Source organism: Felis catus, chromosome B1, assembly GCF_018350175.1.
Source record: "Felis catus isolate Fca126 chromosome B1, F.catus_Fca126_mat1.0, whole genome shotgun sequence".
Classification (NCBI taxonomy): domain Eukaryota; kingdom Metazoa; phylum Chordata; class Mammalia; order Carnivora; family Felidae; genus Felis; species Felis catus.
This window is the reverse complement of record NC_058371.1, coordinates 137,034,660-137,106,748: the sequence shown is the minus strand read 5'-3', so window position 1 is coordinate 137,106,748 and position 72,089 is coordinate 137,034,660. Positions and strand designations below refer to the sequence as shown.

The following is a 72,089-nucleotide window of genomic DNA, read 5'->3' as shown; positions in this document are numbered from 1 at the left end:
TGAAAGTTTGACTCCTGCCTTACCAATTTGAATGCCTTTTATTTCTTTTTCTTGTGTAATTGCTGTGGCTAGAACTTCTAGTACTATGTTGCATAAAAGTGGTGAGAGTAGACATCCTTATCATGTTCTGGATCTTAGGGGAAAGCTCTTAGGCTTTCACCATTGAGTAAGATGTTAGCTGTAGGCCTTTCACATAGGGCCTTTATTATGTTGAAGTATATTTCCTCTAAACCTACTTTGATGAGTTTTTTTTTTTTTAAATCATGAATGGATGCTGTTCTTTGTCAAATGCTTTTTCTGCATCTATTGAAATGGTCATATGGTTTTTTTCCTTTCTTTTGTGGATATGATGTATCATGTTGATTGATTTCTGAATATTGAGCCACCTTGCAATTCAGGAATAAATCTCACTTGACTATGGTGAGTTATTTTTTAAGATGTTTTGTATTCAGTTTGCTAATATTTTGTTGAGGTTTTGGCTCAACAGAGTGGTTCCCTCTCACTCTCTCTTTTTTGTAGTGTCTTTATTTGGTTTTGGTATCAGAGTAATATTGACCTCATAAAATAAATTTGGAAGTTTTCCTTCCTGTTCTATTTTTTGGAATTGTTTGAGAAGAATAGGTATTAACTCTTTCTTAAATATCTGGTAGAATTCACCTGTGAAGCCATCTGGTCCTGAACATTTGTTTGTTGGGAATTTTTTGATTACTGATTCAATTTCATTATTGGTAATTGGTCTGTTCAAATTTTCTATTTTTTCTTGATTTTGTTTTTGAAGGTTATATGTTTCTAGGAATTTATCCATTTCCTCTAGGTTGTCCAATATTTTGTCATATGATTTTTCATAATATTCTCTTATAGTTCTGTGTATTTCTGTGGTGTCTGTTATTTCTCCTCTTTCATTTCTGATTTTGTTTGAGTCCTCTCTCTCTCCTTTTTAAAAAATTTTTATGAGTCTGTATAAAGGTTTGTCATTTTTTTTACATTTATTTATTTTTGAGAGACAGAGTGAGACAGAGCACAAACAGGGAAGGGGCAGAGAGAGGAGACACAGAATCTGAAGCAGGCTCCAGGCTCTGAGCAAGCGTTCAGCACAGAGCCTGATGCAGGGCTTGAACCCATGAACTGTAAGATCATGACCTGAGCCAAAGTCAGATGCCCAACCGACTGAGCCATCCAGGCACCCCTTGGTTTATTGCTTTTGTTGATCTTTGTAAAGAACCAGCTTCTGAGCTTCTGGCTTTTGGCTGCTTTCTTTGATCTGTCCTTCTTCTTCTTTTTATTATTTATTTATTTATTTTATTATTTTTTTTCTATTTCGTTATTTTTTCTCTAATCTTTATTATTTACTTGCCTCTACTGGTTTTGGGTTTTGTTTGTTCTTCTTTTTATAGCTCCTTCAGGTATAAGTTTATTTGAGATTTTTCTTGCTTTTTGAGGTAAGCCTGTATTGCTGTAAATTAAATTTGAAATAATTTTTTACTTCACAGAAGAGTTTCAAAAATAAGGTAGGATTCTCATATGCCCTTCACTTAGCTTTCCCTGAAATTAACATCTTATATAACCATAGTAAGATGATCAAAAACAGCATCATCTTCTCTGGTCCCCTAATCCCTCTCCCCACCGCACCCCCCATAGTCTTTTCCTGCCCATCCCCTATAGGTAGCCTACTCTGGGTGTGATGCCAGAGTATGGTGGTTAGATGCCTTCTATATTTCTATGTTCTTTTCTATTGTACTGTTTTCTATTTTATTTTATGTATTTATTTTTTAAATGACAGCGACAAACTCTTCTTTTTTTTTAAGTTTATTTATTTATTTTGAGAAAGAGAGAGAGAGAGCATGAGCAGAAGTGGGACAGAGAGAGAGAGAGAGGAGATTGTGTCCCAAACAGGCTCCACACTGTCAGCATGGAGTCCAATGTGGGGCTCGATCTCACAGAGCTCATGACCTAAGCTGAAATCGAGAGTCCAACACTTAACCAGCTGAGCCACCCAGGCACCCCACTATTTTCTATTGTATTTTAATTTTTTGTCTTTCTTCCTCCAATGTGTATCTTCATATGTGCCCCTACATCTAGCATGCCCTTATGATGATAAAAGGGGTTTAATAAATTATTGTTAAATGTTGAATGAATAAGTGAGTAAACACTATGCATGGATGCTGTGTTTTTCAGTTTTTTAGCACTGTATTTAATCTCTTGGTTTATAATTAATCCCACTACACACACACACACACACACACACACACACACACACACAAATATGTAATGCTTAATTTGGTATGTAGATCAGGAAAAAATTCAAAACAAAAAAGCTTTTAATTGAAACAGAAAGTAGATTAGTGGCTGGCAGAGGCTGAGGAGAGGGAAGATGGGAAGTGACTGCTAATGAGTACAGATTTCTAAAGAAGAAAGCATTCTGGAATTAGATAGTGGTGATGGTTGCATAACTTTGTGAATATACCAAAAACCACTTTACTGTATTTTAAAGGGGGGAATTTTATGGTATGTGAATTTTATGTCAACTTTTAAAACTCTGTGACTTGGAAATCGTTTTCTTTCCACATTTAAATTTATGTATTTATTTATATTTATTTTTAAATGTAATTTAATTAATTTATTATTGTTATTTAGTTTTATTTTTTAATTTACATCCAAATTAGTTAACATATATTGCAGTAGTAATTTCAGGAGTAGAATTCAGTGATTCATCCCCTACATGTAACACCCAGTGCTCATCACAAGTGTCTTCCTCAATGTCCCTTGCCCATTTAGCCCATCCTCCCACCCACACCTCCTCCACCAGCCCTCAGTTTGTTCTCTATATTCAAGAGTCTCTTGTGTTTTGCCTCCCTCCCTGTATTTATATTATTTTTGCTTCCCTTCATCTATGTTCATCTGTTTTGTATCATACATTCCACATATGAGTGATGTCATATGATATCTGTCTTTCTCTGACTGGCTAATTTCGCTTAGCATAATACACTGTAGTTCCATCCACATTGTTGCAAATGGCAAGATTCCATTCTTTTTGATTGCTGAGTAATACACCATTGTATATATATACCACATCTGTATCCATTCATCTGTGAATGGACATTTGGGCTTTTTCCATACTTTGGCTATTGTTGATAACACTGGTATAAACATTGGAGTGCATGTGCCCCTCTGAAACAGCACACCTGTATCCTTTGGATAAATACATGATAGTGCAATTCCTGGGTCATAGTATAGTTCTACTTTTAATATTTTGAGGAACCTCCATATTGTTTTCCAAAGTGGCTGCACCAGTTTGTATTCCCACCAGCAGTGCAAAAGGGTTCCTCTTTCTCCACATCCTTGCCAATATCTGTCATTGCCCGAGTTGTCAATTTTAGCCATTCTGACTGGTTGTGAGGTGGTATCATTGTGGTTTTGAGATATGATTATGAGTGATGTTGGGCATTTTTTCATGTATTGGTTGGCCATTTGGATGTCTTCTTTGGAAAAGTGTCTATTCATGTCTTTTGCCCATTTCTTCACTGGATTATTTATTTTTTTGGTGTTGAGTTTGGTAAGTTCTCTATAGATTTTGGATACTAGTCCTTTATTTGATATGTCATTTGCAAATAACTTTTCCCATTCTGTTAGTTGCCTTTTAGTTTTGCTGATAATATCCTTTGCTGTATGGAAGATTTTTATCTAGATGAGATCCCAATAGTTCATTTTTGCTTTTGTTTCCCTTGCCTCTGGAGATGTGTTGAGTAAGAAGTTGTTGCAGAGGAGGTCAAAGAGGTTTTTGCCTGCTTTCTCCTCTAGGATTTTGATGGCTTCTTGTCTTATGTTTAGGTCTTTTATACATTTTGAGTTTGTTTTTGTGTGTGGTGTAAGAAAGTGGTCAAGGTTCATTTTTCTGCATGTCGCTGTCCAGTTTTACCAGAACCATTTGCTGAAGAGACTGTCTTTACTCTATTGGATATTCTTTCCTGCTCTGTCAAAGATTAGTTGGCCATACGTTTGTGGGTCCATTTCTGGGTTCTCTCTTCTGTTCCATTGATCTGAGTTTCTGTTTTTGTGCCAGTACCATACTGTCTTGATGATTACAGCTTTGTAATACACCTTAAAATCCAGGATTGTGATGACTCCAGCTTTGGTTTTCGTTTTTGGTATGGCTTTGGCTAATCAGGGTATTTTCTAGTTCTATACTAGTTATAATATTGTTTATTCTAGCTCTGTGAAGAATGCTGTTGTTATGTTGCTAGGATTGCATTGAATATGTAGATTGCTTTGGGTAGTATCGACATTTTAATAATATTTGTTCTTCCAATCCATGAGCATGGGCTATTTTTCCATTTTTTTTTGGTGCCTTCCTCAATTTCTTTCATAAGCTTTCTATAGTTTTCAGTGTATAGATTTTTCACCTCTTTGGTTAGTGTATTCCTAAGTATTTTATGGTTCTTGGTGCAATTGTAAATGGAATCTATTCCTTTATTTCTCTTTCTGTAGCTTCATTATTGGTGTATAAAAATGCAACTTATTTCTGTTCATTGATTTTCTATTCTGTGACTTTGCTGAATTCCTGGATCAGTTCTAGCAGTTTTTTTTGGTGAATCTTTTTGGTTTGACATATCATTGTCAGTCTGTGGAAGAGTGAAAGTTTGACTTCCTCGCCGATTTGGATGCCATTTATTCCTTTGTGTTGTCTGATTGCTGAGGCTAAGACTTCCAATACTATGCTGAATAACAGTGGCAAGAGTGGACATCCTTGTTGTGTTCCTGACCTTAGGGGGAATGCTGTCAGTTTTTCCCCTTTAAGGATGACATTAGTGGTGGGTCTCTCATATATTGCTTTTATGATCTTGAGGTATGATCCTTCTATCCTTACTTTCTTGAGGGTTTTTATCAAGAAAGGATGTTATATTTTGTCAAATGCTCTCTCTACATCCATTGAGAGGATCATGTCATTCTTGTCTTTTTTTTTAAATTATTACTGTGATGTATTTATTCATTGATTGACTCGCGGATATTGAACCAGCCTTGTATCCCAAGTATAAATACCACTTGATCATGGTGAATAATTCTTTTAATGTATTGTTGGATCCAATTGGCTAGTATCTTGTTGAGAATTTTTGGATCCATGTTCGTGAGGGAAATTGGTCTGTAGTTCTCCTTTTTAGTGAGGTCTTTGTCTGGTTTTGGAATCAAGGTAATGCTGGCCTCATTGGGGGAAATGCTTCCCCAATGAGTTTGGAAGTTTTCCTTCAATTTCTATTTTTTGGAACAGCTTCAAAAGAATAGGTGTTAACTCTTCTTTAAATGTTTGGTAGAATTCCCCTTGAAAGCCATCTAGCCCTGGACTCTTCTGTTTGGGGAGATTTTTGATTACTAATTAGATTTCTTTACTGATTATGGGTCTGCTCAAATTTTCTATTTCTTCCTGTTTCAGTTTTGGTAGTTTATATGTTTCTGGGAATTTGTCCATTTCTTCCAGATTGCCCAACTTATTGGCATATAATTGCTCATAATATTCTCTTATTATTGTTTATATTTGTGCAGTGTTGGCTGTGCTCTCTCCTCTTTCATTCTTGATTTTATTTATTTGGGTCCGTTCCTTTTTCTTCTTGGTCAAACTGGCTAGGGGTTTATCAATTTTGTTCATTATTTCAAAGAACCAGCTCCTGGTTTCATTGATCTGTTCTACTGTTTTTGTTTGTTTGTTTGTTTCTGATTTCGATAGCATTGGTTTCTGCTTTAACCTTTATTATATTCCATATTATGTTGCTTTTGGGTTTTATTTGCTGTTCTTTTTCTAGCTCTTTAAGGTGTAAGGTTAGGTTGTGATCTGAGACATTTCTTCCTTCTTGAGGAAGGCTTGGATTGCCATTTACTTCCCTCTTATGACCAACTTTGCTACATCCCAGAGGTTTTGGGCTGTGGTGTTATCATTTTCATTGACTTCCATGTACTTTTTAATTTCCTCTTTAACTTCTTGGTTAACTCATTCTTTCTTTAGTAAGATGTTCTTTAGTCTCCAAGTGTTTGTTGTCTTTCCAAATTTTTTCTTGTAGTTGATTTCGAGTTTCATAGCATTGTGGTCTGAAAATATGCACAGTATGATTTCGATCTTTTTGTACTTGTTGAGGGCTGATTTGTGTTCCAGTATGTGATTTATTCTGGAGAATGTTCCATGTGCCCTCGAGAAGAATATGTATTCCACTGCTTTAGGATGAAATGTTCTGAATATATCTGTTAAGTCCATCTGCTCCAGGTGGCCATTTAATGACACTGTTTCCATGTTGATTTTATGCTTAGATGATCTGTCCATTGCTGTAAGGGGAGTGTTGAAGTCCCCTACTATTATAGTATTATTGTCAATGAGTTTCTTTATGTTTGTGATTAATTGATTAATATATTTGAGTTCTTTCATGTTGGGGGCATAAATGTTTACAATTGTTAGATCTTCTTGGTGGATAGACCCCTTAATTATGATATAATGCCCTTCTTCATCTCTTGTTACAGTCTTTATTTTAAAATCTAGGTTGTCTGATATAAGTATGGCTACTCTAGTCTTCTTTTGGCATTCATTACCGTGATAGATGGTCCTCCATCCCCTTACTTTTAATCTGAAGGTGTCTTTAGGTCTAAAATGGGTCTCTTGTTTTTAATTTAAAAAAAATTTTTTGAAGAAAGTCCACACTGTTTTCCAGAGCAGCTGCACCAGTTTGTATTCCCATTAACAGTGCAAGAGGGTCCCCATTTCTCCACATCCTCACCAGCATCTATAGTTTCCTGATTTAGCCACTCTGACCGATGTGAGGTGAATAGCACTGCTAGGAATTTACCTAAGGGATACAGGAGTGCTGATGCATAGGGGCACATGCACCCCAATGTTTATAGCAGCACTTTCAACAATAGCCAAAGTATGGAAAGAGCCTAAATTTTCATCAACTGGTGAATGGATAAAGAAGATATGGCTTACATATACAATGGAATACTACTTGGCAATGAGAAAGAATGAAATCTGGCCATTTGCAGCAATGGGGATGGAACTGGAGGATATTATGCTGAGTGAAATAAGTCAGTCAGAGAAGGACAGATGTCATATGTTTTCACTCATATATGGATCTTGAGAAACTTAACAGAAGTCCATGTGGGGAGAGAAGGGGAAAAATAGTTACAAACAGAGAGGGAGGGAGGCAAACCACAAGAGACTCTTAAATACAGAGAACAAACTGAGGGTGGATGGGGGGTGGGGGAGAGGGGGAAATGGGTGATGGGCATGAGGAGGGCACTTGTTGGGATGAGCACTGGGTGTTATATGTAAGTCAACTTGACAATAAATTGTATTAAGAAAATAAAATAAAATGGGTTTCTTGTAAACAGCACGTAGTTGGATCTTGTTTTCTTACCCATTTGTTACCTTATGTCTTTTGATTGGAACATTTAGTCCATTGACATTTAGAGTGAGCACTGAAAGATATGAATTTAATGCCATTGTGTTGTTTGTAGGGTTGGAGTTTCTGGTGGTGTTCTCTGGTCCTTTCTAGTCTTTGTCACTTTTGGTCTTTTTTGTTTTGTTTTGTCTTTTCTCCCCTCAGAGGGTCCCCCTTAAAATTTCTTGCAGGGCTGATTTAGTGGTTACAAACTCCTTTAGTTTTTGTTTGTCTGGGAAACTCTTTATCTCTCCTTCTATTTTGAATGATAACCTTGCTGGATAAAGAATTCTTGGCTGCCTATTTTTCCAATTCAGTATATTGAATATATCCTACCACTCCTTTCTGGCCTGCCAAGTTTCTGTGGATAGGTCTGCTGTGAACCATCCCATATAGTTAAGGATGTTTTTTTCCCCTTGCTGCTTTCATAATTCTTTCTTTGTCTGTGTATTTTGTGAATTTGACTATGATATGCCTTGCTGATGGTTGGGTTTTGTTGAATCTAATGTGAGTTCTCTGTGCTTCCTGGATTTTGATGTCTGTGTCTTTCCCCAGGTTAGGAAAGTTCTCCACTGTGATTTGCTCACATAAACTTTCTACCCCCTTTTCTCTCTCTTCATCTTCTGGGACCCCTATGATTCTGATGTTATTCCTTTGTAATGAGTCACTGAGTTCCCTAATTCTTATATTGTGCTCTTTTACCTTCGTTTCCCTCTCTTTTTCTGCTTCATTATTCTCCATACAGTTGTCTTCTGTATCACTGATTCACTGCTCTACTTCATCCATCCTTGCCACCATGGCATTCATTTGAGATTGCATCCCAGTTATTGCATTTTTAATTTCATCCTGACTAGATTTTACTTCTTTCATCTCTGCAGAAAGGGATTTTATGCTTTTTTCAACCCCTCTAGTATTCTTATTATCGTGACGTTAAATTCTGGTTCTGACATCTTGCTTATATCTGTGTTGATTAAATCTCTCACTATCATTTCTTCCTGTCCTTTCTTTTGGGGTGAATTCCTTTGTTTTGTCATTTTGGAGCAAGAAAAAAATTAATAAAAAATTTAAATAAAAAATTTAAAACAACATAAAAAAATCAAATAAAGGAAACTAGATTCTAGGTATGTTTTGATCTGGTTTCTGAAAGAAGCTTGATAGACTAGAGAAGAAAGGGAAAGAAAATAAAATTAAAAAAAAAGAAAAAGGTAAGAAAATGTTTAAAATTTTAAAAAATGTGTACAATAAAATAGTAAAATGAAATGATGAAAGTAAAATAGACTGAAAAAAATTACAAAAAACAAAAAAATAATAAAAAATATAGTGGAAAAAAATAAAAATATTTTTTTTTATAAAAACGGAAAATAAAAATAAATTCTTTCTCTTTCTCTATCCAAGAAAAGAAAAAAAAAACCCGTATGAATGGACCATTAAACAGAATTAAATCTGAACGAAATTACATCCAGTTTCCCCTAGAAATCAAACTATGAAGCATTTTATAGACCGTACACTAAGCTGGTGGAGAACATTGTGGCTTTCCTCTAGGGCTTGGATGGCGCAGTTGGATGGGGCTTGGTGTAACAGCTCCATTCTCCACGAAGAGGCATTGCTTAGCTTACTGGGGTGGGTTGGTGTGGCACGTGTATGTGTGCATGAACATGCGTGGGAGAGGTGAAAATGGCGACATCCAGATTCCCAGTCTCTAGTATCAGAACTCTGTACTCTTGCCAACCAGCAATCAAGCACCCCTCCTTGCCTCCAGTCTCTGTCCAATCCCTGCTTCTCCACTGTCCACAACCAAGCTGTCAGCCTGCCAAGTAGCCCCTCCCTCCTGAATTTTATCTCAGATGGGGCTTTGTTTCCAAACCCCTCACTTCTGAGGGTCCTGCAGCTTGAACCAGCTCCAACCGGAGGGTCTCACCAGGCTATGGGCGGATGCTGGCTCATTCCTGGGAGTCTTCATGAGACTTGAAAACAAGTCATCATGAGACTGTGCTGCTGCAGAGGCCCAGAGACTTTGGCTGGTGCCATCCTGCCCAGAAAATTTTCACATGATCATGTAGCATCAGCCATTCAGGGACTATAGTAAATCTCAACACACATCTGTCCCCAGGCTTCACCACTCCCTAGCGTCTTTGTTCCAATACCAGCAAAAATGACTGTAATCTGGAGTCTTCTGGGATCTTTTCCTGTCGGTAGACTGCATGGCCTCTAACAAATGTCCTCCCAGCAGGAAAACCGCCTCTCCCCATGTGACCGAGGACCCCTCAGACCTCGCTGTCTGCTTTTGGGGATTCGTCCTTCCTGCCAGAGCACCTCCAGGTATCGAGCTGTGGAGTTTCTAATTCCGCAGTTTATAGAGCCTGTTTATAGAGCCCTAATGGTACTGACACCTTCCCCCTTCTCCTTTCTTTTTTCTCCCTTTCTTATTCAGTTCCTTGTGGGTGTTTCCATCCTTTCTCTCCGGCTACATTTGGGGGGGAGTGGTTTTCTTATACTCTCCCCTCTGTCTCCATCTTCTCTCCTCAAACAAAAACAACTCCCCACCCTCTGCGGTTTCTATCTCCCCTAGTTCACCTCTCCACACTGTCTACCTGCTGAGTTCTGAGGCTCAAGTTATGCAGATATGTTAGTCCTCAGATCAATTTTCTAGGTGTGAAAAATTGTTTGGTGCTGATGTAACTGCATTTCAGGGATGAAAGTAGCAGGGAATTTCCATGGCGCTCCTCCATCTTGGCCTTTAATGTAATTTTTTTAAGTAATCTCTACACCCAACATGGGGCTTGAACTTACAACCCCAAGATCAAGAGTCACATGCTCTATCAATTGAGCCAGCCAGGTGCCCCTCATCTTTTACTTCCATATTTAAAAAGATAATTAACAGATGGAGCTAAACTCTGCATTCAATTCATACCTTTTTATAATCAGCACCTGGAATTACTAGAGCTAAATCATTCATATCAAACAAAGAACGAGTTGTTTGTGAAATCACAAAGATTCTTGTGAAATCATTAATATTCTTCTAGCCAGAAAGTTGTCCATTACATAAATATTTTTATAAAAAGCCTAAACATCTCCAGATGTGAATGAGAGCAGAACATTTATATTCCTTGACAGGCTTTTATAAAGTCATGTGCAAATGAATCTTAATTTCCTTTGCTTGTACACTGGGCCCATTGCTATAAACATTGTTGGAAATCATGGCATTTATCCAGATGAAGTAATATCCTAAAAGAACTGATGGCAAAGATCATTTTGGCATATATTCCCTTGTTTTTTAGTTAAATCATGCAAACTAAATACACATAATAAAGCTTACTGGGAATGGAAGACCGCAGAGTCTATATCCTCTAAATGCTGAGGAACCAGCTTTAACAAGAAGCATGGTGCAGAGAAGTAGTCCAGGTCACATAATTCTTTCCCTAACCAAACATTCCCTCAGTGGGAAGGAACATGAAATGAACAAAGACCTAATGATTTACAACTCAATTGGTAAAGGAAAAGATAAGTATTATAAAACTAGTTTCTGTGGAAATCTATTTCTGTGGTGAGTTCCTCATTCACTTCTAGCCCATGCCAGCAACTGGTCAATCTTTGGTGGAAATACAGTCCCAGAAGGTTATACCCAGGGATATGGTTTTATGGTAATGAGTAGGTTATATGGAAAAGGTTGTGAGATTGTTTTCCTCTGGGCAAACTATATCTTTATTGCAGAGCTCCTCATTGCAGACTAAAATCCTGGTGTGTATCTTGATGAAACACTTTCCCTTTCTTGGGGGAACAGGCTCCATGCTCAATAGCTACAGACCTGTAGGTAGGCTGGGCTTTCTGCATGAAATTTCATAACTCTCATTTGGCAGGGACCACGTCTAGGCTACAGGTAATAGAACCCACTTACCTGCCCTCTTCCCCAAACCAAACCAAAACAAAACAAAAGAAACAAAAAAAGAAACAAGAGCCTGAGAGTAGGGATATAAATAATCTTTAGAAATAACCAACCCCCCCCCAAAAAAAGAAATAACCAAAACCAAGTATTTCATTTTTTTTCTTTTTTACTGCAGACTGGCATTCTCAGAAATAGTAAGTGGTCACATGGTTCTAGGTAGACAAAAATCATATAAAAAGATGAGATTCCTCTCTATAGGTGGGAGCAGCAAAGGTTCAACCTATGATGGCTCAGGCTTGCCTGGAACCTGGGAGAAGTGTGGGGAAGAAGGCACAGTGGCCCCAGTGTGTCTCTTGGTCCCTGTGTAATGGCTTAGTCGGAACCTGGGATCTTAGCTGTGTTTTTCCGGGTTTATGGGCATTATACCACTGTTGTATTCTAAGACTATTGGACTCGGTTCTGTTACTGAGTCTGTGGACCCTCAAGAGATCTTAAACTTCATCCCGAATATCAAGGAGTCTTCCTGATTCCTCTTAGCTTCCTCCCCCTGCCAATCAGGAAAGAAAACTAAGGTGTATATGAGAAATTGTGACTATTGTGGAAACTTCTGAAGGCATTAGAAAACTAATGATTCTGCAAAACTGCCAATTTTGGGGGAAAAAAGAATATAGAATTAAAACAGTGAGAGACCAAAGCTTGTGGGCTCTCTAGGAAGGCAAGTAATTTGTACCCCTTCAATCTTAAACATTTTTGTTCAACATTCCAGCCTAAAATTCATGTATAGTTGACATATAATATTTATATTTTTTGTTTTTTAAACAGCTTTATTGAGATATAATTAATATATTGAGATATAATTCATTTAAAGTGTGCAATTCTGTATTTTTTGTTATATTCACTGATATGCACAAACATTACCACAGTCAATTTTAGAACATTTTCATTACCTCAAAAAGAAACCTCATGCCCTTTAGCTATCAGCCCCCTATTGCCTAATCTCCCTCTCCCAGGTCTAAGCAACCACTAATCTGCTTTATATCTTTGTAGATTTCCCTGTTCTGAACATTTCATACAAATGGAATCATATAATGTGTGGTCTTTGTGACTGACTTTTTTCATTTAGCATAATGTTTTGAAAGTTCAGACATGTTGCAACATGTACGAGTATTTAATTTCTTTTTAAAATTCATTTTTATTTATTTATTTTTTTAATTTTATTTTAAAAATTTAAAAATTTTATTTTATTATCAATTTATTTTTTTAATTTTTTTAATTTAACTTTTTATTTTTTTTAAATTTACATCCAAATTAGTTAGCATATAGTGCAATAATGATTTCAGGAGTAGATTCCTTAATGCCCCTTACCCATTTAGCCCATCCCCCCTCCCACACCCCTTCCAGTAACCCTCTGTTTGTTCTCCATATTTATGAGTCTCTTATGCTTTGTCCCCCTCCCTGTTTTTGTATTATTTTTGTTTCCCTTCCCTTACGTTCATCTGTTTTGTCTCTTAAAGTCTTCATATGAATGAAGTCATATGATTTTTGTCTTTCTCTGACTGACTAATTTCACTTAGCATAATACCCTCCAGTTCCATCCACATAGTTGCAAATGGCAAGATTTCATTCTTTTTGATGCCGAGTAATACTCCATTATATATATAATATATATATATATATATATATATATATATATATATATATACCACATCTTCTTTATCCATACATCCATCAATGGACATTGAGGCTCTTTCCATACTTTGGCTATTGTTGATAGTGCTGCTATAAACATGGTGGTGCATGTGTCCCTTCAAAACAGCACAACTGTATCCCTTGGATAAATGCCTAGTAGTGCAATTGCTGGGTCACAGGGTAGTTCTATTTTTAGTTTTTGGAGGAAGCTCTATACTGTTTTCCAGAGTGGCTTCACCAGCTTACATTCCCAGACATATAATATTATATTAGTTTCAGGTGTACAACATAGTGACTTGACGATTATATGCATTACAAAACACTCACCACAGTTAAGTATAGTTACCATCTGTCACCATACAAAGTTATTACAGTATTATTGACTATATCCCCTATGCTGTGTTTTCCATCTCCTTAACTACCTTATTTTATAAGAGAAATTTAATCCTGGAGAAGTAAAAAAAAAATTTTAAATGCCAATGATGGCTAATTCTAGTAATCACTTAAGAACTTCACAATTGTAACATTGTCTCAAGAAAAACTATAAATGTGTATTTTTTTGAGTTTTCATTTTTCTTCAAAGTAGTATAAGCAAATAACTAGAAGTTTTCAAATAATATAGAAGGTTTTATAATGAAAAGCAACAGCTTCCTGCTCTACCCTTCTATTGTTGAAGTCCTGCTCCACAGAGAGAAGTAATTTTAACTCAATTATTTTTGTTTCTGTTTTTAGGTTTCCTGGGGTTTATCTCTGTATCTCTGAATAATATATTATAACTGTTGTGTCTTGATGAATAATTTTAGGCATTATCTATGACTTGGCATGATGGAGGAGGATTAAGAGTTTATAGCACTCCCCTTCCTCCTCTTTCTCAATGTAGCACCAGCTCTATTTTTAGTTCCCACTTCAATTCCTTTATAATTTTAAATGCTATATATAAACCTCTATTTTTGGTTCTGTCTACTTTAAAAAGTATCCCTTGATTTCTTTTTTATTTTTTTTCAAGTTTATTTATTTTGAGAAAGAGAGAGACAGCAAATGTGGGAGGGGCAGAGAGAGAGGGAGAGAGAACCCCAAGCAGGCTCTCATTGACAGTGCAGAGCCTGACAGGGGGCTTGATCTCACAAACCATGAGATCGTGACCTGAGCCGAAATCAAGAGTCGGACACTTAACCAACTGAGCCACCCAGGTGCCCCTTGTTATCCCATTTATAACATGAGAAGAGCAGTGTCAGTACCATGCCCTTTGCTCACCTCCTCATTGCTACCTCTCAACTTCTGTAAATCTCTACTTTTACTTGTATATTTTCAAAGTTGATAAAACTTACATCCTGTTCTGTACCCATAATTAAATAATTTGTTAATGGTTAACAATTTTAATGGTTGAAATCTCAATAGTTAAAAAGTCAGTGTTAACATTATCATGATTATGTGAATATTGTTAAGGGCATAGCCAAGATTCAATTTCTTTTATCCATTTATTAACCTCTTATTAACTGCTAGGCACTTTTCTAATTGCTCAACAATTGTTAACTAATTTAGTCCTGTAATAACCCTATGATGAAGCACTTTTTTTTTAATTTTAGGGAGAGAGAGAGAAAAAAATAGTGTGCACGTGTGAACAGGGGAGAGGGGCAAAGGGAGAGAGAGAGACAGGTGCGGGGCTCTGTCCCAGGATCCTGGGATCATGACCTGAGCTGAAATCAAGAGACAGACACTTAGCTGACTGAGCCACCCAGGCGCCCCAGGAAGCATATGTTTAACTTCATTTTATTAGTGATGAAACTGCCAGGCAGAGAGGTTAAGCAAATTGCCAAAGGTCACTGAATTAGTTAGCTGGTGAGTCAGGCATTTTTTTTCTTTGAAGCTTCTACTTATTTTTCTTTATAACAGTTTTTTTTCCCCTTGTGATGAGAACTTTTAAGATTTACTTTCTTATTGACTCTTGAATACTGAGAACAAACTGAGGGTTGATGGGGGTGAGGAAGAGGCGAAAGTGGGTAATGGGCATTGAGGAGGGCATCTGTTGGGATGAGCACTAGGTGTTGTATGGAAACCAATTTGACAATAAATTATATTTAATAAAAAAAGAAAAAAAGATTTACTTTCTTATCAACATTCAAATTTGTGATAGAATATTATAGACTATTGTTCCCATGCTGTACATTATATCACCATGACCTATTTATTACTGGAAGTTTGTACCTCTTGAATGTACCTTCATACATTTCATTCACCCCCTAATTCTTCATCCCTGTGGCAACCACCATTCTCTGTATCTATGAGTTTTGTTTTCTTTGTTCATTTGTTTTGTTTTTTAGATTCCAGAAATAAGTGAAATTGTATCGTGTTTGTCTTTCTCTGTCTGACTTGTTTCACTTAGCATAATGTACTCAAGATCCATCCACGTTGCGAATGGTAAGATTTCATTCTCTTTTTTATAGCAGAATAGTATTCCATTGTATATATATACCACATCTCTTCTGCTTTTTTCTTTTTTTAAAAGATTTTATTTTTAAGTAATCTCTACACCCAACATGGGGCTTGAACTTACAAGAGATCAAGAGTCACATGCCCCACCAACTGAACCAGCCTGGTGCCCCTATACCACATCTTCTTTATTTATTCATTCACTGATGGAAACTTGGATTGTTTTCATGCCCTGTCTATTGTAAATAATGCTGCAATAAACATAGAGGTGGTTATATATTTCTAAACTAATGTTTTTATTTTCTATGAATAGATACCCAGAAGTGGATCATATGGTGGATTTTTTTTTTTTTTTTTTTTGAGAAACTTCCATACTGTTTTTGTTGTTGGTCTTTTTTTTTTTTTTTTTTTTTTGAAGAGCCAACTTCATACTGTTTTCCATAGTGGCTGCATCAATTTACATTCCCACTAACAGTGCACAGAGTTCCCTTTTCTCCACACCCTCACCAGATTTTTTTTTTTTTTTTGTCTTTTTGATAAGAGCCATTCTTCCAGGTGTGAGGTGATATTTCACTGTGGTTTTGATTTGCACATCCCTGATGATTAGTGATGTTGAGCATCTTTGCATATGTCTGTTGGCCATCTGTATGTCTTCTTTGGAAAATGTCTATTCAGTTCCTCTGCCCATTTTTTAAATTTGATTGTTTTTTTTTTGTTTTTGAATTGTATGCATTCTTTATATATTTTGGATATTAACTCCTTATTGGATATATGATTTTCATTATACTTAAATTTTTTAAGTATTTATTTTTTGAGAGAGAGAGAGAGAGAGAGAGAGAGAGAGACAGAGCGCTAGTGGGGGAGGGGCAGAGAAAGAGGGAGACACAGAATCTGAAGCAGTCTCCAGGCTTTGAGCTGTCAGCACAGAGCCCAAGGTGGGGCTTGAACTCAAGAAATGCAAGATCATGACCTGAGCCGAAGTCGGACATTTAACTGACTGAACCACCCAGGGGCCCCTGATTTTCAAATATCTACTCCCATTCAGCAGATTGTCTTTTAATTTTGTGGGTGGTTTACTTCACTGTGGAGAAACTTTCTAGTTTGATGTAGTCTTATGTATGTATGTATGTATGTATTTATTTTTTTATTTTTATTTTTATTTTTATTTTTATTTTTATTTTTATTTTTATTTTTGAGAGACAGAGACAGAGTAGGAGTGAGGCAGGGTCAGGGAGAGAAGGAGACACAGAATCTGAAGCAGGCTCCAGGCTCTGAGCTGTCAGCACAGAGCCCAGTATGGGGCTCGAACTCATGAACTGAGATCGTGACCTGAGCCGAAGTCGGACACTTAACTGACAGAGCCACCCAGACGCCCCAATGTAGTCCCACTTATTTATTTTTGCTTTTGTTGCCATTGTTTCCGGAGTCAGATCCAAAAAGATATTGTTAAGACCGATATGAAGGAACTTATCACCGATATTTTCCTCTAGGAAATTTATGGTTTCTAGTCTTAAATTCAAGTCTTTAATTCATTTTGAGTAATTTTTGTGTATAGTTTAAGATAGTCGTCCAGGTTCACTTTTTTGCCTGTGGCTGTACAGTTTTTCTAGCACCATTTGTCAAAGAGATTGTCTTTTCCCCAGTGTATATTCTAACCTCCTTTTTTGGTAAATTAATTGACCATATATCCATGGGTTTATTTCTGGGCTCTCTATTTTGTTCCATTCATCTGTGTATCTGTTTTTGTGCCAATACCATAGTATTTTGATTACCATAGTTTTGTAGTAGTTTGAAATCAGAGGGCACGATGCCTTTAGCTTTGTTCTTTTTCAGAATTGCTTTGGCTTTTCAAGATCTTTTATAATTCCATACAAATTTTAGAATTGTTTGTTTTATTTCTGTGAAAAGTGCTATTGGAATTTTGACAGGATTGCACTGAGTTCATAGATTGCTTTGACTAATATGGACATTTTCACAATACTAATTCTTTTTTTTTTTTTTTTTCAACGTTTATTTATTTTTGGGACAGAGAGAGACAGAGCATGAACCGGCGAGGGGCAGAGAGAGAGGGAGACACAGAATCGGAAACAGGCTCCAGGCTCTGAGCCATCAGCCCAGAGCCTGACGCGGGGCTCGAACTCACAGACCGTGAGATTGTGACCTGGCTGAAGTCGGACGCTCAACCGACTGCGCCACCCAGGCGCCCCATCACAATACTAATTCTAAACCATGAGCACAGAATATTTTCCCATTTATGTGTGTCTTTTTCAGTTTCTTTCATTAATGTCTTATAGTTTTCAGTGTATAGTTCTTTCACCTCCTTGGTTAAATTTATTCTTAGGGATTTTATTCTTTTTGATGCAATTGTAAAGGAAATTGTTTTCTCAATTTTTCTTTTCTGATAGTTTATCATTAGTGTATAAAAACACAACAGATTTTTGTGTATTGATTTTTGTATCCTGCAACTTTACTGAATTTGCTTATTAGTTCCAATCGTTCTAACAGTTTTTTGATGATGTCTTTCGGGTTTTCTATATATAAAATCATGTCATTCTCAATAAATGATAACTGTACTTCTTCCTTTCCTATTTGGATGCCTTTTATTATTATTTTTTTTTTCTGCCTAATGGCTTCGTCTAGGACTTCCAATACTATGTTGAATAAAAGTGGCGAGATTGGGTATAGTTGTCTTGTACCTGATCTTAAGGGAAAAGCTTTAGCTTTTCACCATTGCGTATGATGTTAATTGTGAGCATGTCTTATATGGTCTTCATTAGGTTGAGGTATGTTCCATCTATATCCACTTTGTTGAGAGTTTTTATCATTAATGGACATTAAAGTTTGTTGAATGCTTTTTCTGCTTCTATTGAGATGATCGCATGATTTTTAGCCTTCATTTTGTTAAAGTGGTGTATCATTTTGATTGAATTGTGGATGTTGAACCATTTTTGTATCCCTGGAATAAATCCCATTTGATCATAGTGTATGATCCTTTTAAAAAATTGTTGAATCAATTTGTTAATATTTTGTTAAGGATGTTTGCATCTGTGTTCATCAGGAATATTGGCCTATAATTTTCTTTTCTTTTCTTTTCTTTTTTTTATGGTGTCCTTTTCTGGTTTTGATATGAGGGTAATGCTTACCTCATAAAATAAGTTTCAATAAAATTTTTTTTAAGTTTATTTATTTTGAGAGAGAGAGACAGAGCATAAGCAGGGGTGCAGCAGAGAGAGAGAGAGAGAGAGAGAAAGAGAGAGAGAGAGAGAGAGAGAGAGAGAGATTCCTAAGCAGGCTCCACACTGTCAGTGAGACCGTGACCTGAGTTAAAACCAAAAGTCAGATGCTTAATTGACTGAGCCACCCAGGCGCCCCTCATAAGTTTTGAAACATTCTCTCCCCTTTAGTTTTTGGAAGAATTTGAGGAGGATCAGTATTAAAGCTTTGAATGTTTGGTGGAATTCACCAGTGAAGCTGTTTGGTCCTGAACTTTTGTTTGTTGGGAGATTTTTGATTCCTGATTCAATTTCCTCACTAGTAATTGGTCTATTTAGATTTTCTATTTTTTCATGATTCAGTCTTGGAGGAGCATATGTTTCTAAGAATGTATCTATTTTTTCTTCGTTGTCAAATTTGTTGACATATAATTGTTTATAGTAGTCTCATAACCTTTTGCATTTCTTTGATATCTGTTGTAACGTCTCTTTCTTGTCTGATTTTATTTATTTGAACCCTCTCTTTTTTCCTTAGGGAGTCTAGTTAAAGATTTGTCAATTTTGTTAATTGTTTCAAAGAACCAGCTCTTAGTTTAACTGATTTTTCTACATATTTTTAGTCTCTATTTCAATTATTTCTGCTCTATTCTTTATTATTCCCTCTATGATAATAATTTCAGGATTTATTTGTTTTTCTTTTTCTAGTCTCTTTAGGTGTAAAATTAGATTGTCTGTGATTTCTTTTCTTGAGGTAGACCTGTATTGCTATGAACTTGCCTCTAACAACTGTTGTTGCTGCATCCCACTCATTTTGATATATTTTACTTACATTTTCATTTGTCTCAAACTATTTTTTAATTTATTTTTTTATTTCTTCATTGACCCAATGATTGTTCAATAGCATTGTTGTTTGATTTCTACATATTTGTGATTTTTTCAATTTTCTTCTTATAATTGATTTCTAGTTTCATACCATTGTGGTTGGAAAAGATGCTTGATATGATTTCAATCTTCTTAAATTTATTGAGACTTGTTTTGTGGCCTAACATGTGATCTATCCTGGAGAATGCTCCATGTGCACTTGAGACGAATGTGTATCCATCTGCTTTTAGATGGAATGCTCTCTATACATCTATTAAGTCCATCTGGTCTAATGTGTTGTTTAAGGTTGATGTTTCCTTATTAATTTTCAGTCTGGATGACCTATCCATTGACATTACCTGGATATTAAAGTCCTTTACTACTATAGCAATGCTGTCAATTTCTCCCTTTAGATCTGTTAGTATTTGCTTTATATATTTAGGTGCTCCTATGTTGGTTGCATACGTATGTACAAGTGTTGTATCTTCTTGCTGGATTGATCTTTATCATTATGTAATGCTCATATTTGTCTTTTATTAAAGTATTTGTTTTAAAATCCATTTTGTCTGATATCAGTATAGCTACCCTGAGCTTTCTTTTGATTTCCATTTGTATGAGGTATCTTTTTCTATTTCTTCACTTTCAGTCTGTGTGCATCCTTACATCTGAAATGAGTATCCTGTAGGCAGCATACAGATGAGTCTTTTTTTTTTTAATCCATTCAGACATTTTCTGTCTTGATGGAGAACTTAGTCCACTTACATTTAATTGTTTCTTACATTTAATTATTGATAGGTATGTACTTATTACCATTTTGTTAATTGTTTTTTTGACTGTTTTGTAGTAACTTTCTCTTCATTTTTTCTTTCTTTGGTTACTTCCTTTATGGTTTGATGACTTTCTATAATGTTATGCTTAGATTCCTTTCTCTTTATCTCTTGTGAATCTACTATGGGTTTTTGCTTTGTGGTTACTATTAGGCTCATATATAACAATATTTTTTAAGTTGATAGCAAGTTAAGTTTGAAAACATTCTAAAATTCTACATTTTTATTTATCCTCTGTATTCTATGTATTTGATGGCATATTTTACACCTTTTTATTTTGTGTATCTCTTAACTAATTATTATAATTATTTTTACTACTTTTTTCTTTTAACCTTTATATAGCTTTATAAGTGATTAATCTGCTACCTTTACTACATATTTACCTTTACTAGTAAGATTTTTACTTCTGTACTTTTTTCTGATTAGTAATCACTACCCTTTCTTTTCAGGTTGAAGAAGTCCATTTAACATTTCCTGTAAGGCTAGTTTAGTGTTGAGGAACTCCTTTAGCTTTTGTTTGTCTTGAAAGCTCTTTATCTCTCCTTCAATTTTGAAGGATAACCTTGTTTGGTAGACTATTCTTGGTTGGACATTTTTTTCATTTCAGCACTTTGAATATATCATCTACTTCCTTCTGGCCTTCAAAGTTTCTTTTGAGAAATACGCTGAAAACCTTAGGTGCTTCTCTTGGATGTAACAAGTTTCTTTTCCCTTGCTGCTTTAAAGATTCTCTCTTTAGGGGTATCTGGTGGCTCAGTTGGTTGAGCATCTGACTCTTGATTTTCACTTAGGTTATAATCTCACAGTTTGTGGGATCGAGCCTGTGTCAGGCTGTCTTGAAAGCATGGCCCCTGCTTGGGATTCTCTTTCTCTCTTTCCCTCTCTCTCTGCCCCTCCCTTGCTTGTGCTCTCTCTCTCTCAAAAGAAATAAACCTTTAAAAAAAAGCTTCTCTCCTTATCCTTCACTTTCAACATTTTGTAACATTATAATGTGCCTTGGCATGGGTACCTTTGGGTTCATCTTCTTTGGAACTTTCTGAACTTCCTGGATCCAGACGTATGTTTCCTTTCTTAGGTTGGGAAAGTTTTTAGCCATTCTTTCTTTTTTTTTTTTTTTAATTAAAATTTTTTTTTAACATTTATTTATTTTTTGAGAGAGAGAGAGAGAGAGAGAGAGAGAGAGAGCATGAGTGGGGGAGGGGCAGAGAGAGAGAGGGAGTCACAGAATCTGAAGCAGGCTCCAGGCTCTGAGCTGTCAGCACAGAGTCTCATGCGGGGCTCGAACACATGAACCATGAGTTCATGACCTGAGCTGAAGTTGGATGCTTAACCAACTGAGCCACCCAGGCGCCCCTAGCCATTATTTCTTCAGATACATTTTCTGTCTCTTTCTTTCTCTCTTCTTCTGAAACCCTTATAATGAAAATATGATTCTGCTTGATGCTGTTCTATAGGTCCCTTAAACTATCTTCACTTTTAAAAATTCATTTTTGTTGCTGTTACTCTCTAATGGGTGAGTTCCACTGCCCTCTCTTCTAGCTCACTGATTCTATCTTCTGCTTCACTTAGTCTGTTGTTGAACCTCTGTACTTTATTCTTCAGTTTGATTATTGTATTTTTCAGTTCTGTGACTTCTCTTTGGTACTTATATTTTCTTTTTGTTGAAGTTCTGATTGTGTTCATCCATTCTTCTTGAGTTTGGTGAGCATAGTTATGACCATTACTTTGAATGCTTTATTAAGTAAATTACTTATTTCTGTTTCATTAGGGTTTCCCCCTTCTCTGGAAATTTATCTTGTTCTTTCATTTGGGACATATTTCTTTATTTCCTCATTTTGCTTTGACTCATGTGTTTGTTTTTATGTATTAGGCAAAATGGCTATCTCTCCTAGTCTTGCAGGAGTGGCCTTAGGAGATAAAACTGTTTTACCTTGCCGTAGCTCTTTGATGACTCTCAAACTTTTGTGATTGTCTAAGCAGTCTGATTTATTCTTGATAAGTTCCAATTGATGAAGATGTGCTGAGACCTGTGAGTGTTTTGGAAGGACGGATCTTAGTTAGCACCCAGTTTCAGGCTGGTTGGAAGCTAGACCCTCAAGCAGCAGTTGTTAAGGTATGCAAATATATATAGTCTTGTGAGACTATAATTATAGTCTGTGCTAATCTCTAGACAAAATGACCTGGAAGTGTCAAGTTCGTGACAATTGCAAAATTTGGGGCTCTAGACTAGTGAACTCCTTTCTGGGAGATGAGCTATAGTGAAGCCAAATGAGAGCTCAGAAATTGCATTCCCCTGACCTATATTCCCTCAGAGCACTTCTGTAGTCTCTCAATGTGTGGTAAACCTGATGCCTTTCTCTTGGCTAAAGCTCCAGCTCAAGTGGATAGGCCTTTTTCACAGTAAGTCTGGGGGGTGTATGTTAGTCGTGTCGGTTCTTCACAAATGTATTGTTGTTGTTGTTTTGTCTAAAAAGTATAAAAGCTGCCTGCTTTTGGTCACTTCTTTGAGTCTCACATTTTCAAGAGCTCATGCATATATGAAATTAAATTTGTTTTTCTTCTGTTAATCTATGTCAATTTAATTATTAGGCCATTCAAGAAGGGAAAAGTCCACCCCCCCCCCCACCCTCCACCACCAATAAAATCCATCACTGTATAGTTTTCCTCATTGGGTCTCTCAGAGTTTGGACCTACATATTCTTAAAGGCTAGAAACATTTAAAAAATGGCCATCTTTGGGGCTTCTGGTTGGCTCAGTCAGGTTTCTTAGTTTCATCTCAGGTCATGATCTCATGGTTGGTGAGTTTGAGCCCTGCATTGGGCTCTGCACTGACAGTACAGAGCCTGCTTGGGATTCTCTCTCTCCCTCTCTCTGCCTCTCTCCCATTCATGCCCTCTCTCACTTTCTCTTTCTCTCTCTGTCTTTCAAAATAAATAAATAAACTTAAAAAAATGCCTATCCTTTAACTGCCAGAAATTATATCTTTTGCATTCAGTGAAAATTGCAAATTTGTAGGGAAGATACTTCTTTCATTCTGGGAGAAACAATTTCATTTTAAGTTTTAGGAAGAAAAGGTAGTTTCTTTATTTGAGCTAATCATCAGATGTTTTAAAAGCATATCTTTAACATGCAGATCTAGAGTGCTCAGAAGCACCTAATGAGTATGGTTTCAAATATAAGTACCCTAGTAGTCATATCTGAACCTGAACACACACAACAGGAAGTTCTTCCCCTCACCAGCCATTCCTGGGTTGGTATAGGCCAGACTGAAAAGGCTTGGTATGCATTGTATTCTGAAAGTGGGCGGACTGGGATAGTGCTGGAATAGGGACTAAAGGAACATAAAGGGATAGTAATTTAGGGGAAAACATATTGGTTTTTCTTCTTAGATTGAAAACTAGAGATACCTCAGAGACTCAGATAAACATTTCTCTATTTTGTTTCAATCAATAAAAACAAAATGATGAACAGTGAGATGAACATTTTGGGGCATAGTTATATAAGACCAGTTTTCCTGACAATGTCCCCCTTTGCTATCCCCCCTACTGTCTTTGGGAGCATCTGGACTTTGATGAAGTTGTCCAAAGGTAAACAGATCAGATTAGGATGTTAAACATGCTGCTTAATAATCTAGAAGTTGGTCCCCTGGTAGTAGTTTGGGAGACATGGTGGGCAGGGGAGAGAGTACACCAGGGGGATGTTTTTCATAAGACGCCATGAAGAAAAGGGAGAGAAGAAGACAAATTTTGGCCGTCTCTGAGTTGGGGAGAAGAACAAATGGGGAAAAAGGCTCTAAGAGAAAGATAGGATTGCTCAGTGCCTGCTTTCATTTTTCCCATTAAACAGTTCTGTATCAAGGTTTATTTCTGAAAACAATACGTAACATTGAATGAATTTTTTAAATGTTTATTTATTTATTTTGGAGAAAGAGTATGGGTGGGGGAGGGGCAGAGAGAGAGGGAGACAGAGAATCCAAAGTAAGCTCCATGCCCTCAGCGCAGAGCCTGAAGTGGGGCCTGAACTCATGAACTGTGAGATCATAACCTGAGCCAAAGTTGGAAGCTTAATCAACTGAGCCACCAGGGGGCCCCTTGAATTATTCTTAAGTTTCCTTGCTTATCCTTAAGTTTATACTATGTGCTGTGTGGCTTTCAGAGAAGGTGCTTGCTGTTTCTGCTGAAATCACATGGTCATCCATCTGCCCATGGCCCCAGTTCAAGGGTGTATGATTCTGCCAGTCCCTCTCTGAGGGTTGTGGTTTTGTGATGAAAGGAGCAGTCTGGATCCACCTCCAGGTGCAGACATTCAGTTCTCACTCTGACATCTTTCACAATTGAATTCTCTTCCCTACCACCAGCCAAAAATTCTTGAAACCAATAAAGGAACCCATCCAAGGGATTCCTTTGCAGACAAAGTCCACCAGGCAGTCAGGTTTCACTGCTCCTGAGTATATCCCTTGTTACTTATTTTTATTCCAAATGATAAACAGATCTCTGGCTACATACATGGCTATGTTATTATTGCCTTCTCTCCTCTCTTGGCAAATGGATAAGGCCAATGCTCAGTGGGGTTTTTGTGGTGTTATAAGAACTGAATTTATGGAGCATGTTCCTTTTCCCATTCACAGTGTTTGTGACTAAACTCAGGTGAGCCTTGGAGCGCAGAATAGTAAGCACCAGGAATCTGTCTTCCCACCCAGACAAGAATTACATGAACAAAAAAAGGCAACCTACAGAATAGGAGAACATATTTACAAATCATATCTAACAAGAGACTAATGTCCAGAATATATAAGGAACAACTAAAACTCAACATTAAAAAAATAAACAACACAATTCAAAAATGGTCAAAGAACTTGAAGATATTTCTCCAAAGAAGATGTATAAATGGCAAATAAGCCCAGGAAGAGATGCTCAACACCATTGACCATTAGGGAAAGACACACATCAAAACTACAATGGGATAGTACTTCACACCCAATAGGATGGCTACTATCAAAGAAAAGAGAGAATAGGAAGTATTAGTGAGCATATAAAGAAATCAAAACTCTTGTGCCCTGTTGGTGGGAGTGTGAAATGCTATAGCCACTATGGAAGAAAATAAGGGCAGTTTATCAAGGAATTAAACAGAATTACCACGTGATCCAGCAAAACCTTATCTGGGTATATATCCAAAAGAATTGAAAGCAGGGTCTTGAAGACATATTTGGACACCCCTGTTTATATAAGTGTTATTCAAAATAGCTAAAATGTGGAAGCAAATCAAGTGTCCATTGACCTAAGAAAGGATAAGGAAAATGTGGTCTATGTATACAATGGAATATTATTCAGCCTTAAAAAGGAGTAAAATTCTGGAATATGTACAACATGGATGAATCTTGAGGATCGAATCTTGAGGTGACTGCCATGGACTGAGGGTAATTGGGTTGGGGAGTTAGTTCTTAATGGGTATGGAGTTTACAGAGTTTCAGCTTTACAAGGGGGACAGTGAAGATGGATGATGTGATGGCTGTACAACAATATGGATGTAGTTAAAACCCCTGAGCTGTACAATTGAAAGTGGTAAATTTTACGTTACGTGTATTTTACCACAACAAAACACTTTGGAAAAAAGACTAGGAGCAGATTCAGAACCTGCTGCTCTATGGAAATTTGTGGCAGAATGGGATTTATCTATTACTTCTGGAGTGGATATTACACAAAAGCCAGAATCAGAACTGAGTAAAGGCAAAGCTTAGGGCACAATTGCATCGGGCTTTAAGATGACCTCAACAATGACTCCCAGTCAGAAGTGTCTGAGGCGTATTGTCCAGTCAGAGGACGCCACAACAACACCTCCCCCAGGAGAAGATCCCAAAACTCTGACAGCAGCTACTGTAGAATAATTGGCCTCTGAAACCTGGATATTCTATGGGGGGTGGAGAAAACCAGGCTGATTAACAGGAGGCTTAGATGGGAAATGCAAAGAATGACTCGTTCCATTGTGCTTTGTCCTACTCCCAAAATAGAACAGAGGCTGTATCCCTAAGGGAACCAGGTTGCTGGGATGCAGAGGTCAGAGCAGAAATGGAAATTAAAACAAAGTGGAGAGGAAGCGGAAGGGAAGGGGCAGATAAAGCAATGTCTCCCAGTTCATAACTTCAACTCCTGGCCCTGTAAGCATGTTTCATACCTGAGTTACTGCACTAGAACTCCTCATTATGACCCACAGGGAAAAGTACTGATCTCATGGCAGAGAGATGACCTGCATCAGAAATACTTGCTGTTTTGAAAAATTGGACGCCTGCATCCCAGCACAGGTGTGAATCAGAATCTCTGGATGAGTAGGCTCTTGTTACAAGCTTCAACCACGTTTATGCCCTGGAAACCTTTTCATGTCGCCAGAAAGACTTAGCTGGTGTTACAGAATTTATGCCACTGTAACTGGCAGCCTGAACTGGGCAGCTGGCCGTCCCTCTCCTGCCACCCTGGAAGAGGGGCTTTACTGAGAATAGGTGGATTACAGGTCCGATACCAAGAAACACAACACAGAGCCCCTCACAACATCTGTGGCAGATTGTACTTTCCGGAAAGGGCTGCAACAATATCTCCTGTCCCTTTTACTCTTCAAGGACCTTGCCACAATACACTGGAGTTAGGTTCTATGTCCCCTCTCCTTTGGACCTGGGTGGACCTTTGCCACTGCCTCAACCAAAAGAGTTCGGCAGAGGTGATGCTGTCTGACCTCTGAAGCTAGGTCATAGAAATGTGCATTTCCATAACGTTCTTTTGCGATTCTTACCCTGGACACCCAACAAACATACTGTGAGGCGATCCAAGCAGGCTCTTGGCTAATATGGAGAGCAACCCAGGCCCCTAGGCTCAAGCCCTGGCTGAACCACTAGCCAAGAGGCAAAGTGAGTACATCATCTAAAAGGGATCGTCCAGCCCCAGGCCAGCCACCCCAGGTCATACAGCATGAGCAGAGATGGGGGATTCTGCCCCAAATTGTAGACCATCGAGTAGAAGAAATGACTCTAGTTGTTCAAGCCACTAAGCAGGTGCAGCTGACTCTCATGCCGCATCCATGGCAGGGGGGAATGTACGGATAATCATTTTGTACCCTGGAAGTTGAGAAAAATTGTCTTCTGCTATTCTTTGCTTTGTCAATTTGTAAATCATCTACATGTCTCCCTTCCAAACCCCATCTTCTTTTTTTTTTTCTTTTTCAACGTTTTTATTTTATTTTTGGGACAGAGAGAGACAGAGCATGAACGGGCGAGGGGCAGAGAGAGAGGGAGACACAGAATCGGAAACAGGCTCCAGGCTCTGAGCCATCAGCCCAGAGCCCGACGCGGGGCTCGAACTCACGGACCGCGAGAGCGTGACCTGGCTGAAGTCGGACGCTTAACCGACTGCGCCACCCAGGCACCCCCAAACCCCATCTTCTTCAAAGAAGTTGCTGCTCCTTGGTATTAGCAATTTCTAGCCTCTTGTAGCATTTAAGGAGGGTTTGGTTTAAAGGAAGGAGCTTGATGCAAGGCAGCCTTAGGCATTTGGAGTGCCCAGAAGAAACATGATGTCAAGGAGTGGGAGAATGAATCTAAATAACACTTCTCAGTTCTAGCAAAGATTACAAGAAAACTCCTATTTATCATGACTTTTATATACAACACATATGAAGTATGTTGTAATTTTCCAATAAGCGATCTGGAAAACATTTTTTGTTTAAGAATTCCACCCTCATCCTGGACCTTTGGGGCTGTGGTTCCTAGACTAGAAAGCCGAGATAGAACTAAATTGCTTTGCGTAAGAAAGGTAAGTGGACTGGGGTGCCTGGGTGGCTCAGTTGTTTAAGCATCTGGCTCTTGATTTTGGCTCAGGTCATGATCTCACCTGTAGTTCGAGCCCCACATCAGGTTCTGCGCTAACAGTATGAAGCCTGCTTGGGATTCTCTCTCTCTCTCTCTCTCAAAATAAAGAAATAAACTTAAAAAAAAAAAAAAAGGTATGTGGACTGACCCGACATTCACTGCAGCATTATTTACAGTGGCCAAGACATGGAAACACCTAAGTGTTCACTGAAGGACCAATGGATAAAGATGTGAGATATATATATATTTCCCAGCCATAAAAAAGAAGGCAATCCTATTTATGACAGCAGTGGATGGACCTTGAGGGCATTAAGCTAAGTGTTAAGTCAGACAGTAAAAGATAAACACTGGATGGTGTTGCCTATGTGTGAAATGTAAAACAAACGACCTGAACTCATAGATAGAACAGATAGGTGGTTGCCAGAAGTAGGCATGGTGGGATAGGGAGTCAAAGGTACAAACTTCCAGTTATAAAAGAAATATGTCATGGGGATGTAATGTATAGTGTGGTGTTGCATATTGTAAAGTATTGCTATTGGAAAGTTGCTAAGAGAGTAATCTTAAGAGTTCTCAATACAAGAAAAAAAATTGTGACTGTGTTCAGTGATGGATGTTAATAAGCTAGACTTATTGTAGTGATCATTTTGCAATATGTACGTGTATGCAGTGCATACATGTATCAAACCATAATATTGTACATCTAAAACTAATACAATATCGTATATCAATTCTATCTCAGGTTTTTAAAATGCCACGTTAACCTGTGGAGAAAAAAGAAAGAAAAAAATGTACATGAAGCTCCTGTGGCTGGCTTGCTGCATAAGACCTTAGGGAGGATAGAAATGTCTGATGGCAATTTCAATTAGAAGATCTGCTATGTGGCTTATGACAGAAATCCTCTCTTTGGTTCGTATAACCTACAGTAAACTCTACATTGCTCAGCAAATACTCCTGGAATGTATTTACTTTAAGTAAAGTATGGAAGTGCCAGATGCCATCTTAGCAACCAAAGGAAGCCTAAGGTGAATCAAAATACCACACTTTTTTGGGGTGAGAGATTGCACAGGGTGACACCTTGTCTGCCAGTGGTGGGAAAGTCTACAATTAGAAAATCTTTTCACTTGACAACATTTAAAACACTTTTTATTCTGGACATTTTCAAGCATATGTATATATATATATATATATACATATGTATATATATATATATATATATACATATGTGTATATATGTATATATATGTGTATATATGTATATATATGTGTATATATATACATATATATATATATGAAAGAAGAGTAGGATAAATATTTGATGTGTTGGGTGGGTGCCTGGGTAGCTCAATAGGTTAAGCATCTGACTCTTGTTATTGGCTCAGGTCACGATCTTGCAGTTGTGGGATGGAGACTCACATCAGGCTCTGCACTGGGCATGGTGCCTGCTTGGGATTCTCTTTCTCCTCTTTCTCTGCCCCTCCCCCACTCATTCCCCCCCGCCAAAATAAATAAAAATAAACATTTAAAAAAAGAATCTTTATGTGTCAACTATACTTAAAAAAAAGCCTTTCAAAATTAAAAAAAGAAAGAAAAAAAAAGACTCTCCATGTACCCATCATTCAAATTTAACATTTTAACAAACTTGGGTTCATTTAAAAAAAAATCATATTGAATTTTTCATGAAGTTAGATTTAAAGACACAAGAAATGTGGAGGATGTTCATTTTTTTAATAGCAGTCATTTTAGAGAACAGCATGGGAAATATACTTCTTTTGGAATAAACTGGAAATTAAAAAGGTCTTGAAGCCATTGGAAGCCATATGATTAGTTGAATTAGTTTCTAAGATTTGGGGTGAGATAGCACAGCAGGTGCAGTGTGTCATTCCAGCATTTCTTTCACCACATTGTGAATATGACCTGTAGAAATCAGGAAAAAAAAAAAAAAAAAGGAAAGAAAAGAAAAGAGAGAATGAATGAACAAATCAGGACTTATCAGTTTCTTTCTTTATATTATCTTGTTCCAAAAATCGAAACTTCTGTTCCACCCCAACCGTACTGCCAAATTGCTGCATATTTAAAATTTACATCAAATCATGGTCCTTGGTTCAGTACAATCTATTAGAAAGAATCACAATCACCAGTTAAGATTCACATGAATCTCCTAGGTGAGGGCCTCATTATGCTTCCTTGCTTGAAAGTTGCATTGAGTTATTCTTCCACAATATTTATTAAGTGCCTACTGAGTGTCAGGCACTGTCGTTAGGTGGTTGAGGGAACCAATAGAATACTCTGTAGATTGCCAGAGTTAATTTCTGTTATCAAATGTCAATGAATCATCAACCATGCCAAGTTAAGAGTCTCCAAAGGGCAGAGAACACTAAACAATCTTTTTCATTGACCGGATGACTATACCAGTAAACTGTCACATCCTCCTTCCCTTAGGGCTACTTTGGCATCAGGTTCTGAGTCAAGTTATTAACACAGGCCTTTTAACAAACGTCACTGCTTGGAAAGAGAGATAATAGTCAATTCTCAGCAGGTAAATGAGGAAGAGGGATGATAAGAAAACGCCCCATCTTGACTCTGCATTTCAGTCATTGAGGGTTGAAAGCAATTGGGAGACAAATGCTCGGATACTAAAATGGTATGAAAATGCAACATGAAATGAACTAAAATGCTCATGGAGAGGACATTGTTTTGTGGAGCATGTGGCAAAATAACTAAAAAAGGACAGATTGGGCCAGTGACAACTTATTATGCACGTGAATGTACCATCCTAATCAAACATTCTCAAAGGCCTCTTGGGAGATAGGATCTTATAGATAATAGCCATTTCCACGTGAAAACTAAACATTAATTGCAAATTCCACGGGGACTGGCAATAAGAGATTGAAAGACAGGACAAGTAAACTATTACCTGCTTGCCTGAGAGAAACAGGAACTCAGAAGATTAAAAATGTGAGTAGGGGAGCTTAGGAAACCAGGTAAATTGAGCAGCTACCCAATTTTGATAACATAGTCACGAAAAAGTCAGTAACTCTTCTTCATAGTGGGGGCTTTGAGAATTTGGCATAACTGGGTGAATTGTCCACACTTACAGAGACTAAAAACTAGCTTCCCATCACTTTGGAGGAAGGATTGTTACATTAACATTCTGATGTCATCAAGAACACAGAACTAGGCACATTACGCAGTCACGTTTAGTATAACACCTCAACTGGTTACTGTTGGTAACAGTAGATCTAGGAACCATACTTAGGGAAATGAAGGTCTGGTCACATACATATCTCTACCACCTTAAGTCATGGTCTAGTTAAGATATACGTGGTTGACATGTGGCATGCTCACTTGGTGCATCACACAGCCACCCCTCCTGTGGCAGACAACCTAAAAAATCCCAGGATTCGTTGTTATCCTATCAGATTTAGCCCTGTCAAACCATGGAAGCTGACTACCGACTGTTGGTGTGGCCTGGCAATTAAAAATCATTTGTCCCCCATTTTGTAAGGGATGTCTCATGTGTTTGTGAGAGAAGACCAAGGAAATAAAAGATGTTATTGAGAGTTTGTTTTGTTACTCCTAAATCAAAGAATTCCCAACAACTTACCAAGTTGTAAGCCCTTTTTAGAAAGCATTCATTGCTTTTCTTTTCTCAATATCTCGCTTGAGTTGGCAAAGGGTGCAATGAGGGAAACATCCCAGCCATAGGAAATCACTGCAAATAGATCCCTGTGGAAAAACAAACAGTGGGTCAACATATATCCCATAAATACATTCACACAATTCCTTGCATGTGTATAGTTTTTCAGAACTCTTTAAAATGTACATTGGGGGCATCTGGGTGGCTCAGTCGGTTAAGTGACTCTTAATTTCAGCTCAGGTCATGGTCTCATGGTTCTTGGGTTTGAGTCCCGTGTTGGGCTCTGAGCTGAGCATGAAGTCTTCTTGGGATTCTCTCTCTCTCTCTCTCTCTCTCTCTCTCTTTCTGACCCTCCCCTGCTTTTGTTCTCTCTCTCAAAATCAATAAAATAAACATTTAAAAAAGGTACATTGTATGTTACTGCTTTATCATGAGAATTCTGTGACATTATCCTCATTTTTCTGATGACCAAGTGAAGCTAAATGACTTGTTCAGGTCACATAACAAATTGGTGGCAGCTCTTGGTCTTTCTTTTTTCAAGCCAGTGCCCTTGTGACACTATGTCAAATGATCTGCAGTTTACAACTATAGCCCGAGTCCTCTGTCATCTCTTCTAAAATGCTTCCCTTTAAAGCCGATTGTGAAATGCACAAATTTTCTGTAGCTTGCAAGTAGTGCCAGCCCAGGCTCCACACTGCATCCCTCTGGCCAATTTCGTTGACCTCTCTCAAGTTCTGCAAAGGGGGGTGTTAGGAGAAAAGGAGATGTGCAAATTATCGGGAAAAGAAGAAAGTAATGAATATTGTTTGGCAAACCATGGTATGGAGTACTTTGCAAGGATTTGGGGGCCTTCTCAATGGAAGGGTCCAGTTGGGTCCTCAATGACCTTCTGGGAGACATGCCTTTGAAAGGACTCCTATTCTGGTGCAGGAGACAATGGGTGAACAATTCCAACATTCACATGTTCTATGACCTTAAGCCTTTCTCATTTTCTCATATATATGGTTTCCAGATCTATAAAGGGAGGTAACAATTCCTGTACCACAGGAGTTTGCAAGTAGTAAATGAGTAAATATACATCAAAATAATATCCCAGCAAGTAGTACAATCAGTGGTTGTTTCTTTCTTTTCTTTCTCCTTCTCTCTTATTTCCTGGCCAAAGGGATGCTTTCTTGACTGTGTCCATGAAGCGGGGGGGTGGGGGGGGTGGGGGGTGGGTGGGGGGGGGTGGGGGGGTAGCGCAGATCAGAGGCTGCATTGTACCAGCCCCATAAAACTTTCCATGGATATGAAAGAGAAACAAAGCAGAGAGCCTGAATGATACAAATCAGTCCAGGGAATTATTTTTAGGTCTGTTCTAAGGAGGAAATAGAGATACACTGTCTATAAATATATTGCTTCATTGTACATCGAGGAACCATACCTTATCCTAGAATCCTAGAACTAGGAATCATCTTGCACAACTTCCTCATGACAGATGAGAAAATTGATGCCACCAAATGACTTAGCAGAGAGTCAAACAGTTTGCTATATGTTGAGTGTTTCCTAACCCCTTATCTCCAGGATCCAGCTAAGTTCCCCTTCCTATATTCCATGTTGAGGTTTTGGGTTGCTTTGAGAATTTTACCCTCACACCATATACATAAGTACATATGAATGACACTTTGCATGCAATGCAGAAAGTTCAAGGTCAGGGCACAAAATTAAGAACCTCTGTGTGTTATGCTGCCTTAAGAATAGCATGAATGAGAGCAGCCTCACTTGCAGCTGCTGAGCAAGTCAGGCAGCTGAGCAAGCACGCAGGAGAAATGAGTCAGGCTCTGAACACACCTCTGCCCTGTGAAACAGCTGAGTGATTCTCGAAGAAAAGAACAGAAGTAAAAGTAGTTGTTTACCAAGCACTTATTTAAAAAAAATTTTTTTAATGTTTATTATTACTTAAAAAAAAATTTTTTTTAACGTTTACTTATTTTTGAGACAGAGAGAGACAGAGCATGAACCGGGGAGGGTCAGAGAGAGAGGGAGACACAGAATCTGAAACAGGCTCCAGGCTCTGAGCTGTCAGCACAGAGCCCGACGCGGGGCTTGAACTCAACTGTGAGATCATGACCTGAGCCGAAGTTGGACGCTTAACCGACCGAGCCACTCAGGCGCCCCAATGTTTATTATTTTTGAGAGAGAGACAGAGACACAGAGAGAGCAAGCAGGGCAGAGGCAGAGAGAGGGAGACACAGAATCTGAAGCAGGCTTCAGGCTCTGAGCTCTCAGCACAGAGCCCAACGCGGGGCTCAAACTCACAGACCGCGAGATCATCTGTAGCCGGCCGCCCAAACTACTGAGCCACCCAGGCACCCCTACTGAGCACTTGTTAATTGCCAGATCCTGTGCTATAGATAGTATATACATTGTCCATACATTATTTCACATGACTCTTACTACACCACCAAGGGGAGGTATCATTATGACCATTCAATAAGTGAGGGGGCTGAGGCGTAGGGAGATTAAGAACTTGCTCCCGTTTCTATGGGAGCAGTGATTGGGGCAGAGGCTAAGTTTTCAGGAAAAAAATCCATCATGTCACTTCTTTGTTTAAAACATTTCAATGGCTTCTCTGCTCACTCAGAGTAACAGCTAAAGTTCTTATAATGGTCTTCAAGGCCCTAGAAGTTCTAACTCTTGCTCTGATGTCATCTTTTTCTATGACATCCTACCCTCACCCCCTCACTCTCTCTATACCTACCTCCCTAGCCCCTTGCAGTTTCTGGAACATTCCAGATAAACTCTACTTTAAAAGTCTTTGGTGGTGCCCTTCCCTCTGCCTGGCTGAAGACCCCCAGGTGGGTCAACTTCTCATCCTTTTAGGTCTTTACTTTTGTACCAAGGCCTTCCCTGATAACCATACTTAAAATTAGAACTCCCTTTCTAAAAATGTGGATGAGTATTGAATTGTGTTGAATGCTTTTTTCGGCATCAGTTGAGATGATCATATGGCTTTTCTTTTTGAATCTATAAATAGAGTATTCTGATACTGAACCATCTTTGCATTCCTGGGATAAACCTTGTTTAGATGAAAATACATTTTATGATGCTGAAAATAAAATAAAATTAGAATGCTTCAACACTCTTTATTCCTCATCTTGGCTTTATTTTTTCTGTACCGCTCATCAGCACCCTATAAAGTGTTTACTTAGTTACACTGTGGCCATCTTCTCCTATTAGAATGTAAGCTCTGCCATTGACAGCCATCATAGCAACAATTGATCCAGGCGAGAATCGTCAATGGCTATTATTCCTTGTGGGTGAAGGTTTGATGAGGAATAAAATATTTATATCTCTCACCAAGGTGCTTACACATTATAGAGGGGAAAAAGGCAACATTACTGTCGAGAATCCTTGCAGACGCTATATCTTAACTAAGTAATCAAATTAAACAACCATAATGGGATACACCGATGTCATGTGCCTCTTGACATGAAGCACAGCACATATTGGGTCAGTTCTGTGGAGGTTCTGCCAAAGTGTAAAACCTGTCTAACCATGAAGACAAATTTGACACACCAAATTGAAGGGTAGTGTACAAAATAACTGATCTGTACTTGGGAGGAAAAAAAGACAGGGAAAGAGTGAGAAACTATTCCCTATTGTAGGAGACAAACTAGGAATGACAGTTGAACAAATGTGTGATTCCAGATTGATTTTCTTCTCATCCAAAGAATGTTAATTGGGTTAATTGGTAAAGTTTAAATAAGATCCACATATTAGCTGATAGTGTTGTATCAGTGTTAAATTCCTGATTTTGATCATTATGTTATGGTTATATAAATGAACGTCCTTACTATTAAGAAATACATGCTGTAACACAGGTAATAGGACATCAAGTTTGTAATTTCCTCTCAATGTTTTGGAAAAAATAAAACAGAAGGGACAGAGAGGTAGAGGAAAGAGTAAATAAAGCAAAGGTGGCAAGATTTTAGTATTTGGGAAATGTGGGTGAAGGGTATTCAGGAATTCTTTGTATTATTTCTTTTTTGTTGTTGTATTATTTCTGCAACTTTTCTTTAAGTCTGAAACTATGTGCAAATAAAGCTCTCAAAAACATAAGAAGAAAAAGGATGTAAGCTACACGCAGACAGGGCTTTTGATTTGCTTTGTTCACTGAGGTGTCTCTAGCTTCTGGAATCGGCATGTCCCATGTACGGGATAAATCCCTGTTGAATGAATGAATACGATAGGACTTAGCCAGGGTCCAGATGCGTAATAATCACTTTTGAATGAATGAACACTGGCTTAGAAGGCAGACGTGCCAGATGTGAAGGGATCCACTACACCTCCATTTCTCCCCACGGCTTTCTAACTGTGGCTCAGCCTGCAGATTTGTAGGGTCCTATGTCTGACTCTGAGTAAAGCCAGGAGAGGCTAAGGGCCCTCCGTTCCTCACCTACTCACCTCCAGCAACTGTTTCAGGGACATACCTACTGGAACAATTTAAGATTGTGGTACTAATTCGTTCCATGGTGTCCGTGGCAGCACAGCCCCTGGTAATCACTTGACACATTTAGGACAGGAGTGGAGAAAAGATCAGGGCCAAGCCATGAAGGCAGGGTGGGCAATCACACAGTTGTGGTCAGACTGAAGGGAGCCCTCTGGTATCTGGGCTCACGCCTCACCGTGCACACGGGTGACTTACCGGGATGCCATATCGCGTCCGATACAAGGTCCTCATGGCGACACTCGCTCCGCACAGACAGCATTCGTTCATGTCAGAGGCGATCTGACAGGAAAGGCATAGGGGAAAGAAAGTCCCACAGAGGCCTGGGTGCGGGGAGGAAGTGGGGGAAGCCACATAGAAGAGTTAGTGAAAGTCACCATGCTTTCAATGAAATCACACCTCTTTCAAAAAGATGTTGGCTCAGGAAATGACTTTAATGGAGACTCGGAGGAAACAATGTTGTCACCTGGCTCTCAGTGTCTTGCTTCTAGAGCCGGCTATCCAGGAACTGGGGATAATTTGTGAGTCATTATTACCGGGTCAGATTTAATTGCAAAAGCTCCTGCCTTGCCAGTCTGAGATTGTTCCCATTATCTTTCTTCCCTGCCCTTGTTACATTCGGGTCACGCTTGCAGAGGAAGTTTGTGGCGTCAGGATGTCTGAGAAGCCGTGGAAAAACCATGGGAGGGTGTTTAGGGGCAGAAAACACTGTGTAAAGAAATCATTACAAAGAGCAGAAATAGTTTCTAGGTGGTCATTCAGGCAAAAGGAGGGCACTGTCCTCATCATGTGGATGGAAGCAAGCAGGAATTAAGGGATATGTGTATTGGTAGTTTAAAAAGTTGAGCGCAATTTCACTTTAGAGTCTCTGTAAGGCAGAGAAAGGGCTTAAGAAAATAGAAACAGGGGGACCTGGGTGGCTTAGTCGGTTAAGCGGCCAACTTCAGCTCAGGTCATGATCTCGCTCCTGAATTCGAGCCCCACGTCGGGCTCTGTGCTGACAGCTCAGAGCCTGGAGCCTGTTTCAGATTCTGTGTCTCCCTCTCTGTCTGACCCTCCCCCGTTCATGCTCTGTCTCTCTCTGTCTCAAAAATAAATAAATGTTTAAAAATAATAAAAAATAGGGGCGCCTGGGTGGCGCAGTCGGTTAAGTGTCCGACTTCAGCCAGGTCACGATCTCGCGGTCCATGAGTTCGAGCCCCGCGTCAGGCTCTGGGCTGATGGCTCGGAGCCTGGAGCCCGTTTCAGATTCTGTGTCTCCCTCTCTGTCTGACCCTCCCCCGTTCATGCTCTGTCTCTCTCTGTCTCAAAAATAAATAAATGTTTAAAAATAATAAAAAATAAAAAAAAGAAAATAGAAACAAACAGGAAACTGTTCTCAAATATGCTTTGAGTAAAAATCTGTTTTGAAAAGTTCTGGGGTGGAGTTCTGGTATGATAAGAGAGTCTGTGGTTTCTTGATTGATTGTTTTTGGCTATGTCCAAAGAACCTGGTGGAACTTCCATCACATACAAAAAAGGAGGCTATTTCTTACACACAATGGAAAGATGAGCCCCACAGAGGATGTCTGCAACCCATATGGCATGAGACTCTGAAATAAGAAAAGGTTTCTCATATAAAGAGTGTGTTTTGTTGTAGAAAACAATTAGATTTCAGTAAAGCTAAAAACCCGCAAGGCTTCCTGAAATGGAACAATGACAAGAGTCGCAAGAACATCACTGAAAGCTGGGAAACACGGGACGGCATTGTAGGTAGAGGGAGAAGTAAATAGAAGACAAACCAGACCGATATGTCAAGAACATGGTGATACTAAGAGGTGGAAAATTGCAAAAGGTGATCGATCTAAGCAAGGATCACAAACTCAAGGTCGCACAGCTAAAATGAGTGAAATAGATTGAGACAAAAAACACAGAATAGACAATGGTGGACATAAATACATATGGCAAACTAGAATGAGAATCTCCTTCAGTGGGATTAGCTCATGCTAAGCAGCAGCAGACCCCCACCATGTGTGCTGAAGGCTCATCTCTCCATATTTTCCAAGATTTCCAAGAGAAGCTGGAAATCTACATTGGGAGGCCAGATTTTTATGTGAAATCTGATTTTATATGTTTCCTAGTATTTTTAAAGTAATGCACGAAGAGAGGTCATTGTGTACAGGACAAACAAAACATATCTGGGGGCTAAATCCACCCACGGGCTTGCAGCTTGTGACTTCTGAGTTGACCATAAAGCGGGAGCTCAATGGCAGGATGAGTAGATGAGTTTTATTAAGTCAGGAGCCTGCATTATGGGAACCGAGGAAGAACAATAACACGTGTACTTACAAATCCCCAGGTCATCACAGCAGTCAAATACGCCAGATTGCCAGTCACTATGCATCACACCCCCGGTCCCATATCCTGGCTGTGAAACAACGGGATTCATTTCTAAGGCTAAGTTCCGAAGGGCACTGCCTGTGAAAACAAACCCAAAAAAGTGTTAAACGCCTGCCTGTATTGGTTGGATATCACGCAGATTCCAGTTGAGAAGACATTTCATCACATCTCTCCTAATGAGGGGTGGCCACACTCAACTGACTTAACAAGACATTTCCAGATATTGTCGATACTAGGCAATTAGAAACATCAAGGAGATGGGGTGAGGGCTCCTTTCACAGGTTTTCTTGGGGGGGGGGTTGTAGCCCCTTTCTCTGATCTTTTTCTCTTTTTATTGGCAAGAGGATTTTTTTCTTCTTTTTTCAAGACAACCGTATCCTGACCAATATCTATTTTGCGTATGAGGTGTTTTATTTAATAGTAATTCTAATAACTTTTACAAAGCTATTGCACAGAGGGGCGCCTGGGTGGCTCAGTCGGTTAAGCGTCCAACTTCGGCTCAGGTCATGATCTCACAGTTTGTGGGTTTAAGCCCCATGTCGGGCTCTATGCTGACAGCTCAGAACCTGGAGCCTGCTTCAGATTCTGTGTCTCCCTCTCTCTGTGCGCCCCACACCCCATACTCTGTCTCTCTCTCTCTCTTAAAAATAAATAAAAAAACATAAAAAGAATCCAAAGTGATTGCACAGACATTATCTCAGTTTCTCCTTAAGAGAACTTTGTGAGCTAGAGTTCTTCTCCAAAAAATTGCCATCACACAGATGCTTCTAGCTAATGTCAGCCTTCATTGCATAATTACTAGTGGTGTCCTGATAGCTAACAGATGTCTTAGGTTACTTAAAAAGAACGATTAATTTTTTTAAATGTTTATTTATTCTTGAGAGAGAGAGAGAGAGAGAGAGAGAGAGAGAGAGAGAGAATGAATGGGGGAGGGGCAGAGAGAGAGAGAGAGGGAGACACAGTATCTGAAGCAGGCTCCAGGCTCTGAGCTGTCAGCACACAGCCTGACGTGGGGCTCAAACCCATGAACTGTGAGGTCATGACCTGAGCCAAAGTCAGTCACTTAATCAACTGAGCTACCTAGGCACCCCAAAAAATGATTAATTTTTTTTGTGTGAAATCATCAGTCCAGAATCTGAAAAAAAAGGGTGAGGGGGGTGGTGCTTCAAGCTTCCACAGAAAAATGCAATAGTTGAAAAACCACTAAGGAAGAGTGTCCTTTGAACAAAGTGGTACCTATACTTTTTAGATTTCATCAAGTGATCAAGTGAAGTCTCCTGAGCTTTAACCAGTCAGAACTCCCAAGGGAGAGAATGTGTTTGGTTTCACAACGACTAATGTTAAAGCTTTCTTCTTTACTACTTCATATCTAACCATATGCAGTGCTCTGTAGCCTTGGTCCCTGTTCACCTGCAACGTTTCCCTTAACCAGGTGCAAGGCCCCATTATCTGTCCACCTGTTCCTCCATGTTGTCAGGGAAGGCCCCAGTCAAAGATGCTCCCACTTGCAGGGCACCTGGGTAGCTCAGTTGGTTAAGCCTCCAACTTCGGCTGGGGTCACGATCTCACAGCTTGTGAGTTCGAGCCCCACATCAGGCTCTGTGCTGACGGCTCAGAGCCTGGAGCCTGCTTCAGATTCTGTGTCTCCCTCTCCCTCTCTCTCTCTGCCCCTCCCCTGCTTGTGCACTTTCTCTCTCTCTCTCTCTCTCTCTCTCTCTCAAAAATAAACATTAAAAAAAATAAAGATGCTCCCACCGTGCATCTCAGTCCTGGCTGTGCACTAGGTTCATCCTTAGTGCTTGGCTGCAAAACACTTATACTTGATTCTGATTCACTAGCTGGGGGGGGGCCCTAGGTGAGTAACATTTTAAGAGGCAATTGTGAAGCAGACAGCAATGGAGCTCTGATTTACAGGTCTCTCTCAGCCTTTGCCAGTCTTCTCAGCCCTTCCTCTGCCCTGCTCTTTTTCCTGATTGATTTTGTATATGCTGAAATCCATGGCTGTGATCAGTTGATTCCCCCAACAGGTGAGTCCTTATAAAAGGGGTGGAGGTTTTGACTCGGTGATCAGTCGGTTAAGCGTCCAACCTCAGCTCAGGTCATGATCTCTCAGTCTGTGTGTTCAAGCCCTGTGTCGGGCTCTGTGCTGACAGCTCAGAGCCTGGAACCTACTTCGGATTCTGTGCCTCCCTCTCTCTCTGCTCCTCCCCTGCTCGCTCTGTCTCTCTCTATCTCTCTCAAACGTGAACATCAAAAAAAAAATTAAACAAAAGGTGGGGGTGGAGGTTTTACGGAATAATAAAAGCCAAGGCACTTTGGACTGCCTTGGAAAGGTGCCTCTAATATTTATTATCGAGAACCTGCTTTATGACACAAAGGGAAAACCACCAGGTTGAGAAGGCTCTATATTTACTGTCAAATCACATTAGGAACTATGTTGAAACTGCAGGGCTAGATAGATATTTCATTGGGGTCCAAAGGTCTTTCTCCTCTCTGATTATGTAGGAGGATTATGATACCTTTCCTACCACCATCTAATTAGAGCGGGCACACAGTGTGAGCTCAATCTATTATCCAAGAAATAGTTACAGAAAGTGAATAAATTGTGCAGGTAGTGGGCTGCTCAGTATGGAATGCTATAGATATACTTCTGGCCTCAAGGATGAATTATCCATTACCTTCAAAATGTATACTGGAAAAATCATTACAGACAAAATGTACGCATAGCTGTGGCTGCTGCATGTGTATCATTAAAGAAAGAAGTATACCAATAAGTCTATATTCTTTTTTTTTGAAAAAATTTTAATGTTTATTTTTGAGAGAGAGAAAGAGAGCGTGTGAGCTTGTGAGCGGGGGGAGGGGCAGAGAGAGAGGGAGACACAAAATCCGAAGCAGGCTCCAGGCTCTGAGCTGTCAGCACAGAGCCCAGCACGGGGTTTGAACCTACAAACCGCGAGATCATGACCTCTGAGCCAGAGTCAGATGCTTAACAGACTGAGCGACCCAGGTGCCCTAACATCTTTAAAATGGGTATAATACCACTTTTCTCATGGTTTGTTGTATTGCAGTCATCTCTAAGACTATGTCAATAGACTATGTCTATTAAGCACTGTGCTACCTTTATTGCCAGTGACCTGACATATGCTCCCCTGTGTCTATTTTAGACTAAACGTTGCTAAGTAGCAAGGATAGTGCGTGGGGTCACAGCTCCAGAAGGCTAATGACAGTGTGGTGATAAAGTAAACAATGGGGTAGGAATCTCAAGGCTTAGATTTTATTTTATTTATTTATTTTTTTAAGTTTATTTATTTATTTGGAGAGAGAGAGAGAGAGCTGGGGGATGGGCAGAGAGAGAGGGAGAGAGAGAGAGAATCCCAAACAGGCTCCACACTGTCAGCGCAGAGCCCGACGTGGGGCTGAAACCTATGAACCTCGAGATCAAGATCTGAGCCAAAATCAAGACTTGGACACTCAACTGACTGAGCCACCCAGGCACCCCTAAAGGCTTGGATTTTAGTCATTGCTGGTATTTGGCAGGCTCAAGTAAGATCAAGTTTGAAAACTGCAAACTACCACGTACATGAGGGAGAATCTAAAGAGAGTTTCAGTGGCAAGAAAGCAGATGGAAAAAAAACCTGAATGTGATATGTTGCCAATATAACAATGGCTGATGTTCGCAAGGAGCATTCTACTTTCCAAAGTGTGTTCGTGTTTGATCTCTAGTTAACCCTGATCTCTAATGTTCCCAGCACACTGAAGCACTCAGGGAATAAAGGCTGGTAAGATGCTTTCTACTGCAGACATGAAAATGGAGGCAGATGGGGCGCCTGGGTGGCGCAGTCGGTTAAGCGTCCGACTTCAGCCAGGTCACGATCTCGCAGTCCGCGAGTTCGAGCCCCGCGTCGGGCTCTGGGCTGATGGCTCAGAGCCTGGAGCCTGTTTCCGATTCTGTGTCTCCCTCTCTCTCTGCTCCTCCCCCGTTCATGCTCTGTCTCTCTCTGTCCCCAAAAAAATAAATAAACGTTGAAAAAAAAATTTAAAAAAAAAAATAAATAAATAAAAAAAAAAGAAAATGGAGGCAGAGAGGTTACATGCCAGAGCCAAGGAAAGTCAGGATCACTAGTCCAACCTCTTTAATTTATAGATGAGGAAATGAGGTTTGTCCCGAAGATGGAGGGAGTGTTGCCCTGCACCCTCTTCCCAGTCTTTCAGGGAGAAGACATGGGGACACCTCACAAGAAATATTATGGAAACCCAAAGATGGGAAGGTGGACCAGACAGCAGGATCCAGCGGTTTCCATCATGGACACTGGCCAGACTCCAGCTCCACAGTCACTAGCTAATGACCTTGGGGGAGTTACTTCCCTTCCACGTGCCTCATTGTCCTGAGTCTGTGAAATGGGGATATGCACACTACATAGTAACAAAGCTGTCAGGTGCATTAAATAATATCTGAAAAGCTCTTAGAGTGGTGGCTGGCATGGGACAAATTCTTCCTGAGTAGTAGTTACATTAAAGAGAGTACTTGGTCCTGGAGGGAAACAAGTAGAATCCCCACCCCTCCTTTACACTCTCCTATATATTGTAAGACAAGGGCATTTCTTCTACGAGGCCACAGATGAAAGGGAAAGAAACAGAAAGGTACATGTCTGCAGTAACAGAGTGGCAGGGCTGGGATTTAAATTCAGTTCTTGGGACTCTAAAGCTTTTATTATTATTTCCACAGACTCTACCAGTCTGGGATTATAATCTTGCCAGCCAAAGCAAACAAGACCTGCTCAGGAAGAAAAGGTAACTTCTACTGCCCATCACTAAAGGTGCTCCAAAGTCAGAATCATAATCTTCAAAATAGCCCTTTCATTTATTTTTTATTATTTTTTAGGTTTATTTGTTTATTTTGAGAGAGACAGAGACAGTGTGAGTGGGGAAGGGGCAGAGAGAGAATCCCAAGCAGGATCCACACTACCAGCGCAGAGCCCGATGCGGAGCTTGAACTCACGAAACCATGAGTGAGATCATGACCTGAGCTAAAACCAAGAGTCGGACACTTAACTGACTGAGCCACCCAGGTGCCCCCAAAATTGTCTTTTAAAAATAACTTTTGGGGGGCGCCTGGGTGGCTCAGTTGGTTAAGCATCTGACTTCGGCTCAGGTCATGATCTCACGGTCCGTGAGTTCAAGCCCCGCGTCGGGCTCTGTGCTGACAGCTCAGAGCCTGGAGCCTGCTTCCGATTCTGAGTCTCCCTCTCTCTCTCTCTGACCCTCCCCCGTTCATGCTCTGTCTCTCTCTGTCTCAAAAATAAATAAACATTAAAAAAAAATTTTTTTTTTTTTAAATAACTTTTGGTCAGGGCACCTGGGTGGCTCATTTGGTTGGGCATCCGACTCTTGATTTCGGCATGGGTCATGATCTCATAGTTCATAGGTTTGAGCCTTGCATTAAGCTCTGTACTGACAGCTCAGAGCCTGCTTGGGATTCTCTCTCTCTCTCTCTCTCTCTCTCTCTCCCTCTCTGCCCCTCCCCTGCTCTCTCTCTCTCAAAATAAATAAACAAACAAACATTAAGAAACAAAAAAAAAGAACTTTTGTTCAATCCACAGTTGTCACTGTCAGTCCAGAGTTCTTTCGGTTGGGCTTCTTTGACCTTTACTTGAATATGGACATGCTTCACAAATTCTCCACCTGTACTCTTTGGGATCCAGTTTCTTTACTTTAGGGACACGTTTAGGGTCAGAGTAGAGGGATCGGCCTGGTTCTCAATTTCAGACACTCTCTAAACATGAATGAGTTTGAGTCATATTCACCCCTACACTATCACACCCCAGAATTGTACAGATTGCTGGGATACGCCAATACCTAAGATTTAAACAAGTTGACTATTAGGTCTTTCACATAATTTTAGCAGAGAGACGTCTTGTAGTTCTTTCCCACAGATCTAACACATAGTTCCGTGAATAAGGAAACCACACATGTACTCCATGAGGTGTTTCCAACAATGTAGGTCTGCAGAGAAAAAAGCCCCATCAGGACAGACCTCAACTCTTTCAGTGAACATCTAATTGAAGTGCAATATACATGTAGTCAAGTACAGAGCTCATAAGGATGATTGATGAGTTTAACAGTGAACAGTCCTTGTAACCACAGCCTGGTTCAAGAAGAAGGACGTTACCAGCACCACAGAAGCCCTCCTGAACTCTCTTAGGAACTCATACCCCTCTGCCCAACTTCTACTTTGTCTTTAAACACCAGAGCCTCGTTTTGCCTGCTTTTGAGCCTTACATATATTTAATTATATGCACTATTTATTCTTCTGTGTCTGGCTTCTTTCGCTCAAATTTAAGATTGTGAGATTCGACCATGTCGTGTATAGCAATAATTCACTTATTCTCATTGTCATATAATAAATCATCCTATAGATATGCACAACTTATTTATCCACGCTACCATTGTATTGTTTCTAGTTTGGACTATTAGAAATGGGATAGCAGTGCTATGAACATTCTTGTACCCATCTTTAGGTGGACCAGGTATGTATTTCAGTTGTGTCTACATCTAGGAGTAGAATTGCTGGGCCCTAGGGTTGGTAGAAAGTATCAAACAGTATGGTGAAGGAGTGGAATTTATGCTCCCATCAGTAAAGGATGAGAGTTCTATTTGCCCCATGTCCTTGGAATACCTGTTGGTACCACCATCTTTCATTTTACCCATAGGTTGCTACAGAAGCTGGGAAGCAGAAGCCTAGGCCTAAGACTCAGAAAAGCACAAATTACGGTTAAACGATTGAACAGGGTTGCCGCATTTAGGAAAATTAATAAAGGAGATTCTGTTAAATTTGAATAAGTAAGACTCAATATTTGAGACATACTTACACTAAGAAGGTTTTCATCCATTAGTTGAAATTCAAATTTAACCAGGCCTTTTGTATTTATTTGGACAGTTGCGAGAATGATTTTGGAATTAGATAATTCCACGGTGGGGGGCAGTTCCTGCCTCCCAGTTTACAGGATTGGGATTGGTGTAAGGGAGGCCAGAACAAAGAGGCTTCCCTAAGGTTGTGCAGGAAGCTGTCTCCCACCCCCCACAGAGTGGGAGAGGCCAAAGGACACTAACGGTGGTCATGATTTATTACTTCTATCTAAATTCTTACAAGAGCATTTCCTCTGGGAATGCAGTTGTTTATTCATGGATAAGGGAAGGAAACGGAAATTTCTTGAGCAGTTTCTACTGCCAGATTTCATGTTAAGCAATCTTAGGTATGTGAGGGGATTCTAGTTTCATAATAATCTTTTCTCCTAATTTGAAACCAAATACTTGGAGCAGTGCAGCCAGGTTCCCAGGTGGGTGAGCTAAAGCTGAAGTCCATGCTCTTCCATTCGACCAAGTCCTATCTTTAGGACAGAGTCCAATTGATTGGCCCAGGGCCTGCATGGGTTCCATTTCTCTCCACCAGTCTCAGCTATGCCCTTGGGATCCACCAAACTGCTGAATGTCACTTGACTTGAGTTTCCCTAGTCCCCTCATTCCCTCTGTTTCCATCCTGCCTTTCTCCTCTACCTCCTTCCAGCTCTCAGCTTTCTACCAGATCATTCCATGGGTTGTATGCAACCCATTTCTGGAAAAGCAAAGTAAATAACCTCAATTGGGAAGCCCCTGCTTTGAGTCACTTGGAGCTTCTCCAGCACCCAAACAGCCCCCAGCAGGCCTGTTTTTTAGTGCTGGGTCTCATCTGCATCTGGAACCAGTTGTCCCACCCCCCTGCGTCTCAAGCAGAATTATGCAGTCTCCGCATCACATGGGGACTCTGACTTTGCACCTGTTGTGTGTAGACCAGAAAATGCCATTCCAAAATATGCCTCTCTGGCTTAAGAGTTATTTTTAGTTGATTATTTTGAGAGACAGCACACATAGGAGAAGCTCTGAATACAAGGAAGTTACCCAATAAGGGAAATTTACATTTATAAGGGAAAATCTCCATTTGTAAGTGTCCCCTTCTCATATCAGAAAGAGAGGGATGATTCTATACCACAAGAAACTCTCATCAGTGGAAAAAGTATGGACTCAAATCTTCATTACAAACCTTAATCTTGTTTACCTGCTCCCCTCCCCAAAATTGGCTTTCCCTACACTTTCTCTCCAGTGCCTTTAGCTGAAAGCTGGTGTGTAAGCCCAAATTCTAAGCCACCTCTGAGAGTTATTCATTTTCCTGCATATCTCCGTGTACATGAGATATACGCATACTAAACTTCTGTTTTTTCTCTTCTTAATCCGTATTTTGTTTCAGGGGCCCCAGTTGAGAACTTGGAAGCATAGAGGGTAAATTATTTTTCATCTCCTACAAAATCATTTCTGAAATTTTAGCCAAACTATGGAAACTCTCAGTTATAAGGAAATTTAAAAATGATTATGCATCATTGAAAGTATGACATTTCTGAATTTAAACTAAATAATATCTGGAAACAAAAAGCCTTTGGTCACTGTCTGGGGTGGTGGGGTGATGTGGGGAGGGCATTCTGCACAACTTAGTGAAGCCTCCATGGTAGGCCATAGGTGAGGATATATCCCTTCTGCATATTATAGACTCGGAGTGGGGAAAGGAGGTTTACCAGTATCTGACTTCTCGGTTTCCCTCCCTCCCCAGACACATTCAGATCCTGCTCCTCCAGGGAATCTTCCTCCCTGAGCTTCTCCAGCACCCAGAAACACCACAACAGGCCTGCTGTTAGTCCTGGGTCTGAGTCTGCATCTGGAGTCAGTTATCTGGATCGCCTACAGAACCCTGCATTGTCTGTATCAGAGTACGATCCTTGGATGATGTACGACCAATCGCATCATTTCTGAAATGTTAGCCCGAACAACGAAAACTCTGTTATATGTAAAATTAAAAATGAGTGTGTATAATTGAAGGTATGGCATTTCCTAATTTTAGCTAAATAATGTCTATTTTTAACATTTATTTATTTTGAGAGCGAGAGCGTGAGCAGGGGAGGGGCAGAGAGAGACGGAGAGAAAGAATCCCAAGCAGGCTCTGAACTATCAGTGCAGATCCCAACGTGGGGTTCCACCCCTTTGACCGTGAGCTCATGACCTGAGCCAAAAACAAGAGTCAGACACCTAACTGAGCCACCCAGGTGCCCCTAAACTAAATAATTTTTATAACCAAAAAGCCACTCCAAAACATTTTCCCTTTTGTTAAAAATGGTGCTTATGCTTGGTAATCCTTTAAAAATGTTCTTTTTAATGTTTATTTTTGAGAGAGAGAGAGAGCACGTGAGTGAGCACGAGTGGGGCAGGGGCAGAGACAGAGGGAGACACAGAATCTGAAGCAGGCTGTAGGCTCTGAGCTGTCAGCACAGAGCCCAACATGAGGCTTGAACTCATGAACCGTGAGATCATGACCTGAGCCACGCAGGTGCCCCTCATGCTTGCTTGGTAATCCATAAATGAGGAGCCTCTCAGGAATATTTATTTATTTGATTGTGCTTGGGAATTTTCCTGACACCAGGAGAGTCCGTTATCCTCATCAAGGAAGTAAAGGTTCTTACTAAAACCTTGAACTGGGGCAAAGGTCAGGGATAAAGAACAGTGATATATTGGAACCTCCCAGGTCTCTGTTGTCATTCTCCCACACTCCTTCTTCGGTGACCTAATTCATTCAGCTTCTTCTCTACTTTTATCTTAAAATTTGTTAATGTGCTCTCCGGCGTAAGTGGTTCTAGGGGAAGAATGCCTTTTCATTCCCAAACTGGTCACCTTCAGGAAAAGATCCACCCGATTTTTCCAGTCCTTTGATTACCGCTTCCTTCCCTTCTCAGGCCACTTTGCACACCACTCTTCAGGAATTCCCTCCGCCCTGTTCCTGCTGTGAGACCCTGCCCCTTGTTTCCCTACTTACCCATTAAGCTCTCATATCAAATGCCACCTCCTCCATGAAGCCGTTCCTAATCCTCCAAGTTGGATTTGCCTGTCTTCCTACTCACCCTTGCTCAACTCTCTCATGATGCGGCACAGAGCCCACTGGACATAGGGGTCAGCACACTGGGCATGAGCCACACTATTGATACTTGGCTGCCTCTAAAAGCCAATAACAGTGTCTCAACTTCCTTCTCCCCAGGGTCATCGGGGAAGCTCTCAGAAGCTATATCAGCTTCAGATATGACACTCAGATATGTGCAAACCGAACGCTTACATTTTTTATTTTGTTTTGTTTTGTTTTTTCATTTGCAGGTTTTCTGAGGGTGAAAGTGGATTCCAGTTATCTGCATCCCCCAAAGACAGTGACTTGCACATAGCCTAGAAAATACTAAGTGTTGGGGTTCAGGATATACCACCCTAAAATATGGCAAGTTGGCATGTTGACTGTATTAAGCCGAAGGAGTTTGAGAAAATGGCAGAGGCTGGAAGGTCATTTGACCTCTTTTTCTCGCCCTTCTTCCCTAAAAGTAGGAGATAAATCTGTTATGGGCAAGGTACCTCCCCAGTACCAGGAACTGCTATTGACGTCTAGTGGAGAGAGGTCAAGGGTACCACCCCCCATTCTTTCTTCCTAATCCTCCATTTAATCCCCCTTTCCTGCCAACAATAAATTATTTGGCCCAATAGTGTCAAGGCTGAGAAACTCTTGATTAATACTCTCATCCTGTTCTTACAAAGATTTGAGCGTCTTACAAACTTACAAATATAACAAGATGTAACATGGAAAATGAAGAAATTGGGCACAGGGAAAGTAAAGTCTGAAGCAAATTTAGCACATGCTTTAAAATTTCTGTATATTGCTGGCCATGGGCTACAAATAAAATTCCGAGTTTCCCATCAGGCAAAGCAAAGAGGGAACACAAACATTTAGGGAACTGACCATGTCTATAAAATAAGAACAGATTGAGACCTAGAGAAATTTCTCATCAAGGTCCTCAAAAAGGAGATGATATATGACATGTGGTGGTCAAAGCCTTTAACAGAATCTCTACAATAAATAGAACAGTGACTTTCATGAACTTATTTCCTAGTATAGGGTTAAAGCACAATGCTGGAGTAGAATCACTGAAAGCAATCTATGAGAAACTAAAATGATCCCAGCAAACTACTTATCCCCCTGATCATCTGGATGATTCAGGATTAAAAATCAAATTTTGTAGATTGTTCAGAGAAACACTGGATGTATATTTTCGGACAACCCTCCATGAGTATTTTAACCAGCTATGATATGGTAAGAATTGGGCAGCAATGGGGCTGAATTAAAAGTGTTTGGTGAGAACCAGAGTTTGGATTCCCCATGAAGGTTGCTTATCATGCATAGGAACAGGGATGCAGAAGGGAAGGCATTTAAGGCAAATGTATTGTCATCAAAATTAAATGAGGCAGTCAAGACACACACCTGAATAGAAGGCCACCCTAGTGTAGCACAGACTGAGTTAACAGCCATCCTAGCTCAAAGTGCAGATAAGTTAAAAGCATATTTATGAGAAGACTGTGTTTTCCTCAGACACCAGTTCTAGGCCTTCCCTGGGGGGGAAGCTGAGAAGCGAAAAATGGCCAACAAAGGCTACATACAACTGACATTTGAATGATCCATTTAAAAGAAGCATATAGTGTTTTGTTAAGAGGTACATCTTTTGCATGTGCTGATGAATTGCATGTGACCATAGGAGTGATCAAAGTCCCAAAGTTGTGTACCATAGAACCTGGAAAATGCTTATGTCAGGTGTTAATGAAACCCACCCACTGTGACAATAAAAGAAGGCAGTAAAACACTCTTGGAGTACAATTTTAGGGAACCAATTTCCTGGTCAGTACTATGGAGATAAAAGAATTGCAACATGGAATCTTAGATAATGTAATGAGTTGACCTTTTAAAAATATCAACCACTTGGCTCCACTCTGATTCTGCGGAACCACTGCCTGGGCAAAGGGGTTAGCGGCCTTGGAACCGATATTTTTAATGTGTCCCAGGAGGCTCCAAGATGTGGTGAGGGTTGCAAATCGCTGTGTTAAAGAAAGTCCATCCGAAATGATGATTTGAATATTGAAGTAGTGGCACTTAAGTCTTTTACACAAAAATAAAACACATATTTCCCCCCCAATTTCAAATTTCTCCTACCACTTACATTTTTACTGCAAATACCTATAATTATAAAAATGTAGCCAAAATAATATGCTCAGTGAAGATACTCTAACAATCACAAAACGATCAAAAGAAAAAAAATCTCTGGTAAATCTACCATGCGAAGTTAACCTTACCGAGATTTGTGATGTAATGGCCTTGTATTGAGCCCAGCAAAAACCAATTCATGTACAGGACCATGTTTTAATGAAGATTCTTTTAAATTAAGCGATAAATCCATTTCTCCTACAGTATAGAGAAGGTTACTCCCCTTTCTGTTCATTAACACTTGGGGAGCAGGTGTTCACCTCTTGTAGAAGTGGTATCCAATCATTGTGCTCCAGCTCAGGATTGTTATTCTCTGATTAGCCAAGACCCTTACTATGACTCTTGGATGGGTGTAAAAGAGCAGAGAGGGTCTTTCTTTCTAAGAAACAATTTAGTTGGAGTTTTTCCAGCTTATCGCACAATTTATTTCAATCTGCATAATTAAAGGTTGAAATACTATTAATTGAGGGGTGCCTGGGTGGCTCAGTCCGTTAAGCATCTGACTTCGGCTCAGGCCATGGTCTCATGGTTCATGAGTTCAAGCCCCACATGGAGCTCTGTACTGATAGTACTGCTTGGGATCCCCTCTCTCCCTCTCTTTCTGCCCCTCCATGACTGGTGCTTTCTCTCTCTCTCAAAATAAATAAATAAACTTGAAAAAAAAAATAAATACAATTAACTGACTGAATCAATTTTTGAGTTAACTTTAAAGTCCTAATTCATATGCAAAGTCCCTGAAATCCCTCAACTTAAAACCAGATTTCTCACTTAGGTAATGGTCTGTTTCCTCAGACTCCTGCCTTGCCTTTATTCTGTTTCTCTCTTCAAGTCTTTCTGGAACTCTGTCTCCATGAGGAGCTCAGCAAAGAGGAATCCCAAAAGGAGAAGAGGGTATCACCAGCTCCTGGATTTGCAGAGGGCTTGGCTCCCCCATATCTGGTATAGCATATCTGGTATCTGGTCATATCCACAGTATAGCAGCCTTGTAGATGTCTTAGACTTAATAGTTTGGCTAAAAGAACTAGAAGACTTATGAAGCATGCACTCGATTTTAAATCTTGCTGTGACTCATATTTGAATTGGAATTACCTGTCCTTTTAAATTATGTGGGCCTAAGGTCCCTTACCTGGTAAGTCAATACAGCCAGCTAACAGCTGCATCCACTTCAGTACAGAACATCTTGAACAGACTTTATTTTTTAAAAAAATGTGTTTGGTAAACAGTCAAGTTTATTAAATGATTTTAAATTTTATTTTATGGTGGGTGGGTGGAAGAATTTCTCCCTCCACACCCCTATCCCCTATCCCCAATGCTAACTACTCATACTGGTGATGGAAATAAGGCTCAGATAGTTCTGGTCTTTAGCCACAAAATTAATAATCAAAACTTCCAGATTGTTGAATTTGGATGGTGTCAGTAATCTAAAACTTGAGCAGGACCCATCCAGTACTTTATAAGAAAACAACAAAACCATTGCAAATGCTTTCATTGGTATACATAGGTCTCAAAATTTCAATGAGAATACAGTTACTTGTGGCCATGGAACACTTAAATGATGACAAATTTAGTTCAGGGAAGAGGCAGCAGACTATACAAACACTTGATTATAATGGTGTTTTTTTTTTTTTTCAAAAGCCTCCAGATGTACTCTTCCAAAACATTGTCTATGTACTAAAAGGGTCATCCATTAAATCCACATCTGTCTCCATTTTCACTACCCCCAAGTTAAACCCAAGAGAGCATCAGTGCAATGTTAAGTGCAGATTTCTCAGTAAAATTGATGGCCACCGATGGAATGCCTGCTCAGTCCTCTGGGCTTCCTGTACATTTTGCTAACACATCAAGTGCTCCCAAGGTTGGTTACCTACCAGGAGGTAAATGAAGCACATCCTTAGGGCACCAATAAAGCTGGGCCAATAAAGTAAAATAAATGAGAGAAAATTTTAGAAAAATATTTAGCCTCCCTGCTCAAATAAATGTAATCCTTGAGGGAAATAATCATAATGATATTGGACTTCACCCTTATTTACGTATGAGAGGGTGTGGACAGGTAGCACATCATATATATTTCAGTGCATTTAAGACATTTAAAGATGTCTGTCTGGTCCTGGATATTTTTAAGGTAAGCTGTTCTCAGGTCCTTCTCCTCTTCTGGAGTCAGAGACATAACTCCACTCAACTTTTTATCCCACCACAGGGCCTGGAGCAGAGCAGACACTCAATGGGTATTTTTTTTTAAACATCTGAATGAAAAATGTATGAATATAGAAATTGTAAGTTTCATACACATAATTTTAAAGTCTTTAGACATCTAGATGTCAGAAATAACCATTTATAACAAATGTGTTTTTCTTAGGGGCTGGATATAAGAGGAAGGGAAAAAAGTTTCTTTTTTCCTTTTCCTCTAAATCATGCCAGTGAGAAAAGCTAATCATTCCCTGGACAGGGAAAATACTGAGAGCTGCCTTGGTGTTACTGCTGATAATAACAATGCTACAAATCAGGAAAGGTAACAAGTGGCCAGATCCCAACAATTTCAAAAAAATTGGTTTTTTCCCCCCTAATAAAACAGAGACATTTAGAGTTAATTCTGACAGTAATGATAAACCTCAAAATGATGGAAAGCAGAATCGTGCCTCCTTACTAGCAAAACTAATTCCAACAGCAAATCCTGAAACCAATCATAAAACAAGAAACTTTCTAGAAGCAATTTAAAATATTATGTTTAAACACACGAGTCTTAATGGTAATATGATGATTTCTTCTTTAAGGATAAAGAATATTTTTTTCCTCATACAAATGTATCTTCTAGTAGCACATTTTAAAGAAACAGTCATGATATACCTAGGCTCTTAAGAGTCACTACAGCCAAATTTAATTTAAAAGACAATTGCATATTGCAGACATATGATTTAAAAAAAAAATTCGGTGAGACACATGATGAATACCTACCATTCAATTCTGCCCTGGCTTGTGTTAATTACATGGTAAGAATTTACTAGCTTTATAGTTTCTTATTTTTTTAATAATTTTTTTTCTTTTTAAAGAAGATGGTAAAGAGAAAAGGTTACACAACTGAAATGTATTACTTTGTATCTCAGTAATACTTACCACACTCTAACTACAGAGGACAGCAGCCCGGGTTAAACTGGAGAAGCCTCAGGAACACGACTGCTTTGTTGGCTTCAGCCTTAGGGCTGGAGTCAGCGAGGGAGGGGTTAGGGGTGGGGAAAATTAGGAGGTGGCGACTGCAATCTTGTGGGAATTGTCTCTTTGCCTTGGGGGTCAATGTTCTTCTATTTAAGAAAATACACACTGCATTTAATTTCATTATATTATTTTCTGTGACATTTGCCTGACACCATGGTGAGACTTATTTATGATTAGACAACATGTTTTATGAAGATCCAAGGCTTGTTTATTTATTTAGGGTTTCTCTAATTTATTGACTCCCCAAGGCATTTAAGGGGCATGAAATGCATTTAAAAGTAAGCATTGGGCAGCTGGTCTGAGGTCTCAGAAATGCTGAAGAGATATGTAACCTTCCTTCTGGCTGGGTTGTTGGGACTTACATTCCTAGCTAAGGAGCTGGATGAGAATATCTCTTGAAGGGTAGGGGGCAGAGCAGGGATGTGGTCAGTGGCAAGCTGATGCCACCTGTCTGGTGCCAGCGTGGAGCCTGGTTTCTCAAAAGCGACACCGACGTCCGTCTCACAACTTCATAGTGAATGAAGGATGCAGAGGGCCTGAGCAGGGAGGAGAGCAAGAGGAGGGATTTAACTAAAAATCCTAATAGGAAACAGCAGCTCTTTGGAATTGGGCGAGGGAAGGGAAGAGGGAATGATTCACTTAAGGAATCATTAGAGAGGCACGTAAATACACAATACTCTATATAAAACCTCAATTGCTTCCAGGTTGCTGACTAAAAATGTGTTAGCTTAGCCAAGGTTAAAGTGTCCCTAATTCCTATTGGTGTGACCCTAATGAGTTGTACTTTCTGTCATGGTGTTTGAACATAAAGCTTGAATGACTCACATCACTTACACTGTTTTCTGTTCCCCCAGGTTAGACGTATGTACAGAGGGAGTTGTTCCTGGAGGCCCAAGATAAGTGGGAAAGGGTTCATGAGTGCTCACTTATCTCCGAGGGACATTTGCCTAGACTATTAACATTTCACATGTACCGCTGGGTACACTATCGGTATAAAATGCTATCTTATTTCAGAACCTTACCGTGCGAGCAATAGTCACTGCACACATAGGCCACTTGATAAAAAAGGCGATGTCATGCCTGTCCTGGAAGAGCTCACAGCCGGGGAAGGTAGACACACTGCACAGACCGTATAGAAAATATCCTTGGCATTTTACAAAGCAAGAGGCCATCAAGTTCTAGGCCACTGACTATGTGGCTCTTGGGCAGATCTCTTAAAAAAAAAAAAAAAAAAAGGTGGTGGTTTATTGAGGACCTGCTATGTGCCAAGCACAGAATTGTTTCATTTTGAGGAATGTATCAGTTATATATTAGTTGTTTTTATCCTCCTAATAAAGACAAAGAAACAGAGTGCCTTGGCCAAGGGCCCTGGAGCAGATAATCTGGGACTGTGAAACTTGAGCCCAGGCCCACGTTTTGCCACTATTCTTAACTATAAATGGTGGTAAAAGTATTAAGTGTGTTGACTGTGGTGAGCATTAAATGAGATAATGGGAGGGAAGGATGTGGCCACGGGAAAGGTGTGCATTAGAGAGCTGTGTTTCACTCCTCCCTTGTCATCCCTGCCCTTCCTCACGACTCCACTCCAGTCCCCTAAGTACCCTCTCCTCCACCTGCCTTGGACGTTGCACCTGCCTAGCCCCTCAGCTGGACGCTGAGCCCTTTGGAGAAGGTAGGGCTTTGTCATCAGCATGACTTTACAGTTGGGGCCACACCAGGCAAAGGCATGTAAGTCAGGATCTCGCGGAATAACATTAAAGTGTTTTTAGAGTTATAGTCTAAGCCAGCCGCTCATGAACAGGAAAAGGAATCTATCTATCAAGTGGAGAAGGATCCAGGTCTGGGGGATTTTGCCCATTTATGCCAATCAAGCAATTAAAAGAAGCTCACCAGGTCATCTGTGATTGGGGTGAAATCAACTTCCCAGGACCTATGTTCTAGTCTCTAATCCTTTTTACCATTCAGTCAACAAATCCTTATTGAGAATTTATTATACACATCAGGCCTGTGTGAAACACTAGGGGACCCAGCAGGAACAGTCAGGTTCCCTGCTGTTGAGATGCCTGTTGGGTTTTATTCTAATAAGGGAGAAAGACAAAAGAAAAACACACGCAAACACAAATAAAACGTAAGGAAACATATAAATGGACAAAAGAGTCACACATTGTTCTAAGGGCCTTAAAGAAAACTGTCAAGGGGCTGAGATTCTCAATAAGGGGGGGGGGATAGGAAGAAGGGGGGCTTACCTTGGACGGAGGGGCAGGAAGGGCCTCCCTGAAACAGAGCCAAAGGAAGAGCAGGAGCCGGTCGGTCGGTCGTGAGAGGGGTGGGAGGAGCACCTCGGTACAGACAAAAGTCCCAGCCTGAGCTCAGCAGATTTTAAGGAACTGAGAGGGGGACAAGCAAAAAACATTCTAATGGACCATGTGAAGAGCCCAGGAATGGAGGTAGACGTAGTTTTATAGGACTCTTCAGGAAAGACTCCATGGAATGCTGTATTTTAAAGATGGACTGGCAGACTGGATCGTTGGTACACATGCATGTGTGTACATGTGTGTGAATTCATGCTGAGAAAATCACCAGGCCATTTGTTTGTCTTTTCACGATTGATGGAAGGAAGTGGAACAGCCACAACCTAGCTTCTGCTGCTCCTCTCTTTGCAAACAGGCTCAGCAAGCTTTGGGGCTGAGAATGGGTAGATTTAGTGGTTGATGACCAATTCCCTGAGAAAAATAGTCAGGACAGGTGTGTGTGACTTCTGACATGAGCAAACTGCTTTAGGGTCATTGCCATTTTCAAAAAGGACTAAGTAGCCACTGGCCCATATGATGTGGGGTACGCCCGGAGTGAATTCTATAGATATGGCTCCTGTGGTGAGCCATTCAGCAAATGTTTATCAAGACAGGAAGGCAGAGTGGTTGCTAAGTGTGGCCTCTGGAGTTGGAATCACCAATGGCTCAGCGTGTGGCCTGGGACTGGCTTCAGATTCCTCACAGGGCTGTTGTCAGGATTAGAAAATGAACATGGCCTAGAAGTCTATCAGCATATAATGGGTGCTTGCAAATATCGATGATCTTTTTTCAACCCAGAGTTAGGGAAGCAGAAACAAGGAATCATAGTGAGAAGAAATTGAGGACGTGGAATGTGCAGACTTGCCACATAGGAGGTGGACAGTGAGGAGAGGGAAAAACCAAAATTGTTCCCAACTTTCTAGCCTGGTACACTGCTCGATAGCTGAATCATTTAAGGCTTTTTGAATCAAGTCACAGAATATTTTTTTAAGTTATTTATTTATTTATTTATTTGTTCCAGAGAGTCACAGAGAACACAAATGGGGAAGGGGCAGAGAGAGAAGGAGAGAGAATTCCAAGCAGGCTCTGCACTGCCTAGTGCGGGGCCCGACGTGGGACTTGAACTCTCGAAACGGTGAGATCATGACCTAAGCCGAAACTAAGAGTCAGATGCTTATCCAACTGAGCCACCCACAGACCCCTCAAGTCACAGAATATTAAACAAAAAAGGGATTTATTGCCTCATGTCTGAAAAATCCTGGGTACACCCAGCTTTAGGACCAACTTGTTCCAGGGCTCAACCCTGTGATCAGGGCTTGAGTCTTTCCTCCGCTTGGCTTTCCTCTTCTTCATGCTGACTTCACTCCTACTCACACTTCACATCCCCTGTGGTGGCACGGGGGCTGCCTACAGCTCCAGGCTTGTTCTCCCAGATCCTGGGGCAAGAGAAAATAACAAGAGTTAACACCCAAATTTGCATGCTACATCATAGGCACTGTTCTTTTTTTTTAAAGTAGGCTCCATGCCCAATGTGAGGCTTGAACGCATGACCCTGAGATCAAGAGTCACATACTCTACAGACGGAGCCAGCCAAACACCTGCTGTTCTAATTATTTTTACAGATAGTGATACTAATTTTCACAAGAATGAGGTAGGCAGGAAAACTGAGGCAGATTAAGTAACTAGTCCAAAGTTACCAATTGGAGACAGAGCCAGGATTTGAGCCCAGGGGTCTGGTTTCAAAGTCTGTGCTCTAAAGTGCTTCATTTGAAAAACAGCCATCATCTTTTGGGACCCGTTTGTACTATATTAATTTGTTTGGGTCCCTAAGGCTAGGGGAAGTGATGTCTACTTGGCCAGTGGCAGTCGCACGCCCATCCTGGGGGTGGGCGCAAGGAAACGCCATGCAGGGCTCCTGGGCTGGGCAAGGGGACGGACAGCCTGGCAGGACAGCATCTGGATACTCTTTTCAGAACGGACCGCGAAACAAGAGCTTTCCATCCTGACTGAGATGGAAAAGAAAGAAGAGGACACAGCTTTAGGGAGAAAATGATGAGCTCATTTGAAGTTGGAAGTGTTAGAAAAACGGTCATGCAAAGATACGGCTCTTTGGACATATCGATTCATACTTGAAATAAGATGATAAAAAGGTGAAAGTAAAATGACAGGCAAAGAGACACTGGGCAAATGAAGACAAAGGAAAACAGGAGTGGTAATGTTAACGTCAGACAAGGCAGAACCTCAGGCTAAAAGCACTTAGAGTGTAAGGAACATCCGCATGTAGTGAGAAAAGGCACAAATAATCAAGACGATATAACAGTCAAGGTAGGCATCAAGGAACATAGCAGCCAAATACATAAAGGCAGGAAGGAGAACTTTATACAATTATAATGAGGGATTTCTTTTTTTTTTTTTTAATTTTTTTTCAACGTTTTTTATTTATTTTTGGGACAGAGAGAGACAGAGCATGAACCGGGGGGGGGGGGGGGGGCAGAGAGAGAGGGAGACACAGAATCTGAAGCAGGCTCCAGGCTCCGAGCCATCAGCCCAGAGCCTGACGCGGGGCTCGAACTCACGGACCGCGAGATCGTGAGCTGACTGAAGTCAGACGCTTAACCAACTGCGCCACCCAGGTGCCCCAATAATGAGAGATTTCAAGATACCTTTCTCACAATCAGCCAGAATTAATAGTCAAAAAAAAAAAAATAATCATTCAGCTCTACAAGTAATATGATGTTATACTAGCCAAAACTTTATTCAGATGAACTGAATCATATAATCAAATAACTTGAGATAGTACATCTAAGGACTTCTTACATCCCACAAATAAAATTTTTCATAAAAATGAAAAATGATAGATACATGATGAAGATGACTGAAAAACCTTAAATTGTCAGAAATGAAGGCACAAACTCCTAGGTAAGTCTTGGATGAAAGAGGAAATAAAAGGGAATTCATTCATTCTTTAGAAACCAATGAGAAGCAAACCACTCTCTATTGAGACCTGCTGGACCCTGAAAGTAATACTAAGAGGAACATTTAGAGCTCTAAAATGCCTTAGTGATTTAAAAGTGAAACCAAAAAATAATGGAACTAAATACCCATCTTCTTTTTAATGTTTTATTTTTATTTTTGTGAGAGAGAGCGCGAGCGGGGGAGAGGCAGAGAGAAAGAGGGGGACAGAGGATCTGAAGCAGGCTCCAGGCTCTGCACTGACAGCACAGAGCCCCATGTTGGACTCGAACTCACCAACTGTGAAATCATGACCTGAGCTCAGACGGGGCACTCAGCCTACTGAGCCACCCAGGTGTCCCTAAATACTCATCTTAAAAATTTAGAAAAATAAATCAGGAAATTGGGATTAATAAAGGTAAAAACTAAGATTAATGATATACATAGAAACAACAATAGGATAAAAACAGTAAGAAGGACAATTAAGTCAAAATCTGCTGAAAATGACTCCAAAATTTGATTAATAGAGTCCTCCTTCAGATCTGTGTCTCAGTGGCCTTCCCTGTCTCCCCATGACCCGGGGCCTCTGTTGCGAGCTGTCACTGCAGGCCCATTCTCGCTGGGTGACTTGCACGCCCGTCTCTCCAGCATTGGGGGCACCCTGTTGAAAACCACAATTCAACCGAGTGAATTTGAAGATCTAATTGTCTTTATTAAGCAATTCATGAATCAGGCACCTCACCTAGTAAGTAGAGAGATACTCTCAGGAGTTGTAAAAAAATGAAGGTTTTAATAACTTCCTGGGGCAAGGAAGTTGTGAGAAAAAGAAAAGGCAGAATTGTTTCAGGCATGGTCCCTTTCACCTGGTCTGTAAGTGTTATTTTAAGGGGGCAAGAACAGGGGTTTTATCATGTGGATTACCTTATCCTCATCTTCCTCTCTGGGATCTAGAGGGCCAGATTGCCTCACTGGGGCAAAAAATTCCCGACTAACCTGTTAGAATTACATTTCTGGGGGAATTTGAAACTGCAGTGATATTGAATGTTTAGCCTCAGTTTGGTGACCTGGCCTGGCATAAGTGACTCTGTCGCAGGTCTGTGGTTTTCTTTTTAACAACCCCAGTGAAGCGGACGGTACATCTGTTCTGGTCCCTGCTGGGAGCCCGGTGCTTGGCACACAGCAGTCCCTCCAGAAATATTGAGTGAACACAAGAGAAAAGCAAGGGCAATAAGACGGCAGGAAGACTCAAAGAAGGCAGAAGAAACAGAGAAAACCACACCTGGAGACGGTGCAGTAGAAACTTTTCACGAAGGAGGCGAGGGCAATGATGCTGAACGCTTTAAGAAGCAAAAGCGAATGAGGAATTTCTCATTTGGTTTTCCACCATCAAGTTCTTTCATTGCACCAACGCTAGTATGTTGCCCACGTAAACTGATTGTGGCTGATGTGCTTTGAGTGTCTCTGGAGTACTCTGAAGGCCGTCATCACATTTGCTTCTTAGAAACGCCCCAGAGGAGTATATAGCATTATTATCATTCTTATTTTGCAGATGCAGATGAAGAAATAAAGGCTCAAAAAGGCTAGGTAACTTTTCCAGAGTCACAAAGCTAGAAAAGGTGGAGTCAAGGATGGGACTCAGGTATTCTGATTAAACATGGTGCCCTATTACATTTCCCTACGCATTAATCGCATCTGGGAGGTTGTCAGGCAGTTGGTGGTCAAGACACGTATTTATTGAGCACTTACTGAGCCACGCATCCAGTATGATGTAGTAAATGTGACCCAAGAGAGCCGGTCCCTTCCTGAGCTGACTATAGTGCGGGGTGACATAAAAGTATAAACCACCTCCAATGCTAAGCATTGCAAAGGGGTGCTTTGGAAGAATAAAGCTCAGGAACCCCGCCGAGGCTGGGGTGGGGGTGGGGGAGTGAAAGGCATCCCAGACTTTGTTTTCCTCTGAAAATGAAGTTTCAGGACCCTGCCCTTAATTGCTGTTGGCAGCAGCCAGACATATTGAAGCTTGTTTTGTTCTGTGGGAAGGTTCGGTTGCCGTACAGGTGGGTTCAATAGACTTGTGAGTAGCAAGTCCAGTCTCCACCCAGACCAGCTGAAACCGGTTTCAGTGTTTTCACAGCCTGGGAAATACACACTCTGTGAAGCGTGTCTTTAAATACACTCAGTGTGAAGCAAGAATTAGAGTTAGCCCCTGGGTGGAGAAGTGATACCGGACCTCTCACCTATTCTGTTAGTGTTACTTGAAGCAAAGGAAGGCCATCTCTCACATCGCTGTGAGGAAAAAAGTGCTGCTTGACTTGATGCAAATCTTGAAAAACTGACTCCTGTCTACATTCCTCTCTTTCCCCAAATTGACACATAGAAAAAGTTGACAGGAAAGTACTAACGAGACACAGTTGCAAAAGTTAACGCTAACACCGGGAGGAATTCATCCCTGTGAAAGCAAAAAGTAAGAGAACAAGTTTCTTTGTTATTTGTCCCTTGGTTCGGAGTGTTTGTGTATTGCACGTGCTTAATAGATGAATTGGATGTCTGACAATACAGAAATCATAGTCCCCGCCATGTGACAGACATTTAGTAAGGCCAGAGATGTTAGAGTGTCCGTGGAGAATCGCCATTCATTCATTTGCTGATTTGTTGAATGTTGAATAAACAGTTATTGAGGGCCTACTCTGTGCCACACTTTATTGTAGGTGGTAGGGATGCTGTAAGGGAAAGAAACAGGCAAAACTCCTGCCCTTGTGATGGCCCAGAAAAATAGAGGATAGTAGTAGGGAAATAGTAGGGAAATGGGAAGTATAGGAGGGGTCTGTTAGCAGTTTTCGACAGAGTAGTCAGGGCAGCGGCATTTGAGCAGACATCTGAGGGAGTTTTATAGTAAGCCATTCAGAAACCCAGGAAGAACCTTCTGGGCAGAGAGACTGCATGTCAAGGCATGAGGTGGGAATGCGCTTGGCACGTTCAAGGAAGAGCAAAGAGGTCAGGGTGGCTTGCGTAATGAGCGAAGCAGGAGATAACTGGGTTCAGCTCATGTAAGGGTTTCATAGGCCATTGTAAAGAGTTCAGTTTTTACTGTGGCTCTGAGGGGAAGGTGCAGGAGAATTTTGATCAGAGGATATTAATGCTGGTAATAGTTAACCTTCACACAGCATTTACTAGATGCTGGACACTGTTCTAAGTACTTTATGTATATTGACTCACTTATTTCCTATTTCAACCCTGTAGGTATCATTCTCATTTACACAGATGATGGAACTATGGCTGAAATATTAAGTAACTTGTCCAAAGTCACACAGCTGGTAAGTAATGGAACCGTAATTCAAACCTAGGCAGTTTGGCTGCTGCCCATGTCCCCCTTTCCAGGCGACACAGTGAGACTCTACTTCCCAATCTCCCCTGCAGTTAGGTTGTGGCCACGTGACTGAGTTGTGGCCAATGGGATGTGAGCAGAAGTGAAGGCAGCTACCTCCAGCTTGCATCTGCAGCCCTTCATCGCCTTACCTCATCTTCCTGCTGAATATAGAGAACTTCAAGCTTTTACTGGAAGGTAGAGCCGCAAGATGAAAGGAGTCTGGGTTGTTTTTTTTTTTTTAATGTTTATCTATTTTTGAGAGAAGGGGGAGGTGCAGAGAGAGAGGGAGACACAGAATTCGAAGCAGGCTTCAGGCTCTGAGCTGTTAGCACAGAGCCCAGCGCAGGGCTTGAACTCACCAACTGTGAGGCCATGACCTGAGCTGAGGTCAGATGCTTAACTGACTGAACCACCCAGGAGCCCAGAGCCTGGGTTTTTAAATTACCACATGAAAGCCCTCCTGCAGATCAGTAATTGTTCTTTAAAATTCACAATAAACTTCTATTGTGTAAGCCACCAAGAAATTAGGCATCATTTAAAAAATCTTGAATTTAGCAACACCTAAATCTGACTCTGTCTCTCTCTCTCTCTCTCTCTCTCTGCCCCTTCCCCTGCTCACGCTCTCCCTCTCAAAAATGAATAAAGACAGGGGCGCCTGGGTGGCTCAGTCAGTTAAGCGTCTGACTTCAGCTCAGGTCATGATCTCGTGGTTTGTGGGTTCGAGCCCCATGTTGGGCTCTGTGCTGTCAGCTCAGAGCCTTGAGCCTGCTTCAGATTCTGTCTGTCTCTCTCTCTCTGCCCCTCCCCTGCTCACGCTCGTCTCTCTCTGTCTCAAAAATAAATAAAACATTAAAAAAATATATTTTTAAATGAATAAGCATTAAAAAAATAATTAAAAAAAAGTTTTGAGTTTAGGGTTGAAGGTGGCATGGCCCTCACAGCATATTAAGGGAGACAGGCTTGTGAATGATGGCAATACAGTTCTCTAGTACTGGCAGTAAGAGAGAAGTCCGCTGCTCACAGAGAGGAGTTCTAAACACTATCTAGGAAAGTGGAGGGTACCTCTACCTGGTGACATCTAAATAGGGTGATGAAGGGTGCATAGGACTTTGGGGTGAGGAAGTGTGGGGAATAGTGGTGGGGCCAGCTCAGTGACATCCTGTGCAAAGGCATGAGAGGGAGGAGGAGTCTGGGACGGATGAGGTGCTCTGTCACCCAGTTTATCTCATTTTGTGCTAACTCCTGCTTTCCATCCTCCTACCTGTGCTTCTTCATGTCTTCAGCCCTCTGACCTGAGGAGGCAGCACACCCCAGTGGTTAGTTAAGTTAAAAATTTTGTTATTCTGATACTTGTCAAAATTGTAAGAACTGTTTATTCAGAACTGTTGTGATGGGTGTCAAGAAAAGAGAAAAGAGGGGAAAGGGAGGGGGCTTACCTCCAAATACAGCAAAGGTGGCTGGGGATTGACGGCCAGTGAGCAGACTGAAGAGGTCAGTGCATGGAAAAGTGCTAAGACATTAAGGGATTCCTGCTGAAGACAGGCCAGGCTGATGAGATATCGAGGGTGAGGATGAGATATCTAGCCCTGATCCCCATTCTCTTATGTTAAAATTCAGAGCAACTCAGACTGAAGGCGTAGGCAGAAAGAGTGAAAGGTCCCCAGAAAAAGAAAGAACACATAGCTTTCTTGACATAAGAAAAAATCATTTAGGCCTCCAGCCCTCTTGTGGAAGAATATAAGAATAGGAGATAATCTAATCGTATCAGGGACAAAAAAATCGGTGGTAAAACTCTCAGTGTTGGTTCAAAGTAAAGATCGGCCTGACACACATTCTTAAGCCCTCTTTGTAGGAGCTAAACCCATTGGAAAACTCATATACTAGACCAACTAAAAGCAGAGAATTGATGATGCTGACCCTTCTGAGCACTCGTGACTTCAGCCTGGACTCCATCACCTTAAGACCACTTCTGCCCCAATTCCGTGCTGAATTCCCCACTGCTCAAGCCCCTTCGTGAACATGTATGCGCCCTTAGCTTAAAACTTCCCTAATTTTGTTGTTCAGGGAGACACTGCTTTGGGAAATATTCCCAGCATCTCCTTTACTTGTTACAAATAAAACCCTTCCTTTTCCTATTCTTTGACTTGGTTCTGTCTTTCAGTTCAGCAGCCACCAAGAGGAGGAGCCGTTGTGGGTAACAAAGGTGCCCCCAGGTAGCATTGCCAGATGAGATACACAAAGCCTTGTTAAATGTGAATTTCAGATAAATAATGAACACATTTTTAGCACATGTCCAAACTATTGCATGAGACATACTTATAGTAAAAAATATTTTATTATTTACCTGAAACCTAAATTGAACTGGATGTCCTCTGTTTTTATTTGCTAAATCTGGCAAATTTATACCCAAAAGGGGGACAGATAAAAATACACAGGAGGAGGGGCGCTGGGTGGCTTAGTCGGTTAGGGGTCTGACTCAGTTTCAGCTCAGGTCGTGATCTCACCGTTTGTGAGATTTAGACCTGCACTGGGCTCTGAGCTGACAGCAAGGAGCCTGCTTGGGATTCTCTCACTCCTTCTCTCTCTCTGCCCCTCCCTTGCTCTCTCAAAAATAAATAAATAATAACTTAAAAAAATACATAGGATGAAATGGAATTGGGAAGATGAGTAGAACGAGGGAGTGAGAAAGTTGTGTGCAAATTTCCTAACCCATTACTCTCCTCATTTAAAAAAATCCAAAGCCTGTGGCCCACTGTAGTGCACATTTCTCTGAGCTATTCTGAAGAAAGAATAGGGAAGACATAAACTCTTTCCACTACATTGTCCAGAGCGATCTTTTGAGAGTGAAAATGTGATTACTTCCCTGCTTTAATCACTTTTGATTTTTCAGGGGTCTGCAATCTATGGCCTCCAGGCAAAATCCATCTGCCTTCTTGTTTTTGTAAATTAAGTTTTCTCAGAGCACAGCCATGCTTATTCATTTACTTTTGTCTGTGTCTGCTTTTGTGCTGCAGTGGCAGAGTTGAGTGGCTACAACAGAGATTGTCTAGCCTGCAGAGCCTGAGATATTTCCTACCTGGCATTTATGTTTTTAAACCACCCAAATGTCCTTCTTCCTTCTCTTTTTTTTTCCTAGTGAAATCCTGTCCTAAATGTGCAATTTCTCTCTACTTGTAACCTAGAATCCCTGCTTCTCTGTGCTCCCGTAGTATTTACAACTCTTTAGCACTTAAGAAAAAAGCATTTGTAATTACAGGTCTGGTATCGGTCCTCTCTATTAGCAGTGGTTTCCTTGGATTCCAGGACCATATTTTGTTTTCCTTTGTAGCTCCCTGAGCAAAATAGGGAAGGTACCTAGTGGGTATTTGTTGAATGAATGGGAAGGTAGCTACAATGGGAAGAGTCTGGGTGTTAGATCCAGAAGGACTTATTTCAAGGTCCAATTTCTTCCTCTTTTTTTAAATTCATTTATTTTATTTTTTTGAGAGACAGAGAGAGGCAGAGAAGAGGGAGAGAGAGAGAATCCAAGCAGCTCTGCACTAATAGGGGCTCAAACTCACAAACCATGAGATCATGACTTGAACCAAAATCAAGAGTTGGATGCTCAACTGACTGAGCCACCCAGGCACCCACAATCTCTTCCTCTTATTAACTGTCTATTTATTTAACATTGATTGAGCAAGTTACTTAACTGATCCTTCGTTCTCTCAACTGTAACATGGGGATAGTAATACTTAGTGAGGCTTCAATGAGATAATACATATAAATCATGTGGTATATTATTTCCTCTTTCTCCACCCCCCCCCCCCGCCCCACCTTTGAATGAGGGAAGAGAGTAGAGGGAAGAAAAGGGAGCAGTGGTTTCCAAGGAAGGGATAGGTAGAGGAAGTAATAAGGAGACCAAATGGACTGTCTCTGACTGTGGCTGGTTCTCTCTGAGCTTGGGGACAAGATTAGGTACAGATACATCTGTGCTATGCTCTGGGGATAGTCACTGCACCACAAACCAAAGTTCTGTCTGCACAGAACCACAAATAGACACAAGCCTCAAGTGGAGAGGGTGATCAAGATGCTCAAGCACCATGGTCTCCACAGCTGGTTCTGATGACCCTTCTCCAAACTGGGCACCTCACAGGCTGGGTCTTCCAAGTCCATGCTGTGCATAAGGAGAGCTCTGCCCTACTTTGCCCCTGGCCTTCAAATCGTTGAGATAGAAACATCTCCCCACCTCCTCAAATTAAGAAGTTAGCTCTTGAACCAGTGAGTCAGAGAACAAATCACAAGGGAAATTAGAAAATATTTTGAGAGAAATGAAAACAAAAGCACAACGTACTTTTGTAGCAACGTTGCTTTTGTAGCAAAACACAGCTAAGAGATAAGTTGTACAGTGAAAAATGCCTGTATTAAAAAAAAAAGATCTCAAAACAATAACGTAACTTTATTTACACTTCAAGAAACTAGAGAAAGAATAAACTAAGTCAAAGTTACCAAAAGGAAGAAATAATAAAGATTAGAGAAGAAATAGACAAAATAGAGAGTAGAAAAACAATAGAAAAAAATCAACAAAATTAAGAGGTTTTTTTAAAGATCAATAAAATTGACAAACCCTTAACTAAACTAAGAAAAAAAGGAAAGAAGACTCAAATAACAAAAATCAGAAACAAAAGAGGAGGCATTATAACTGATACCACAGAAATAAAAAGGATCATAAGAGACTGAGACTCCTATCAACAATTATATGCTAACAAATTTGATAACCTAAAAGAAATGGATGACTTCCTGCCAACATACAACCTACCAAGACTGAGTCAAGAAGAGTTTAAAAATCTGAATAAATCTATAATTACTAAGGGTTTTGAATCAGTAATCAAAAACCTCCTGGGGGTGCCTGGGTGGCTCAGTCGGTAAACATCCAACTTCAGCTTAGGTCATGATCTCATGGTTTGTGAGTTCGAGCCCCGCATCAGGCTCTGTGCTGACAGCTCAGAGCCTGGAGCCTGCTTCAGATTCTGTGTCTCCCTCTCTCTCTGCTCCTCTCCCACTCACACTCTGTCTCTCTCTCAAAAATAAATAAACGTTTAAAAAAATCTTAAAAAAAACCCAAAAAACCTCCCAACAAAGAAAAACCCAGGACTAACTGGCTGCATTGCATAATTCTACCAAATATTTAAAGAAGAATTAACACCAATCTTTCTCAAATTATTCTCAAAAATTAAAGAAAAGGGAACATGTCCAAATTCATTTTATGAGTCCAGCATTACCTTGAGATTAAAATCAGACGAAATACTAAAAGAAACTCAGGCGAATATCCCTGATGACTACTGATGTAAAAACCTTCAACAAAATACACTAAAAACTTGGATTGTGAATAACTTGTGCTGCGAGTGTTCCACAAGATGAGCAAACGTTTCTTTTTTATAAAAATTTTTAAGCTTATTTACTTATTTTTGAGAGCAAGACAGAGAGGGAGCAAGAGAGAAAGTGAGCATGAGCAGGGTAGGGGCAGAGAGAGAGGGGGACAGAGGATCTGAAGTGGGCTCTGTGCTGACAGCAGAGAGCCTGATATGGGGCTCAAACCCAAGAACCACAAGATCATGACCTGAGCCAAAGACAGATGTTTAACAACTGAGTCATCCAGGGGCCCTGAGCAAACATTTCTAATAAATTTCAACTTGATAAGTGAGCAATGTCTTGCAATACAAGTAGCATGTGATGCTGAATGTCACATGATCACAACTGAGCCAATGGTTCTTGAACTTTGCTTTGATATACAAGTACTTTGGATTACAAGGATGTTTCCAGAATGAATTATGCTCTCAAACCAAGGTTTTACTGTACTAGCAAACTGAATTCAATAACACATTAAAAGGATTTTATTCTATGACCAAGGGGGATTTATCTCTGGAATGCAAGGATGGTTTAACACACAAATCCGTCAAGGTAATATACCATATTAGCAGAACGAGGGAAAAACCTCCACATGTTCAATTGATGCAGAAAAATATTTGACAAAATTCAATACTCTTTCATTTACTCAAAAAATTAATATTAGAAGGAAATAACCTGAACATAATGAAGGCTATATGTGAAAATTCCATAGCTAACATTATACTCAATGGTGAAAAACTGAAAGCTTTCAGGAACAAGGCAAGGATGCCCACTGTCACCACTTCTGTTCAACATAGTACTATATGTCAGAGCAATCAGGCAAGAGAAAGAATTAAAGGCATTAAAATTGGAAAGGAAGAAGTAAAATCATCCTATTCAAGATGACATAATCTTATATGTAGAAAACCATAAAGACACCACCAAAAAATTGTTAGATCTGAGAAGCTAATTCAGCAAAGTTGGAGGATACAATGTTCACGTGCAAAAATTAGTTGCATTTCTATATGCTAACAATGAATAACCTGGAAAGGACATTAAGAAAATGATACTATTGTAAATGGCATCAAAAGTAATAAAATACTCAGAAATAAACTTAACCAAAGAGTCAAAGAACTTGTACATTGAAAACTACAAAACATGGCTGAAAGAAATTTAAAAAGATACAAATAAATGGAAAGACATCCCATGTTCATGGATCAGAAGACTGAATATTGTTAAAATGTTAATACTACTGAAAGTGATCCACAGATTCAATGCTGTCCCTATAAAAATCCATTTCAATGACATTTTTTTTTTGGAAAATAGGAAAATCTATCCTAAAATTCATATGGAATTCCAAAGCACCCTGAATAGTGAGACAATCTTGAAAAAGAAAAATAAAGCTGTAGGCCTTGTACTTTCTGATTTCTAAACATATTAGAAATCTGCAGTAAGCAAAACAATATGGGACTGGCATAAACACAGAGATATAGACCAGTAAAACCGAATACAGAGCCGAGAAATAAACTCTTACTTATGCAGTTAACTTATCTTCAACACAAGTGTCAAGACATCACAATGGGGAAAGGATAGTCTCCTCAATAAATGGTTCTGGGAAAACTGGATATCCACACGCAAAAAAATGAAGTTGGACCCTTACTTTACATCATATGCAAAACTTAACTAAAAAATTAACTCAAAATGAAAGACCTGAAACTATAAAGCACCTGGAAGAAAACATGTGATACATTATAACACTGTATTCTGGAGTGATTTTTTGGGAATCACTGTGCCAAAGCACAGTCAATAAAAGTAAAAGTAGGCAAATGTGAATATATCAAACTTCAAAACTTCCGTGCAGCAAAAGAAACAATCAACAGAGTAAAAAGGCTATATATAGAATTAGGAGAAAATATTTACAAATCATATATCTGTTAAAAGGGTAATATCCAGGATATATTCCTACAGCTCGACAACAAAAGCCAAACAACTCAATTAAAAAATGGATGAAGGACCTAAATAGACATTTCTTCAAAGAAGGGCAACAAATATATCAAAAGATGCTCAACATCATTAATCATCAGGGAAATGCAAATACAAACCACAATGAGATATCGCTTCACATCTAACAGGATGTCCCATATCAAAAAAAAGAAAAAAAGAAAAGAAAGAAAGAAAATAGCAAGGATGTGGAGAAATTGGAACCCTTGCACATTATTGGTGGGAATGTAAATTGGTGCAACCATTTTCGAAAACAGCATGGAGTTTCCTTAAACACTTAAAAATAGAATTACAATATGATCCAACAATCCCACTTCTGGGGATGTATATATTAAAAAAACCCTGAAAACAGTATCTCAAAGAGATATTTGCACATCCATATTCCTCGTAGACTATTCACAATAGCCAGGAAGTGAAAGCAACCTAGATGTCCTTTGATGGAAGAAAGCATTAAAAAAATATGGCATATACATAAAATGAAATATTTTTTAGTCTTAAAAAATAAGGAAATCCTGTCATATGATACAATGTGGATGAACCTTGAAGACATTATGTTAAATGAATCTAGTCACAAAAAGACAAATGCTGGGTGATGACACTTATATGAGGTGTCTAATGTGGTTATATGTGGTTAAGTTCATAATGATGGAAATAATGAAAGTTGCCAATGGCTGGGGGAGAAAAGAACGTGGAGTTATTGTTTGATGGGTACAGAGTTTCAGTTTGGAAAGACGGAAAAAGTCTTAGAGATGTAGAGTGAAGCCGGCTGCACAACAATGTGAACTTAATGCCACTGAACTGTACCATTGAAAATGATGAAGATGGTGAACTTTATGTTATGTATATTTTACCACACACACAGATAGTCCTGAATGTCATCTCCAGTGATCCTGAGACTGTAAACCCCGGGGCCCAGGAATCTGCATTTTGAGCAAGCACGTGAGGTGATGTGGATAGGGGCAAACAAGGGGTTAGACATACAAGGAGATAAATTACTATCTGGGAACGCTGCCTGGAGGACATTTGGCAAACTGCCCTATGGAGCTCTGGGTGACTGAGGGACACTCAGTTTTTATTGTGTTAATAACTCACGGTTGAACACCACCTGTGCACAAGGTGTCTCGTTAGGATATGGGCGGGGAACACAGAATCCAGTTTTAAACTCAGGGGAGATGGTCAAACCAAGTATAGAACCAAGAAGCGCAAAGGCATCCTTTGTGAGTTCTAGCACTTTGACACTCCCTTTCTTTTCCGAGCATAAGGCAATGACGCCCAGTTCACAGGTCGGTTTTGCACACAAAATGAGATAAAACGTGGGAAAGTGTTTTTTTTTTTTTTAAATTTTTGCAATCAATTATTCAGTGTTTACTTTCAGGGTGAGTGCTGGAGTCTTGGCTCCATAAAGTGCCAGGGCAGAAGTTCTTAGTCCTGAGTACATATTTAACACTACCTGGGGAGTTAAAAAAAAAAAAAAGTCTCTGTTAGTCTCCTCCCCTCGGAGATGCTCATTCAGTTGTTTGAGGAGGGGCCTGAGTATGGACATTCTTTTTAAAAAGCTCTTAGCGTTTTCAACTGGCAGGGTTGAGAACCATTGTGCACTATAACACACAGGAGAGAATGGTGCATTCAAACTGGTTGGATGAGAAACACTCACAGAGAAGGTTATGTTTGTGCTAGACTTTTAAGGGATATGTAAAATTTGAGGAATAATGTTTTGGGCTGGGCAACGTGTACACATGATATAAAATTCAAAAGTCTGAAAGTATCTATCATGAAAAGTGTATCTACCTCTTCTCTCTCCGGGCCCCCTCCTCTATTCTCTCTGGAGCAAAAAGTCTTACTGGTTCTTGTTTATATTACTAGAGACACTGTCTCAGTTGCTATTAGGAAACTTGTCAGTTGGCAATGGGAAAGGAGAAAAAAGGAACAGGTATTATTTTCTGTTAAACCATCTTCCAGTAGGCACACAATGGCATCTAGATAAGTATAGCTTGATGGGGAAGTTCATCTTAATAAAAAAACCAAAAAGTGGATTCTCAGAATGAGTTTGTTTTTGGGTTTTTTTTTGTTTGTTTGTTTCTTTTT

General features: G+C 40.1%; 1 protein-coding gene and 1 non-coding gene across 3 annotated transcripts; both read right to left on the bottom strand.

The window, feature by feature from the left end:
• Positions 1-29,870: 29,870 nt before the first annotated feature.
• LOC101090352 (placenta-specific gene 8 protein-like) lies at positions 29,871-56,421 on the bottom strand. 2 transcript variants are annotated; one of them, XM_019829304.2, is made up of 5 exons: positions 56,273-56,421; positions 38,621-38,749; positions 36,491-36,615; positions 31,771-31,892; positions 29,871-30,080 (listed from the first exon to the last, which is right to left on the bottom strand). In XM_019829304.2, the coding sequence occupies exons 2-4, from the start codon at positions 38,718-38,720 to the stop codon at positions 31,788-31,790; spliced, it is 330 nt and encodes a 109-aa protein (XP_019684863.1). In that variant the 5' UTR covers positions 38,721-38,749; positions 56,273-56,421; the 3' UTR covers positions 29,871-30,080; positions 31,771-31,787. The 2 variants fall into 2 exon arrangements, with proteins under 2 accessions (XP_019684863.1, XP_019684862.1); XM_019829303.3 differs by lacking the exon at positions 56,273-56,421 and adding an exon at positions 53,928-54,013.
• On the bottom strand, positions 44,579-44,711 carry LOC111560354. The gene has a single exon (XR_002742099.2). It is a non-coding gene; the product is annotated as a small nucleolar RNA SNORA18 (small nucleolar RNA).
• Positions 56,422-72,089: the final 15,668 nt, after the last annotated feature.

Bases quoted from the DNA above. Each gene is read 5' to 3' on its own strand.
- LOC101090352 (XM_019829304.2), bottom strand. From the start codon at position 38,720: ATGAATCCCGTTGTTTCACAGCCAGGATATGGGACCGGGGGTGTGATG. The intron at 36,616-38,620 runs GTAAGTACACGT...CCCCGCACCCAG, and splicing joins CTGTGATGACCTGGGGATTT to GCCTCTGTGGGACTTTCTTT. The intron at 31,893-36,490 runs GTAAGTCACCCG...GTTTTTCCACAG, and splicing joins GGACGCGATATGGCATCCCG to GGATCTATTTGCAGTGATTT.